This window comes from Vicugna pacos, unplaced genomic scaffold (genome assembly GCF_048564905.1).
Source record: "Vicugna pacos unplaced genomic scaffold, VicPac4 SAC-SAT, whole genome shotgun sequence".
Taxonomy (NCBI): domain Eukaryota; kingdom Metazoa; phylum Chordata; class Mammalia; order Artiodactyla; family Camelidae; genus Vicugna; species Vicugna pacos.
The window spans coordinates 34,113,761-34,185,187 of NW_027328721.1; positions in this window are offsets into that span (position 1 = coordinate 34,113,761).

Sequence of the window (71,427 nt, forward strand, 5' to 3'; positions counted from 1 at the left end):
CCTCAGGGGAGACTAGCTCAGGCATCCCAAAAGAACCCCCGCGCTGCCGACCGTTGGTGGAACCTCCCCAAGCTCAGGATTCCAGAACCATTGTCAGTGCGTTGGGGAGCTCGAGAGACAACTCCACGAAGCTCTCTTCAGTCACAGGTGTTCCCTGTTCGGGGGAGTCCGAGAAATACCTTCCCTGACCTTGGGGAGGCAGCCTCTGTCACTGGGATTTCCTGCAAACCACCCCTAGCATTCCCTGGCACAGAGACATTAGGAAAACTCTCAGGGGAGACGAGCTCAGGCTTCCCGTTATAACCCACGCGCTGCCGACCGTTGGTGGAACCTCCCCAAGCTCAGGATTCCGGAACGATTGTCACTGCGTGGGGGAGCTCGAGAGACAAGTCCACGCAACTCTCTTCAGTCACAGGGGTTCCCTGTTCGGGGAAGTCCGAGAAATACCTTCCCTGACATTGGGGAGGCAGCCTCTGTCACTGGGATTTCCTTGAAACACCCCCTAGCATTCCCTGGTACAGAGAGTTTATGGAAACACTCAGGGGAGTCGAGCTCAGGCATCCCGTTAGAACACACGCGCTTCCGACCGTTGGTGGAACCTCCCCACGCTCAGGATTCCGGAACCATTGTCAGTGCTTGGGGGAGCTCGAGAGACAACTCCACGCAGCTCTCTTCAGTCACAGGGGTTCCCTGTTCGGGGAAGTCCGAGAAATACATTCCCTGACCTTGGGGAGGCAGCCTCTGTTACTGGGATTTCCTGCAACCGCCCCCTAGCATTCCCTGGCACAGAGACATTAGGAAAACCCTCAGGGGAGACGAGCTCATTCTTCCTGTTAGAACCCACGCGCTGCCGACCGTTGGTGAAACCTCCCCACGCTCAGGATTCCGGAACATTTTTCAGTGCGTGGGGGAGCTCGAGAGACAACTCCACGCAGCTCTCTTCAGTCACAGGTGTTCCCTGTTCTGGGAAGTCCGAGAAATACCTTCCCTGACCTTGGGGAGGCAGCCTCTGTCACTGGGATTTCCTGCAAACCACCCTAGCATTCCCTGGCACAGAGGCATTAGGAAAACCCTCAGGGGAGACGAGCTAAGGCATCCCGTTAGAACCCACGCGCTGCCGACCGTTGGTGGAACCTCCCCACGCTCGGGATTCTGGAAACATTGTCAGTGAGTGGGGGAGCTCGAGAGACAACTCCACGCAGCTCTCTTCAGTCACAGGTGTTCCCTGTCCGGGGAAGTCCGAGAAATACCTTCCCTGACCTTGGGGAGGCAGCCTCTGTCACTGGGATTTCCTGCAAACCCCCCCTAGCATTCCCTGGCACAGAGACATTAGGAAAACCCTCAGCGGAGACGAGCTCAGGCATCCCGTTAGAACCCACGCGCTGCCGACCGTTGGTGGAACCTCCCCACGCTCAGGATTCCGGAACCATTGTCAGTGCGTGGGGGAGCTCGAGAGACAACTCCACGCAGCTCTCTTCAGTCACAGGTGTTCCCTGTACGGGGAAGTCCGAGAAATACCTTCCCTGACCATGGGGAGGCAGCCTCTGTCACTGGGATTTCCTGCAAACACCCCTAGCATTCCCTGGCACAGAGACATTAGGAAAACCCTCAGGGGAGACGAGATCAGGCATCCCGTTAGAACCCACGCGCTGCCGACCGTTGGTGGAACCTCCCCACGCTCAGGATTCCGGAACCATTGTCAGTGCGTGGGGGAGCTCGAGAGACAACTCCTCGCAGCTCTCTTCATTCACAGGTGTTCCCTGTTCGGGGAAGTCCGAGAAATAACTTCCCTGACTTTGGGGAGGCAGCCTCTGTCACTGGGATTTCCTGCAAACCCCCCCTAGCATTCCCTGGCACAGAGATATTAGGAAAACCCTCAGGTGAGACGAGCTCTGGCATCCCGTTAGAACCCACGCGCTGCCGACCGTTGGTGGAACCTCCCCACGCTCAGGAATCCAAAAATATTGTCAGGGCGTGGGGGAGCTCGAGAGACAACTCCACGCAGCTCTCTTCAGTCACAGGTGTTCCCTGTTCGGGGAAGTCCGGAAATACCTTCCCTGACCTTGGGGAGGCAGCCTCTGTCACTGGGATTTCCTGCAAACACCACATAGCATTCCCTGGCCCAGAGACATTAGGGAAACCCTCAGGGGAGACTAGCTCAGGCATCCCAAAAGAACCCCCGCGCTGCCGACCGTTGGTGGAACCTCCCCAAGCTCAGGATTCCAGAACCATTGTCAGTGCGTTGGGGAGCTCGAGAGACAACTCCACGAAGCTCTCTTCAGTCACAGGTGTTCCCTGTGCGGGGGAGACCGAGAAATATTTTCCCTGACTTTGGGGAGGCAGCCTCTGTCACTGGGATTTCCTGCAAACCACCCCTAGCATTCCCTGGCACAGAGACATTAGGAAAACCCTCAGGGGAGACGAGCTCAGGCTTCCCGTTATAACCCACGCGCTGCCGACCGTTGGTGGAACCTCCCCACGCTCAGGATTCCGGAACCATTGTCAGTGCTTGGGGGATCTCGACAGACAACTCCACGCAGCTCTCTTCAGTCACAGGTGTTCCCTGTTCTGGGAAGTCCGAGAAATACCTTCCCTGACCTTGGGGAGGCAGCCTCTGTCACTGGGATTTCCTGCAAACCACCCTAGCATTCCCTAGCACAGAGGCATTAGGAAAACCCTCAGGGGAGACGAGCTAAGGCATCCCGTTAGAACCCACGCGCTGCCGACCGTTGGTGGAACCTCCCCACGCTCGGGATTCTGGAAACATTGTCAGTGCGTGGGGGAGCTCGAGAGACAACTCCACGCAGCTCTCTTCAGTCACAGGTGTTCCCTGTACGGGGAAGTCCGAGAAATACCTTCCCTGACCTTGGGGAGGCAGTCTCTGTCACTGGGATTTCCTGCAAACCCCCCCTAGCATTCCCTGGCACAGAGATATTAGGAAAATCCTCAGGTGAGACGAGCTCTGGCATCCCGTTAGAACCCACGCGCTGCCGACCGTTGGTGGAACCTCCCCACGCTCAGGATTCCAGAAATATTGTCAGGGCGTGGGGGAGCTCGAGAGACAACTCCACGCAGCTCTCTTCAGTCACAGGTGTTCCCTGTCCGGGGAAGTCCGGAAATACCTTCCCTAACCTTGGGGAGGCAGCCTCTGTCACTGGGATTTCCTGCAAACACCACATAGCATTCCCTGGCACAGAGACATTAGGGAAACCCTCAGGGGAGACTAGCTCAGGCATCCCAAAGAACCCCCGCGCTGCCGACCGTTGGTGGAACCTCCCCAAGCTCAGGATTCCAGAACCATCGTCAGTGCGTTGGGGAGCTCGAGAGACAACTCCACGAAGCTCTCTTCAGTCACAGGTGTTCCCTGTTCGGGGGAGTCCGAGAAATACCTTCCCTGACCTTGGGGAGGCAGCCTCTGTCACTGGGATTTCCTGCAAACCACCCCTAGCATTCCCTGGCACAGAGACATTAGGAAAACTCTCAGGGGAGACGAGCTCAGGCTTCCCGTTATAACCCACGCGCTGCCGACCGTTTGTGGAACCTCCCCACGCTCAGGATTCCGGAACGATTGTCACTGCGTGGGGGAGCTCGAGAGACAAGTCCACGCAACTCTCTTCAGTCACAGGGGTTCCCTGTTCTGGGAAGTCCGAGAAATACCTTCCCTGACATTGGGGAGGAAGCCTCTGTCACTGGGATTTCCTGCAAACACCCCCTAGCATTCCCTGGTACAGAGAGTTTAGGGAAACACTCAGGGGAGACGAGCTCAGGCATCCCGTTAGAACCCACGCGCTGCCGACAGTTGGTGGAACCTCCCCACGCTCAGGATTCCGGAACCATTGTCAGTGCGTGGGGGAGCTCGAGAGACAACTCCTCGCAGCTCTCTTCAGTCACAGGTGTTCCCTGTTCGGGGAAGTCCGAGAAATAACTTCCCTGATTTGGGGAGGCAACTTCTGTCACTGGGATTTCCTGCAAACCCCCCCTAGCATTCCCTGGCAGAGAGACATTAGGAAAACCCTCAGGGGAGACGAGCTCTGGCATCCCGTTAGAACCCACGCGCTGCCGACCGTTGGTGGAACCTCCCCACGCTCAGGATTCCAGAAAAATTTTCAGGGCGTGGGGGAGCTCGAGAGACAACTCCACGCAGCTCTCTTCAGTCACAGGTGTTCCCTGTTCGGGGAAGTCCGGAAATAACTTCCCTGACCTTGGGGAGGCAGCCTCTGTCACTGGGATTTCCTGCAAACACCACATAGCATTCCCTGGCACAGAGACATTAGGGAAACCCTCAGGGGAGACTAGCTCAGGCATCCCAAAAGAACCCCCGCGCTGACGACCGTTGGTGGAACCTCCCCAAGCTCAGGATTCCAGAACCATTGTCAGTGCGTTGGGGAGCTCGAGAGACAACTCCACGATGCTCTCTTCAGTCACAGGTGTTCCCTGTTCGGGGGAGTCCGAGAAATACCTTCCCTGACCTTGGGGAGGCAGCCTCTGTCACTGGGATTTCCTGCAAACCACCCCTAGCATTCCCTGGCACAGAGACATTAGGAAAACTCTCAGGGGAGACGAGCTCAGGCTTCCCGTTATAACCCACGCGCTGCCGACCGTTGGTGTAACCTCCCCACGCTCAGGATTCCGGAACGATTGTCACTGCGTGGGGGAGCTCGAGAGACAAGTCCACGCAACTCTCTTCAGTCACAGGGGTTCCCTGTTCGGGGAAGTCCGAGAAATACCTTCCCTGACATTGGGGAGGCAGCCTCTGTCACTGGGATTTCCTGCAAACATCCCCTAGCATTCCCTGGAACGAGAGTTTAGGGAAACACTCAGGGGAGACGAGCACAGGCATCCCGTTAGAACCCACGCGCTGCCGACCGTTGGTGGAACCTCCCCACGCTCAGGATTCCGGAACCATTGTCAGTGCTTGGGGGAGCTCGAGAGACAACTCCACGCAGCTCTCTTCAGTCACAGGGGTTCCCTGTTCGGGGAAGTCCGAGAAATACCTTCCCTGACCTTGGGGAGGCAGCCTCTGTTACTGGGATTTCCTGCAACCCCCCCCTAGCATTCCCTGGCACAGAGACATTAGGAAAACCCTCAGGGGAGACGAGCTCAGTCTTCCTGTTAGAACCCACGCGCTGCCGACCGTTGGTGGAACCTCCCCACGCTCAGGATTCCGGAACCATTGTCAGTGCGTGGGGGAGCTCGAGAGACAACTCCACGCAGCTCTCTTCAGTCACAAGTGTTCCCTGTTCGGGGAAGTCCGAGAAACACTTTCCCTGACCTCGGGGAGGCAGCCTCTGTCACTGGGATTTCCTGCAAACTCCCCCTTGCATTCCCTGGCACAGAGACATTAGGAAAACACTCAGGGGAGACGAGCTCAGGCATCCAGTTAGAACCCATGCGCTGCCGACCGTTGGTGGAACCTCCCCACGCTCAGGATTCCGGAACCATTGTCAGTGCGTGGGGGAGCTCGAGAGACAACTCCACGCAGCTCTCTTCAGTCACAGGTGTTCCCTGTTCGTGGAAGTCCGAGAAAAACCTTCCCTAACCTTGGGGAGGCAGCCTCTGTCACTGGGATTTCCTGCAAATCCCCCCTAGCATTCCCTGGCACAGAGACATTAGGAAAACCCTCAGGGGAGACGAGCTCAGGCATCCCGTTAGAACCCACGCGCTGCCGACCGTTGGTGGAAGCTCCCCACGCTCAGGATTCCGGAAACATTGTCAGTGCGTGGGGGAGCTCGAGAGACAACTCCACGCAGCTCTCTTCAGTCACAGGTGTTCCCTGTTCGGGGAAGTCCGAGAAATACCTTCCCTGACATTGGGGAGGAAGCCTCTGTCAATGGGATTTCCTGCAAACCCCCCTAGCATTCCCTGGCACAGAGACATTAGGAAAAACCTCAGGGGAGACGAGCTAAGGCATCCCGTTAGAACCCACGCGCTGCCGACCGTTGGTGGAAACTCCCCACGCTCATGATTCCGGAACCACTGTCATTGCGTGGGGGAACTCGAGAGACAACTCCACGCATCTCTCTTCAGTCACAGGTGTTTCCTGATCGGGGAAGTCCGAGAAATAACTTCCCTGACCTTGGGGTTGCAGCCTCTGTCACTGGGATTTCCTGCAAACCCCCCGTAGCATTCCCTGGCACAGAGGCATTAGGAAAACCCTCAGGGGAGACGAACTAAGGCATCCCGTTAGAACCCACGCGCTGCCGACCGTTGGTGGAACCTCCCCACGCTCGGGATTCTGGAAACATTGTCAGTGCGTGGGGGAGCTCGAGAGACAACTCCACGCAGCTCTCTTCATTCACAGGAGTTCCCTGTCCGGGGAAGTCCGAGAAATACCTTCCCTGACCTTGGGGAGGCAGCCTCTGTCACTGGGATTTCCTGCAAACCCCCCCCTAGCATTCCCTGGCACAGCGACATTAGGAAAACCCTCAGCGGAGACGAGCTCAGGCATCCTGTTAGAACCCACGCGCTGCCGACCGTTGGTGGAACCTCCCCACGCTCAGGATTCCGGAAACATTGTCAGTGCGTGGGGGAGCTAGAAAGACAAGTCCACGAAGCTCTCTTCAGTCACAGGTGTTCCCTGTTCGGGGAAGTCCGAGAAATACCTTCCCTGATCTTGGGGAGGCAGCCTCTTTCACTGGGATTTCCTGCAAACCACCCCTAGCATTCCCTGGCACAGAGACATTAGGAAAACCCTCAGGAGAGACGAGCTCAGGCATCCCGTTAGAACCCACGCGCTGCCGACCGTTGGTGGAACCTCCCCACACTCACGATTCCGGAACCATTGTCAGTGCGTGGGGGAGCTCGAGAGACAACTCCACGCAGCTCTCTTCAGTAACAGGTGTTCCCTGTTCGGGGAAGTCCGAGAAATACCTTCCCTGACCTTGGGGAGGCAGCCTCTGTCACTGGGATTTCCTGCAAACCCCCCCTAGCATTCCCTGGCACAGAGACATTAGGAAAACCCTCAGGGGAGACGAGCTCAGGCATCCCGTTAGAACCCACGCGCTGCCGACCGTTGGTGGAACCTCCCCACGCTCAGGATTCCGGAACCATTGTCGGTGCGTGGGGGAGCTCAAGAGACAACTCCACGCAGCTCTCTTCAGTCACAGGTGTTCCCTTTTCGGGGACGTCCGAGATATACCTTCCCTGACCTTGGGGAGGCAGCCTCTGTCACTGGGATTTCCTGCAAACCCCCCCTAGCGTTCCCTGGCACAGAGACATTAGGAAAACCCTCAGGGGAGACGAGCTCAGGCATCCCGTTAGAACCCACGCGCTGCCGACCGTTGGTGGAACCTCCCCACTCTCAGGATTCCGGAAAAATTGTCAGTGCGTGGGGGAGCTCGAGATACAACTCGACGCAGCTCTCTTCAGTCACAGGTGTTCCCTGTTCGGGGAAGTCCGAGAAATACCTTCCCTGACCTTGGGGAGGCAGCCTCTGTCACTGGGATATCCTGCAAACTCCCCCTAGCATTCCCTGGCACAGAGACATTAGGAAAACCCTCAGGGGAGACGAGCTCAGGCATCCCGTTAGAACCCAAGCGCTGCCGACCTTTGGTGGAACCTCCCCACGGTCAGGATTCCGGAACCATTGTCAGTGCCAGGGGGAACTCGAGAGACAACTCCACGCAGCTCTCTTCAGTCACAGGTGTTCCCTGTTCGGGGAAGTCCGAGAAATACCTTCCCTGACCTTGGGGAGGCTGCCTCTGTCACTGGGATTTCCTGCAAACCCCCCCTAGCATTCCCTGGCACAGATATATTAGGAAAACACTCAGGGGAGACGAGCTCAGGCATCCCGTTAGAACCCACGTGCTGCCGACCGTTGGTGGAACCTCCCCACGCTCAGGATTCCGGAACCATTGTCAGTGCGTGGGGGAGCTCGAGAGAAAACTCCACGCAGCTCTCTTCAGTCACAGGTGTTCCCTGTTCGGGGAAGTCCGAGAAATACCTTCCCTGACCTTGGGGAGGCAGCCTCTGTCACTGGGATTTCCTGCAAACCCCCCCAGGCATTCCCTGGCACAGAGACATTAGGAAAACCCTCAGGGGAGACGAGCTAAGGCATCCCGTTAGAACCCACGCGCTGCCGACCGTTGGTGGAACCTCCCCACGCTCAGGATTCCGGAACCATTGTCGGTGCGTGGGGGAGCTCGAGAGACAACTCCACGCAGCTCTCTTCAGTCACAGGTGTTCCCTTTTCGGGGACGTCCGAGATATACCTTCCCTGACCTTGGGGAGGCAGCCTCTGTCACTGGGATTTCCTGCAAACCCCCCCTAGCGTTCCCTGGCACAGAGACATTAGGAAAACCCTCAGGGGAGACGAGCTCAGGCATCCCGTTAGAACCCACGCGCTGCCGACCGTTGGTGGAACCTCCCCACGCTCAGGATTCCGGAACCATTGTCAGTGCGTGGGGGAGCTCGAGAGACAACTCCACGCAGCTCTCTTCAGTCACAGGTGTTCCCTGTTCGGGGAAGTCCGAGAAATACCTTCCCTGACCTTGGGGAGGCAGCCTCTGTCACTGGGATTTCCTGCAAACCCCCCCTAGCATTCCCTGGCACAGAGACATTAGGAAAACCCTCAGGGGAGACGAGCTCAGGCATCCCGTTAGAACCCACGCGCTGCCGACCGTTGGTGGAACCTCCCCACGCTCAGGATTCCGGAACCATTGTCGGTGCGTGGGGGAGCTCGAGAGACAACTCCACGCAGCTCTCTTCAGTCACAGGTGTTCCCTTTTCAGGGACGTCCGAGATATACCTTCCCTGACCTTGGGGAGGCAGCCTCTGTCACTGGGATTTCCTGCAAACCCCCCCTAGCGTTCCCTGGCACAGAGACATTAGGAAAACCCTCAGGGGAGACGAGCTCAGGCATCCCGTTAGAACCCACGCGCTGCCGACCGTTGGTGGAACCTCCCCACTCTCAGGATTCCGGAAAAATTGTCAGTGCGTGGGGGAGCTCGAGAGACAACTCGACGCAGCTCTCTTCAGTCACAGGTGTTCCCTGTTCGGGGAAGTCCGAGAAATACCTTCCCTGACCTTGGGGAGGCAGCCTCTGTCACTGGGATATCCTGCAAACCCCCCCTAGCATTCCCTGGCACAGAGACATTAGGAAAACCCTCAGGGGAGACGAGCTCAGGCATCCCGTTAGAACCCAAGCGCTGCCGACCTTTGGTGGAACCTCCCCACGGTCAGGATTCCGGAACCATTGTCAGTGCCAGGGGGAACTCGAGAGACAACTCCACGCAGCTCTCTTCAGTCACAGGTGTTCCCTGTTCGGGGAAGTCCGAGAAATACCTTCCCTGACCTTGGGGAGGCTGCCTCTGTCACTGGGATTTCCTGCAAACCCCCCCTAGCATTCCCTGGCACAGAGATATTAGGAAAACACTCAGGGGAGACGAGCTCAGGCATCCCGTTAGAACCCACGTGCTGCCGACCGTTGGTGGAACCTCCCCACGCTCAGGATTCCGGAACCATTGTCAGTGCGTGGGGGAGCTCGAGAGACAACTCCACGCAGCTCTCTTCAGTAACAGGAGTTCCCTGTTCGGGGAAGCCCGAGAAATATCTTCCCTGACCTTGGGAGGCAGCCTCTGTCACTGGGATTTCCTGCAAACCCCCCCTAGCATTCCCTGGCACAGAGACATTAGGAAAACTTTCAGGGGTGACGAGCTCAGGCATCCCGTTAGAACACACGCGCCACCGACCGTTGGTGGAACCTCCCCACGCTCAGGATTCCGGAACCATTGTCAGTGCGTGGGGGAGCTCGAGAGACAACTCCACGCAGCTCTCTTCAGTCACAGGTGTTCCCTGTTCGGTTAAGTCCGAGAAATACCTTCCCTGACCTTGGGGAGGCAGCCTCTGTCACTGGGATTTCCTGCAAACCCCCCCTAGCATTCCCTGGCACAGAGACATTAGGAAAACCCTCAGGGGAGACGAGCTCAGGCATCCCGTTAGAACCCACGCGCTGCCGACCGTTGGTGGAACCTCCCCACGCTCAGGATTCCGGAACCATTGTCAGTGCGTGGGGGAGCTCGAGAGACAACTCCCCGCAGTTCTCTTCAGTCACAGGTGTTCCCTGTTCGGGGAAATCCGAGAAATACCTTCCCTGAACTTGGGGAGGCAGCCTCTGTCACTGGGATTTCCTGCAAACCCCCCCTAGCATTCCCAGGCACAGAGACATTAGGGAAACCCTCAGGGGAGACGAGCTCAGGCATCCCGTTAGAACCCACGCGCTGCCGACCGTTGGTGGAACCTCCCCACGCTCAGGATTCCGGAACCATTGTCAGTGCGTGGGGGAGCTCGAGAGACAACTCCACGCAGCTCTCTTCAGTCACAGGTGTTCACTGTTCGGGGAAGTCCGAGAAATACCTTCCCTGACCTTGGGGAGGCAGCCTCTGTCACTGGGATTTCCTGCAAACCCCCCCTAGCATTCCCTGGCACAGAGACATTAGGAAAACCCTCAGGGGAGAAGAGCACAAGCATCCCGTTAGAACCCACGCGCTGCCGACCGTTGGTGGAACCTCCCCACTCTCAGGATTCCGGAAATACTGCCAGTGAGTGGGGGAGCTCGAGAGAAAACTCCACGTAGCTCTCTTCAGTCACAGTTGTTCCCTGTTCGGGGAAGTCCGAGAAATACCTTCCCTGACCTTGGGGAGGCAGCCTCTGTCACTGGGATTTCCTGCAAACCCCCCCTAGCATTCCCTGGCACAGAGACATTAGGAAAACCCTCAGGGGAGGCGAGCTCAGGCATCCCGTTAGAACCCACGCGCTGCCGACCGTTGGTGGAACCTTCCCACGCTCAGGATTCCGGAACCATTGTCAGTGCGTGGGGGAGCTCGAGAGACAACTCCACGCAGCTCTCTTTAGTCACAGGTGTTCCCTGTTCGGGGAAGTCCGAGAAATACCTTCCCTGACATTGGGGAGGCAGCCTTTGTCACTGGGAATTCCTGCAAACCCCCCCTAGCAATCCCTGGCACAGAGACATTAGGAAAACCCTCAGGGGAGACGAGCTCAGGCATTCCGTTAGAACCCACGCGCTGCCGACCGTTGGTGGAACCTCCCCACGCTCAGGATTCCGGAACCATTGTCAGTGCGTGGGGGAGCTCGAGAGAAAACTTCACGCGGCTCTCTTCAGTCACAGGTGTTCCCTGTTCGGGGAAGTCCGAGAAATACCTTCCCTGACCTTGGGGAGGCAGCCTCTGTCACTGGGATTTCCTGCAAACCCCCCCTAGCATTCCCTGGCACAGAGACATTAGGAAAACACTCAGGGGAGACGAGCTCAAGCATCCCGTGAGAATCCATGCGCTGCCGACCGTTGGTGGAACCTCCCCACGCTCAGGATTCCGGAACCATTGTCAGTGCGTGGGGGAGCTCGAGAGACAACTCCACGCAGCTCTCTTCAGTCACAGGTGTTCCCTGTTCGGGGAAGTCCGAGAAATACCTTCCCTGACTTTCAGGAGGCAGTCTCTGTCACTGGGATTTCCTGCAACCCCCCCTAACATTCCCTGGCACAGAGACATTAGGAAAACCCTCAGGGGAGACGAGCTAAGGCATCCCGTTAGAACCCACGCGCTGCCGACCGTTGGTGGAACCTCCCCACGCTCAGGATTCCGGAACAATTTTCAGTGCGTGGGGGAGCTCGAGAGACAACTCCCCGCAGCTCTCTTCAGTCACAGGTGTTCCCTGGTCGGGGAAGTCCGAGAAATAATTTCCCTGACCTTGGGGAGGCAGCCTCTGTCACTGGGATTTCCTGCAAACCCCCCCTAGCATTCCCTGGCACAGAGAAATTAGGGAAACCCTCAGGGGAGACGAGCTCATACATCCCGTAAGAACCCACGCGCTGCCGACCGTTGGTGGAACCTCCCCACGCTCAGGATTCTGGAACCATTTTCAGTGCGTGGGGGAGCTTGAGAGACAACTCCACGCAGCTGTCTTCAGTCACAGGTGTTCCCTGTTCGGGGAAGTCCGAGAAATACCTTCCCTGACCTTGGGGAGGCAGCCTATGTCACTGGGATTTACTGCTAACCCCTCCTAGCATTCCCTGGCACAGATACATTAGGGAAACCCTCAGGGGAGACGAGCTCAGGCATCCCGTTAGAACCCACGCGCTGCCGACCGTTGGTGGAACCTCCCCACGCTCAAGATTCCGGAACTATTGTCAGTGCGTGGGGGAGCTCGAGAGACAACTCCACGCAGCTCTCTTCAGTCACAGGTGTTCCCTGTTCGGGGAAGTCCGAGAAATACCTTCCCTGACTTTGGGGAGGCAGGCTCTGTCACTGGGATTTCCTGCAAACCCCCCCTAGCATTCCCTGGCACAGAGACATTAGGAAAACCCTCAGGGGAGACGAGCTCAGGCATCCCGTGAGAACCCACGTGCTGCCGACCGTTGGTGGAACCTCCCCACGCTCAGGATTCCGGAACCATTGTCAGTGCGTGGGGGAGCTCGAGAGACAACTCCACGCAGCTCTCTTCAGTCACAGGTGTTCCCTGTTCGGGGAAGTCCGAGAAATACCTTCCCTGACCTTGGGGAGGCAGCCTCTGTCACTGGGATTTCCTGCAAACCCCCCCTAGCATTCCCTGGCACAGAGACATTAGGAAAACACTCAGGGGAGACGAGCTCAAGCATCCCGTGAGAATCCATGCGCTGCCGACCGTTGGTGGAACCTCCCCACGCTCAGGATTCCGGAACCATTGTCAGTGCGTGGGGGAGCTCGAGAGACAACTCCACGCAGCTCTCTTCAGTCACAGGTGTTCCCTGTTCGGGGAAGTCCGAGAAATACCTTCCCTGACTTTCAGGAGGCAGTCTCTGTCACTGGGATTTCCTGCAACCCCCCCTAACATTCCCTGGCACAGAGACATTAAGAAAACCCTCAGGGGAGACGAGCTAAGGCATCCCGTTAGAACCCACGCGCTGCCGACCGTTGGTGGAACCTCCCCACGCTCAGGATTCCGGAACAATTTTCAGTGCGTGGGGGAGCTCGAGAGACAACTCCCCGCAGCTCTCTTCAGTCACAGGTGTTCCCTGGTCGGGGAAGTCCGAGAAATAACTTCCCTGACCTTGGGGAGGCAGCCTCTGTCACTGGGATTTCCTGCAAACCCCCCCTAGCATTCCCTGGCACAGAGAAATTAGGGAAACCCTCAGGGGAGACGAGCTCATACATCCCGTAAGACCCCACGCGCTGCCGACCGTTGGTGGAACCTCCCCACGCTCAGGATTCTGGAACCATTTTCAGTGCGTGGGGGAGCTTGAGAGACAACTCCACGCAGCTGTCTTCAGTCACAGGTGTTCCCTGTTCGGGGAAGTCCGAGAAATACCTTCCCTGACCTTGGGGAGGCAGCCTATGTCACTGGGATTTACTGCTAACCCCTCCTAGCATTCCCTGGCACAGATACATTAGGGAAACCCTCAGGGGAGACGAGCTCAGGCATCCCGTTAGAACCCACGCGCTGCCGACCGTTGGTGGAACCTCCCCACGCTCAAGATTCCGGAACCATTGTCAGTGCGTGGGGGAGCTCGAGAGACAACTCCACGCAGCTCTCTTCAGTCACAGGTGTTCCCTGTTCGGGGAAGTCCGAGAAATACCTTCCCTGACCTTGGGGAGGCAGGCTCTGTCACTGGGATTTCCTGCAAACCCCCCCTAGCATTCCCTGGCACAGAGACATTAGGAAAACCCTCAGGGGAGACGAGCTCAGGCATCCCGTGAGAACCCACGCGCTGCCGACCGTTGGTGGAACCTCCCCACGCTCAGGATTCCGGAATCATTGTCAGTGCGTGGGGGAGCTCGAGAGACATCTCCACGCAGCTCTCTTCAGTCACAGGTGTTCCCTGTTCGGGGAAGTCCGAGAAATACCTTCCCTGACCTTGGGGAGGCAGCCTCTGTCACTGGGATATCCTGCAAACCCCCCCTAGCATTCCCTGGCACAGAGACATTAGGGAAACCCTCAGGGGAGACGAGCTCAGGCATCCCGTTAGAACCCACGCGCTGCCGACCGTTGGTGGAACCTCCCCACGCTCAGGATTCCGGAACAATTGTCAGTGCGTGAGGGAGCTCGAGAGACAACTCCACGCAGCTCTCTTCAGTCACAGGTGTTCCCTGTTCGGGGAAGTCCGAGAAATACCTTCCCTGACCTTGGGGAGGCAGCCTCTGTCACTGGGATTTCCTGCAAATCCCCCCTAGCATTCCCTGGCACAGAGACATTAGGAAAACCCTCAGGGGAGACGAGCTCAGGCATCCCGTTAGATCCCAAGCGCTGCCGACCGTTGGTGGAACCTCCCCACGCTCAGGATTCCGGAACCATTGTCAGTGCGTGGGGGAGCTCGAGAGACAACTCCACGCAGCTCTCTTCAGTCACAGGTGTTCCCTGTTCGGGGAAGTCCGAGAAATACCTTCCCTGACTTTGGGGAGGCAGCCTCTGTCACTGGGATTTCCTGCAAACCCCCCCTAGCATTCCCTGGCACAGAGACATTAGGAAAACCCTCAGGGGAGACGAGCTCAGGCATCCCGTTAGAACCCACGCGCTGCCGACCGTTGGTGGAACCTCCCCACGCTCAGGATTCTGGAACCATTGTCAGTGCGTGGGGGAGCTCGAGAGACAAGTCCACAGAGCTCTCTTCAGTCACAGGTGTTCCCTGTACGGGGAAGTCCGTGAAATACCTTCCCTGACTTTGGGGAGGCAGCCTCTGTCACTGGGAATTCCTGCAAACCCCCCCTAGCATTCCCTGGCACAGAGATATTAGGAAAACCCTCAGGGGAGGCGAGCTCAGGCATCCCGTTAGAACCCAAGCGCTGCCGACCGTTGGTGGAACCTCCCCACGCTCAGGATTCCGGAACCAATGTCAGTGCGTGGGGGAACTCGAGAGACAACTCCACGCAGCTCTCTTCAGTCACAGGTGTTCCCTGTTCGGGGAAGTCCGAGAAATACCTTCCCTGACCTTGGGGAGGCAGCCTCTGTCACTGGGATTTCCTGCAAACCCCCCCTAGCATTCCCTGGCACAGAGACATTAGGAAAACACTCAGGGGAGACGAGCTCAGGCATCCCGTTAGAACCCACGCGCTGCCGACCGTTGGTGGAACCTCCCCACGCTCAGGATTCTGGAACCATTGTCAGTGCGTGGGGGAGCTCGAGAGACAAGTCCACAGAGCTCTCTTCAGTCACAGGTGTTCCCTGTACGGGGATGTCCGTGAAATACCTTCCCTGACTTTGGGGAGGCAGCCTCTGTCACTGGGATTTCCTGCAACCCCCCCCTAGCATTCCTTGGCACAGAGACATTAGGAAAACCCTCAGGGGAGACGAGCTCAGGCATCCCGTGAGAACCCACGCGCTGCCGACCGTTGGTGGAACCTCCCCACGCTCAGGATTCCGGAACCATTGTCAGTGCGTGGGGGAGCTCGAGAGACAACTCCACGCAGATCTCTTCAGTCACAGGTGTTCCCTGTTCGGGGAAGTCCGAGAAATACCTTCCCTGACCTTGGGGAGGCAGCCTCTGTCACTGGGATTTCCTGCAAACACCCCCTAGCATTCCCTGGCACAGAGACATTAGGAAAACCCTCAGGGGAGACGAGCTCAGGCATCCCGTTAGAACCCACGCGCTGCCGACCGTTGGTGGAACCTCCCCACGCTCAGGATTCCGGAACCATTGTCAGTGCGTGGGGGAGCTCGAGAGACAACTCCACGCAACTCTCTTCAGTCACAGGTGTTCCCTGTTCTGGGAAGTCCGAGAAATACATTCCCTGACCTTGGGGAGGCAGCCTCTGTCACTGGGAATTCCTGCAAACCTCCCCTTGCATTCCCTGACACAGAGACATTAGGAAAACCCTCAGGGGAGGCGAGCTCAGTCATCCCGTTAGAACCCACGCGCTGCCGACCGTTGGTGGAACCTCCCCACGCTCAGGATTCCGGAAGCATTGTCAGTGCGTGGGGGAGCTCGAGAGACATCTCCACGCAGCTCTCTTCAGTCACCGGTGTTCCCTGTTCGGGGAAGTCCGAGAAATAACTTCCCTGACCTTGGGGAGGCAGCCTCTGTCACTGGGAATTCCTGCAAACCCCCCGTAGCATTCCCTGGCACAGAGACATTAGGAAAACCCTCAGTGGAGACGAGATCAGGCATCCCGGTAGATCCCACGCGCTGCCGACCTTTGGTGGAACCTCCCTAAGCTGAGGATTCCGGAAATATTGTCAGTGCGTGGGGGAGCTCGTGAGACAACTCCACGCAGCTTTCTTCAGTCACAGGTGTTCCCTGTTCGGGGAAGTCCGAGAAATACCTTCCCTGACCTTGGGGAGGCAGCCTCTGTCACTGGGATTTCCTGAAAACACCCCCTAGCATTCCCTGGCACAGAGACATTAGGAAAACCCTCAGGGGAGACGAGCTCATGCATCCCGTTAGAACCCACGCGCTGCCGACCGTTGGTGGAACCTCCCCACGCTCAGGATTCCGGAAGCATTGTCAGTGCGTGGGGGAGCTCGAGAGACAACTCCACGAAGCTCTCTTCAGTCACAGGTATTCCCTGTACGGGGAAGTCCGAGAAATACCTTCCCTGATCTTGGGGAGGCAGCCTCTGTCACTGGGATATCCTGCAAACCCCCCCTAGCATTCCCTGGCACAGAGATATTAGGGAAACCCTCAGGGGAGACGAGCTCAGGCATCCCGTGAGAACCCACGCGCTGCCGACCGTTGGTGGAACCTCCCCACGCTCAGTATTCCGGAACCATTGTCAGTGCGTGGGGGAGCTCGAGAGACAACTCCACGCAGATCTCTTCAGTCACAGGTGTTCCCTGTTCGGGAAAGTCCGAGAAATACGTTCCCTGACCTTTGGGAGGCAGCCTCTGTCACTGGGATTTCCTGCAAACCCCCCCTAGCATTCCCTGGCACAGAGACATTAGGAAAACCCTCAGGGGAGACGAGCTCAGGCATCCCGTTAGAACCCACGCGCTGCCGACCGTTGGTGGAACCTCCCCACGCTCAGGATTCCGGAAGCATTGTCAGTGCGTGGGGGAGCTCGAGAGACAACTCCACGCAGCTCTCTTCAGTCACCGGTGTTCCCTGTTCGGGGAAGTCCGAGAAATAACTTCCCTGACCTTGGGGAGGCAGCCTCTGTCACTGGGAATTCCTGCAAACCCCCCGTAGAATTCCCTGGCACAGAGACATTAGGGAAACCCTCAGGGGAGACGAGCTCAGGCATCCCGTTAGAACCCACGCGCTGCCGACCGTTGGTGGAACCTCCCCACGCACAGGATTCCGGAACAATTGTCAGTGCGTGGGGGAGCTCGAGAGACAACTCCACGCAGCTCTCTTCAGTCACAGGTGTTCCCTGTTCGGGGAAGTCCGAGAAATACCTTCCCTGACCTTGGGGAGGCAGCCTCTGTCACTGGGATATCCTGCAAACCCCCCCTAGCATTCCCTGGCACAGAGACATTAGGGAAACCCTCAGGGGAGACGAGCTCAGGCATCCCGTTAGAACCCACGCGCTGCCGACCGTTGGTGGAACCTCCCCACGCTCAGGATTCCGGAACAATTGTCAGTGCGTGAGGGAGCTCGAGAGACAACTCCACGCAGCTCTCTTCAGTCACAGGTGTTCCCTGTTCGGGGAAGTCCGAGAAATACCTTCCCTGACTTTGGGGAGGCAGCCTCTGTCACTGGGATTTCCTGCAAATCCCCCCTAGCATTCCCTGGCACAGAGACATTAGGAAAACCCTCAGGGGAGACGAGCTCAGGCATCCCGTTAGATCCCAAGCGCTGCCGACCGTTGGTGGAACCTCCCCACGCTCAGGATTCCGGAACCATTGTCAGTGCGTGGGGGAGCTCGAGAGACAACTCCACGCAACTCTCTTCAGTCACAGGTGTTCCCTGTTCGGGGAAGTCCGAGAAATACCTTCCCTGACCTTGGGGAGGCAGCCTCTGTCACTGGGATTTCCTGCAAACCTCCCCTAGCATTCCCTGGCACAGAGAAATTAGGGAAACACTCAGGGGAGACGAGCTCAGGCATCCCGTTAGAACCCACGCGCTGCCGACCGTTGGTGGAACCTCCCCACGCTCAATATTCTGGAACCATTGTCAGTGCGTGGGGGAGCTCGAGAGACAACTCCACGCAGCTCTCTTCAGTCACAGGTGTTCCCTGTTCGGGGAAGTCCGAGAAATACCTTCCCTGACCTTGGGGAGGCAGCCTCTGTCACTGGGATTTCCTGCAAACCCCCCCTAGCATTCCCTGGCACAGAGATATTAGGAAAACACTCAGGGGAGACGAGCTCAGGCATCCCGTTAGAACCCACGCGCTGCCGACCGTTGGTGGAACCTCCCCACGCTCAGAATTCCGGAACAATTGTCATTGCGTGGGGGAGCTCGAGAGACAACTCCACGCAGCTCTCTTCAGTCACAGGTGTTCCCTGTTCGGGGAAGTCCGAGAAATAGCTTCCCTGACCTTGGGGAGGCAGGCTCTGTCACTGGGATTTCCTGCAAACCCCCCCTAGCATTCCCTGGCACAGAGGCATTAGGAAAACCCTCAGGGGAGATGAGCTCAGGCATCCCGTGAGAACCCACGCGCTGCCGACCGTTGGTGGAACCTCCCCACGCTCAGTATTCCGGAACCATTGTCAGTGCGTGGGGGAGCTCGAGAGACAACTCCACGCAGCTCTCTTCAGTCACAGGTGTTCCCTGTTCGGGGAAGTCCGAGAAATACCTTCCCTGACTTTGGGGAGGCAGCCTCTGTCACTGGGATTTCCTGCAACCATCCCCTAGCATTCCCTGGCACAGAGACATTAGGAAAACCCTCAGGGGAGACGAGCTCAGGCATCCCGTGAGAACCCACGCGCTGCCGACCGTTGGTGGAACCTCCCCACGCTCAGGATTCCGGAACCATTGTCAGTGCGTGGGGGAGCTCGAGAGACAACTCCACGCAGATCTCTTCAGTCACAGGTGTTCCCTGTTCGGGGAAGTCCGAGAAATACCTTCCCTGACCTTGGGGAGGCAGCCTCTGTCACTGGGAATTCCTGCAAACCCCCCCTAGCATTCCCTGGCACAGAGACATTTGGAAAACCCTCAGGGGAGACGAGCTCAGGCATCCCGTTAGAACCCACGCGCTGCCGACCGTTGGTGGAACCTCCCCACGCTCAGGATTCCGGAACCATTGTCAGTGCGTGGGGGAGCTCGAGAGACAACTCCACGCAGCTCTCTTCAGTCACAGGTGTTCCCTGTTCTGGGAAGTCCGAGAAATACATTCCCTGACCTTGGGGAGGCAGCCTCTGTCACTGGGAATTCCTGCAAACCTCCCCTTGCATTCCCTGACACAGAGACATTAGGAAAACACTCAGGGGAGGCGAGCTCAGGCATCCCGTTAGAACCCACGCGCTGCCGACCGTTGGTGGAACCTCCCCACGCTCAGGATTCCGGAAGCATTGTCAGTGCGTGAGGGAGCTCGAGAGACAACTCCACGCAGCTCTCTTCAGTCACCGGTGTTCCCTGTTCGGGGAAGTCCGAGAAATAACTTCCCTGACCTTGGGGAGGCAGCCTCTGTCACTGGGAATTCCTGCAAACCCCCCGTAGCATTCCCTGGCACAGAGACATTAGGAAAACCCTCAGGGGAGACGAGCTCAGGCATCCCGTTAGAACCCACGCGCTGCCGACCTTTGGTGGAACCTCCCCAAGCTGAGGATTCCGGAAACATTGTCAGTGCGTGGGGGAGCTCGAGAGACAACTCCACGCAGCTCTCTTCAATCACAGGTGTTCCCTGTTCGGGGAAGTCCGAGAAATACCTTCCCTGACCTTGGGGAGGAGCCTCTGTCACTGGGATTTCCTGCAAACCCCCCCTAACATTCCCTGGCACAGAGACATTACGAAAACCCTCAGGGGAGACGAGCTCATGCATCCGGTTAGAACCCACGCGCTGCCGACAGTTGGTGGAACCTCCCCACGCTCAGGATTCCGGAAGCATTGTCAGTGCGTGGGGGAGCTCGAGAGACAACTCCACGCAGCTCTCTTCAGTCACAGGTGTTCCCTGTTCGGGGAAGTCCTAGAAATACCTTCCCTGATCTTGGGGAGGCAGCCTCTGTCACTGGGATATCCTGCAAACCCCCCCTAGCATTCCCTGGAACAGAGACATTAGGGAAACCCTCAGGGGAGACGAGCTCAGGCATCCCGTTAGAACCCAAGCGCTGCCGACCGTTGGTGGAACCTCCCCACGCTCAGGATTCCGGAACCATTGTCAGTGCGTGGGGGAGCTCGAGAGACAACTCCACGCAGCTCTCTTCAGTCACAGGTGTTCCTTGTTCGGGGAAGTCCGAGAAATACCTTCCCTGACCGTTGGGAGGCAGCCTCTGTCACTGGGATTTCCTGCAAACCCCCCCTAGCATTCCCTGGCACAGAGACATTTGGAAAACCATCAGGGGAGACGAGCTCAGGCATCCCGTTAGAACCCACGCGCTGCCGACCGTTGGTGGAACCTCCACACGCTCAGGATTCCGGAACCATTGTCAGCGCGTGGGGGACCTCGAGAGACAACTCCACGAAGCTCTCTTCAGTCACAGGTGTTCCCTGTTCGGGGAAGTCCGAGAAATACCTTCCCTGACTTTGGGGAAGCAGCCTCTGTCACTGGGATTTCCTGCAAACCCCCCCTAGCATTCCCTGGCACAGAGACATTAGGAAAACCCTCAGGGGAGACGAGCTCAGGCATCCCGTAAGAACCCACGCGCTGCCGAAGGTTGTTGGAACCTCCCCACGCTCAGGATTCCGGAACCATTGTCAGTGCGTGGTGGAGCTTGAGAGACAACTCCACGCAGCTCTCTTCAGTCACAGGTGTTCCCTGTTCGGGGAAGTCCGAGAAATACCTTCCCTGACCTTGTGGAGTCAGCTTCTATCACTGGGATTTCCTGCAAAACCCCCCTAGCATTCCCTGGCAAAGAGACATAAGGAAAACCCTCAGGGGAGACGAGCTCAGGCATCCCGTTAGAACCCAATCGCTGCCGACCGGTGGTGGAACCTCCCCACGCTCAGGATTCCCGAACATTTTCAGTGCGTGGGGGAGCTCGAGAGACAACTCCACGAAGCTCTCTTCAGTCACAGGTGTTCCCTGTTCGGGGAAGTCCGAGAAATACCTTCCCTGACCTTGGGGAGGCAGCATCTGTCACTGGGATTTCCTGCAAACCCCCCCTAGAATTCCCTGGCAAAGAGACATTAGGAAAACCCTCAGGGGAGACGAGCTCAGGCATCACGTTAGAACCCAAGCGCTGCCGACCTTTGGTGGAACCTCCCCACGCTCAGGATTCCGGAACAATTGTCAGTGTCTGGGGGAGCACAAGAGACAACTCCACGCAGCTCTCTTCAGTCACAGGTGTTCCCTGTTCGGGGAAGTCCGAGAAATACCTTCCCTGGCCTTGGGGAGGCAGCCTCTGTCACTGGGATTTCCTGCAAACTCCCCCTAGAATTCCCTGGCACAGAGACATTTGGGAAACTCTCAGGGGAGACGAGCTCAGGCATCCCGTTAGAACCCACGCGCTTCCGACCGTTGGTGGAACCTCCCCACGCTCAGGATTCCGGAACCATTGTCAGTGCGTGGGGGAGTTCGAGAGACAAGTCCACGCAGATCTCTTCAGTCACAGGTGTTCCTTGTTCGGGGATGTCCGAGAAATACCTTCCCTGACGTTGGGGAGGCAGCCTCTGTCACTGGGATTTTCTGCAAGCACCCCCTAGCATTCCCTGGCACAGAGACATTAGGGAAACCCTCAGGGGAGACGAGCACAAGCATCCCGTTAGAACCCACGCGCTGCCGACCGTTGGTGGAACCTCCCCACGCTCAGGATTCCGGAACAATTGTCAGTGCGTGGGGGAGATCGAGAGACAACCCCACGCAGCTCTCTACAGTCACAGGTGTTCCCTGTTCGGGGAAGTCCGAGAAATACCTTCCCTGACCATGGGGAGGCAGCCTCTGTCACTGGGATTTCCTGCAAACCCCCCCTAGCATTCCCTGGCACAGAGACATTATGAAAACCCTCAGGGGAGACGAGCTCAGGCATCACGTTAGAACCCACGCGCTGCCGACCGTTGGTGGAACCTCCCCACGCTCAGGATTCCGGAAAAATTGTCAGTGCGTGGGGTAGCTCGAGAGAAAACTCCACGCAGCTCTCTTAAGTCACAGGTGTTCCCTGTTCGGGGAAGTCCGAGAAATACCTTCCATGACCTTGGGGAGGCAGCCTCTGTCACTGGGATTTCCTGCAAAACCCCCCTAGCATTCCCTGGCACAGAGACATTAGGAAAACCCTCAGGGGAGACGAGCTCAGGCATCCCGTTAGAACCCACTCGTTGCCGACCGTTGGTGGAACCTCCCCACGCTCAGGATTCCGGAACAATTGTTAGTGCATGGGGGACCTCGAGAGACAACTCCACGCAGCTCTCTTCAGTCACAGGTGTTCCCTGTTCAGGGAAGTCCGAGAAATACCTTCCCTGACCTTGGGGAGGCAGCCTCTGTCACTGGGATTTCCTGCAAACCCCCCCTAGCATTCCCTGGCACAGAGATATTAGGGATACCCTCAGGGGAGACGAGCTCAGGCATCCCGTTAGAACCCACGCGCTGTCGACCGTTGGTGGAACCTCCCCACTCTCAGGATTCCGGAACCATTGTCTGTGCGTGGGGGAGCTCGAGAGACAACTCCACGCAGCTCTCTTCAGTCACAGGTGTTCCCTGTTCGAGGAAGTCCTAGAAATACCTTCCCTGACCTTGGGGATGCAGCCTCTGTCACTGGGATTTCCTGCAAACCCCCCCTAGCATTCCCTGGCACAGAGAAATTAGGAAAACTCTCAGGGGAGACGAGCTCAGGCATCCCGTTAGAACCTACGCGCTGCCGACCGTTGGTGGAACCTCCCCACGCTCATGATTCCGGAACCATTGTCAGTGCGTGGGGGAGCTCGAGAGACAAGTCCACGCAGCTCTCTTCAGTCACAGGTGTTCCCTGTTCGGGGAAGTCCGAGAAATACATCCCCTGACCTTGGGGAGGCAGCCTCTGTCACTGGAATTTCCTGCAAACCCCCAGTAGCATTCCCTGGCACAGAGATATTAGGGAAACCCTCAGGGGAGACGAGCTCAGGCATCCCTTTAGAACCCACGCGCTGCCGACCGTTGGTGGAACCTCCCCACTCTCAGGATTCCGGAAACATTGTCTGTTCGTGGGGGAGCTCGAGAGACAACTCCACGCAGCTCTCTTCAGTCACAGGTGTTCCCTGTTCGGGGAAGTCCGAGAAATACCTTCCGTGACCTTGGGGAGGCAGCCACTGTCACTGGGATTTCCTGCAAACCCCCCCTAGCATTCCCTGGCACAGAGACATTAGGAAAACCCTCAGGGGAGACGAGCTCAGGCATCCCGTTAGAACCCACGCGCTGCCGACCGTTGGTGGAATATCCCCACGCTCATGATTCCGGAACCATTGTCAGTGCGTGGGGGAGCACGAGAGACAACTCCACGCAGCTCTCTTCAGTCACAGGTGTTCCCTGTTCGGGGAAGTCCGAGAAAAACCTTCCCTGAACTTGAGGAGGCAGCCTCTGTAACTGGGATTTCCTGCAAACCCCCCCTAGCATTCCCTGGCACAGAGATATTAGGAAAACACTCAGGGGAGACGAGCTCAGGCATCCCGTTTGAACCCACGCACTACCGACCTTTGGTGGAACCTCCCCACGCTCAGGATTCCGGAACCATTGTCAGTGCGTGGGGGAGCTCGAGAGACAACTCCACGCAGCTCTCTTCAGTCACAGGTGTTCCCTGTTCGGGGAAGTCCGAGAAATACCTTCCCTGACCTTGGGGAGGCAGCCTCTGTCACTGGGATTTCCTGCAAACCCCCCCTAGCATTCCCTGGCACAGAGACATTAGGAAAACCCTCAGGGGAGACGAGCTCAGGCATCCCGTTAGAACCCACGCGCTGCCGACCTTTGGTGGAACCTCCCCACGCTCAGGTTTCCGGAAATATTGTCAGTGCGTGGGGTAGCTCGAGAGAAAACTCCACGCAGCTCTCTTAAGTCACAGGTTTTCCCTGTTCGGGGAAGTCTGAGAAATACCTTCCCTGACCTTGGGGAGGCAGCCTCTGTCACTGGGATTTCCTGCAAAACCCCCCTAGCATTCCCTGGCACAGAGACATTAGGAAAACCCTCAGGGGAGACGAGCTCAGGCATCCCGTTAGAACCCACGCGCTGCCGACCGTTGGTGGAACCTCCCCACGCTCAGGAATCCGGAAAAATTGTCAGTGCGTGGGGTAGCTCGAGAGAAAACTCCACGCAGCTCTCTTAAGTCACAGGTGTTCCCTGTTCGGGGAAGTCCGTGAAATACCTTCCCTGACCTTGGGGAGGCAGCCTCTGTCACTGGGATATCCTGCAAAACCCCCCTAGCATTCCCTGGCACAGAGACATTAGGAAAACCCTCAGGGGAGACGAGCTCAGGCATCCCGTTAGAACCCACTCGCTGCCGACCGTTGGTGGAACCTCCCCACGCTCATGATTCCGGAACAATTGTCAGTGCATGGGGGAGCTCGAGAGACAACACCACGCAGCTCTCTTCAGTCACAGGTGTTCCCTGTTCGGGGAAGTCCGAGAAATACCTTCCCTGACCTTGGGGAGGCAGCCACTGTCACTGGGATTTCCTGCAAACCCCCCCTAGCATTCCCTGGCACAGAGACATTAGGAAAACACTCAGGGGAGACGAGCTCAGGCATCCCGTTAGAACCCACGCGCTGCCGACCGTTGGTGGAACCTCCCCACGCTCAGGATTCCGGAAAAATTGTCAGTGCGTGGCGGAGCACGAGAGACAACTCCACGCAGCTCTCTTCAGTCACAGGTGTTCCCTGTTCGGGGAAGTCCGAGAAAAACCTTCCCTGACCTTGAGGAGGCAGCCTTTGTAACTGGGATTTCCTGCAAACCCCCCCTAGCATTCCCTGGCACAGAGATATTAGGAATACCCTCAGGGGAGACGAGCTCAGGCATCCCGTTAGAACCCACTCGCTGCCGACTGTTGGTGGAACCTCCCCACGGTCAGGATTCCGGAACAATTGTCAGTGCATGGGGGAGCTCGAGAGACAACTCCACGCAGCTCTCTTCAGTCACAGGTGTTCCCTGTTCGGGGAAGTCCGAGAAATACCTTCCCTGACCTTGGGGAGGCAGCCACTGTCACTGGGATTTCCTGCAAACCCCCCCTAGCATTCCCTGGCACAGAGACATTAGGAAAACCCTCAGGGGAGACGAGCTCAGGCATCCCGTTAGAACCCACGCGCTGCCGACCGTTGGTGGAACCTCCCCACGCTCAGGATTCCGGAAAAATTGTCAGTGCGTGGCGGAGCACGAGAGACAACTCCACGCAGCTCTCTTCAGTCACAGGTGTTCCCTGTTCGGGGAAGTCCGAGAAAAACCTTCCCTGACCTTGAGGAGGCAGCCTTTGTAACTGGGATTTCCTGCAAACCCCCCCTAGGATTCCCTGGCACAGAGATATTAGGAAAACCCTCAGGGGAGACGAGCTCAGGCATCCCGTTAGAACCCACGCGCTACCGACCGTTGGTGGAACCTCCCCACACTCAGGATTCCGGAACAATTGTCAGTACGTGGGGGAGCTCGAGAGACAACTCCACGCAGCTCTCTTCAGTCACAGGTGTTCCCTGTTCGGGGAAGTCCGAGAAATAACATCCCTTACCTTGGGGAGGCAGCCTCTGTCACTGGGATTTCCTGCAAATCCCCCCTAGCATTCCCTGGCACATAGACATTAGGAAAACCCTCAGGGGAGACGAGCTCAGGCATCCCGTTAGAACCCACGCGCTGCCGACCGTTGGTGGAACCTCCCCACGGTCAGGATTCCGGAAAAATTGTCAGTGCGTGGGGTGTCTCGAGAGAAAACTCCACGCAGCTCTCTTCAGTCACAGGTGTTCCCTGTTCGGGGAAGTCCGAGAAAAACCTTCCCTGACCTTGAGGAGGCAGCCTTTGTAACTGGGATTTCCTGCAAAACCCCCCTAGCATTCCCTGGCACAGAGACATTAGGAAAACCCTCAGGGGAGACGAGCTCAGGCATCCCGTTAGAACCCACTCGCTGCCGACCGTTGGTGGAACCTCCCCACGCTCAGGATTCCGGAACAATTGTCAGTGCATGGGGGAGCACGAGAGACAACTCCACGCAGCTCTCTTCAGTCACAGGTGTTCCCTGTTCGGGGAAGTCCGAGAAATAACTTCCCTGACCTTGGGGAAGCAGCCTCTGTCACTGGGATTTCCTGCAAACCCCCCCTAGCATTCCCTGGCACAGAGATATTAAGGAAACCCTCAGGGGAGACGAGCTCAGGCATCCCGTTAGAACCCACGCGCTGCCGACCGTTGGTGGAACCTCCCCACGCTCAGGATTCCGGAATCATTGTCAGTGCGTGGGGGAGCAAGAGAGAAAACTCCACGCAGCTCTCTTCAGTCACAGGTGTTCCCTGTTCGGGAAAGTCCGAGAAAAACCTTCCCTGACCTTGAGGAGGCAGCCTCTGTAACTGGGATTTCCTGCAAACCCCCCCTAGCATTCCCTGGCACAGAGATATTAGGAAAACCCTCAGGGGAGACGAGCTCAGGCATCCCGTTAGAACCCACTCGTTGCCGACCGTTGGTGGAACCTCCCCACGCTCAGGATTCCGGAACAATTGTCAGTGCGTGGGGGAGCTCGAGAGACAACTCCACGCAGCTCTCTTCAGTCACAGGTGTTCCCTGTTCGGGGAAGTCCGGGAAATACCTTCCCTGATCTTGGGGATGCAGCCTCTGTCACTGGGATTTCCTGCAAACCCCCCCTAGCATTCCCTGGCAGAGAGACATTAGGAAAACCCTCAGGGGAGACGAGCTCAGGCATCACGTTAGAACCCACGCGCTGCCGACCGTTGGTGGAACCTCCCCACGCTCAGGATTCCGGAACCATTGTCAGTGCGTGGGGGAGCACGAGAGACAACTCCACGCAGCTCTCTTCAGTCACAGGTGTTCCCTGTTCGGGGAAGTCCGAGAAAAACCTTCCCTGACCTTGAGGAGGCAGCCTTTGTAACTGGGATTTCCTGCAAACCCCCCCTAGCATTCCCTGGCACAGAGATATTAGGAAAACCCTCAGGGGAGACGAGCTCAGGCATCCCGTTAGAACCCACGCGCTACCGACCGTTGGTGGAACCTCCCCACACTCAGGATTCCGGAACAATTGTCAGTACGTGGGGGAGCTCGAGAGACAACTCCACGCAGCTCTCTTCAGTCACAGGTGTTCCCTGTTCGGGGAAGTCCGAGAAATACCTTCCCTTACCTTGGGGAGGCAGCCTCTGTCACTGGGATTTCCTGCAAACCCCCCCTAGCATTCCCTGGCACAGAGACATTAGGAAAACCCTCAGGGGAGACGAGCTCAGGCATCCCTTTAGAACCCACGCGCTGCCGACCGTTGGTGGAACCTCCCCACTCTCAGGATTCCGGAAACATTGTCTGTTCGTGGGGGAGCTCGAGAGACAACTCCACGCAGCTCTCTTCAGTCACAGGTGTTCCCTGTTCGGGGAAGTCCGAGAAATACCTTCCGTGACCTTGGGGAGGCAGCCTCTGTCACTGGGATTTCCTGCAAACCCCCCCTAGCATTCCCTGGCACAGAGACATTAGGAAAACCCTCAGGGGAGACGAGCTCAGGCATCCCGTTAGAACCCACGCGCTGCCGACCGTTGGTGGAATATCCCCACGCTCATGATTCCGGAACCATTGTCAGTTCGTGGGGGAGCACGAGAGACAACTCCACGCAGCTCTCTTCAGTCACAGGTGTTCCCTGTTCGGGGAAGTCCGAGAAAAACCTTCCCTGAACTTGAGGAGGCAGCCTCTGTAACTGGGATTTCCTGCAAACCCCCCCTAGCATTCCCTGGCACAGAGATATTAGGAAAACACTCAGGGGAGACGAGCTCAGGCATCCCGTTTGAACCCACGCACTACCGACCTTTGGTGGAACCTCTCCACGCTCAGGATTCCGGAACCATTGTCAGTGCGTGGGGGAGCTCGAGAGACAACTCCACGCAGCTCTCTTCAGTCACAGGTGTTCCCTGTTCGGGGAAGTCCGAGAAATACCTTCCCTGACCTTGGGGAGGCAGCCTCTGTCACTGGGATTTCCTGCAAACCCCCCCTAGCATTCCCTGGCACAGAGACATTAGGAAAACCCTCAGGGGAGACGAGCTCAGGCATCCCGTTAGAACCCACGCGCTGCCGACCTTTGGTGGAACCTCCCCACGCTCAGGATTCCGGAAAAATTGTCAGTGCGTGGGGTAGCTCGAGAGAAAACTCCACGCAGCTCTCTTAAGTCACAGGTTTTCCCTGTTCGGGGAAGTCTGAGAAATACCTTCCCTGACCTTGGGGAGGCAGCCTCTGTCACTGGGATTTCCTGCAAAACCCCCCTATCATTCCCTGGCACAGAGACATTAGGAAAACCCTCAGGGGAGACGAGCTCAGGCATCCCGTTAGAACCCACGCGCTGCCGACCGTTGGTGGAACCTCCCCACGCTCAGGAATCCGGAAAAATTGTCAGTGCGTGGGGTAGCTCGAGAGAAAACTCCACGCAGCTCTCTTAAGTCACAGGTGTTCCCTGTTCGGGGAAGTCCGTGAAATACCTTCCCTGACCTTGGGGAGGCAGCCTCTGTCACTGGGATATCCTGCAAAACCCCCCTAGCATTCCCTGGCACAGAGACATTAGGAAAACCCTCAGGGGAGACGAGCTCAGGCATCCCGTTAGAACCCACTCGCTGCCGACCGTTGGTGGAACCTCCCCACGCTCATGATTCCGGAACAATTGTCAGTGCATGGGGGAGCTCGAGAGACAACACCACGCAGCTCTCTTCAGTCACAGGTGTTCCCTGTTCGGGGAAGTCCGAGAAATACCTTCCCTGACCTTGGGGAGGCAGCCACTGTCACTGGGATTTCCTGCAAACCCCCCCTAGCATTCCCTGGCACAGAGACATTAGGAAAACACTCAGGGGAGACGAGCTCAGGCATCCCGTTAGAACCCACGCGCTGCCGACCGTTGGTGGAACCTCCCCACGCTCAGGATTCCGGAAAAATTGTCAGTGCGTGGCGGAGCACGAGAGACAACTCCACGCAGCTCTCTTCAGTCACAGGTGTTCCCTGTTCGGGGAAGTCCGAGAAAAACCTTCCCTGACCTTGAGGAGGCAGCCTTTGTAACTGGGATTTCCTGCAAACCCCCCCTAGCATTCCCTGGCACAGAGATATTAGGAATACCCTCAGGGGAGACGAGCTCAGGCATCCCGTTAGAACCCACTCGCTGCCGACTGTTGGTGGAACCTCCCCACGGTCAGGATTCCGGAACAATTGTCAGTGCATGGGGGAGCTCGAGAGACAACTCCACGCAGCTCTCTTCAGTCACAGGTGTTCCCTGTTCGGGGAAGTCCGAGAAATACCTTCCCTGACCTTGGGGAGGCAGCCACTGTCACTGGGATTTCCTGCAAACCCCCCCTAGCATTCCCTGGCACAGAGACATTAGGAAAACCCTCAGGGGAGACGAGCTCAGGCATCCCGTTAGAACCCACGCGCTGCCGACCGTTGGTGGAACCTCCCCACGCTCAGGATTCCGGAAAAATTGTCAGTGCGTGGCGGAGCACGAGAGACAACTCCACGCAGCTCTCTTCAGTCACAGGTGTTCCCTGTTCGGGGAAGTCCGAGAAAAACCTTCCCTGACCTTGAGGAGGCAGCCTTTGTAACTGGGATTTCCTGCAAACCCCCCCTAGGATTCCCTGGCACAGAGATATTAGGAAAACCCTCAGGGGAGACGAGCTCAGGCATCCCGTTAGAACCCACGCGCTACCGACCGTTGGTGGAACCTCCCCACACTCAGGATTCCGGAACAATTGTCAGTACGTGGGGGAGCTCGAGAGACAACTCCACGCAGCTCTCTTCAGTCACAGGTGTTCCCTGTTCGGGGAAGTCCGAGAAATAACATCCCTTACCTTGGGGAGGCAGCCTCTGTCACTGGGATTTCCTGCAAACCCACCCTAGCATTCCCTGGCACAGAGACATTAGCAAAACCCTCAGGGGAGACGAGCTCAGGCATCCCGTTAGAACCCACGCGCTGCCGACCGTTGGTGGAACCTCCCCACGCTCAGGATTCCGGAACCATTGTCAGTGCGTGGGGGAGCACGAGAGACAACTCCACGCAGCTCTCTTCAGTCACAGGTGTTCCCTGTTCGGGGAAGTCCGAGAAATAACTTCCCTGGACTTGGGGAGGCAGCCTCTGTCACTGGGATTTCCTGCAAACACCCCCTAGCAGTACCTGACACAGAGACATTAGGAAAACCCTCAGGGGAGACGAGCTCAGGCATTCCGTTTGAACCCACGCGCTACAGACCGTTGGTGGAACCTCCCCACGCTCAGTATTCCGGAAACATTGTCAGTGCGTGGGGGAGCTCGAGAGACAACTCCACGCAGCTCTCTTCAGTCACAGGTGTTCCCTGTTCGCGGAAGTCCGAGAAAAACCTTCCCTGACCTTGGGGAGGCAGCCTCTTTCACTGGGATTTCCTGCAAACCCCCCCTAGCTTTCCCTGGAACAGAGACATTAGGAAAACCCTCAGCGGAGACGAGCTCAGGCATCCCGTTAGAACCCACGCGCTGCCGATCGTTGGTGGAACCTCCCCACGCTCAGGATTCCGGAACCATTGTCAGTGCGTGGGGGAGCTCGAGAGACAATTCCAAGCAGCTCTCTTCAGTCACAGGTGTTCCCTGTTCGGGGAACTCCGAGAAATACCTTCCCTGACCTTGGGGAGGCAGCCTCTGTCACTGGGATATCCTGCAAAACCCCCCTAGCATTCCCTGGCACAGAGACATTAGGAAAACCCTCAGGGGAGACGAGCTCAGGCATCCCGTTAGAACCCACTCGCTGCCGACCGTTGGTGGAACCTCCCCACGCTCATGATTCCGGAACAATTGTCAGTGCATGGGGGAGCTCGAGAGACAACTCCACGCAGCTCTCTTCAGTCACAGGTGTTCCCTGTTCGGGGAAGTCCGAGAAATACATTCCCTGACCTTGGGGAGGCAGCCACTGTCACTGGGATTTCCTGCAAACCCCCCCTAGCATTCCCTGGCACAGAGACATTAGGAAAACCCTCAGGGGAGACGAGCTCAGGCATCCCGTTAGAACCCACGCGCTGCCGACCGTTGGTGGAACCTCCCCACGCTCAGGATTCCGGAAAAATTGTCAGTGCGTGGCGGAGCACGAGAGACAACTCCACGCAGCTCTCTTCAGTCACAGGTGTTCCCTGTTCGGGGAAGTCCGAGAAAAACCTTCCCTGACCTTGAGGAGGCAGCCTTTGTAACTGGGATTTCCTGCAAACCCCCCCTAGCATTCCCTGGCACAGAGATATTAGGAAAACCCTCAGGGGAGACGAGCTCAGGCATCCCGTTAGAACCCACTCGCTGCCGACCGTTGGTGGAACCTCCCCACGGTCAGGATTCCGGAACAATTGTCAGTGCATGGGGGAGCTCGAGAGACAACTCCACGCAGCTCTCTTCCGTCACAGGTGTTCCCTGTTCGGGGAAGTCCGAGAAATACCTTCCCTGACCTTGGGGAGGCAGCCACTGTCACTGGGATTTCCTGCAACCCCCCCCTAGCATTCCCTGGCACAGAGACATTAGGAAAACCCTCAGGGGAGACGAGCTCAGGCATCCCGTTAGAACCCACGCTCTGCCGACCGTTGGTGGAACCTCCCCACGCTCAGGATTCCGGAAAAATTGTCAGTGCGTGGCGGAGCACGAGAGAAAACTCCACGCAGCTCTCTTCAGTCACAGGTGTTCCCTGTTCGGGGAAGTCCGAGAAAAACCTTCCCTGACCTTGAGGAGGCAGCCTTTGTAACTGGGATTTCCTGCAAACCCCCCCTAGCATTCCCTGGCACAGAGATATTAGGAAAACCCTCAGGGGAGACGAGCTCAGGCATCCCGTTAGAACCCACGCGCTACCGACCGTTGGTGGAACCTCCCCACACTCAGGATTCCGGAACAATTGTCAGTACGTGGGGGAGCTCGAGAGACAACTCCACGCAGCTCTCTTCAGTCACAGGTGTTCCCTGTTCGGGGAAGTCCGAGAAATAACATCCCTTACCTTGGGGAGGCAGCCTCTGTCACTGGGATTTCCTGCAAATCCCCCCTAGCATTCCCTGGCACAGAGACATTAGGAAAACCCTCAGGGGAGACGAGCTCAGGCATCCCGTTTGAACCCACGCGCTGCCGACCGTTGGTGGAACCTCCCCACTGTCAGGATTCCGGAAAAATTGTCAGTGCGTGGGGTGTCTCGAGAGAAAACTCCACGCAGCTCTCTTCAGTCACAGGTGTTCCCTGTTCGGGGAAGTCCGAGAAAAACCTTCCCTGACCTTGAGGAGGCAGCCTTTGTAACTGGGATTTCCTGCAAAACCCCCCTAGCATTCCCTGGCACAGAGACATTAGGAAAACCCTCAGGGGAGACGAGCTCAGGCATCCCGTTAGAACCCACTCGCTGCCGACCGTTGGTGGAACCTCCCCACGCTCAGGATTCCGGAACAATTGTCAGTGCATGGGGGAGCACGAGAGACAACTCCACGCAGCTCTCTTCAGTCACAGGTGTTCCCTGTTCGGGGAAGTCCGAGAAATAACTTCCCTGACCTTGGGGAAGCAGCTTCTGTCACTGGGATTTCCTGCAAACCCCCCCTAGCATTCCCTGGCACAGAGATATTAGGGAAACACTCAGGGGAGACGAGCTCAGGCATCCCGTTAGAACCCACGCGCTGCCGACCGTTGGTGGAACCTCCCCACGCGCAGGATTCCGGAATCATTGTCAGTGCGTGGGGGAGCAAGAGAGACAACTCCACGCAGCTCTCTTCAGTCACAGGTGTTCCCTGTTCGGGGAAGTCCGAGAAAAACCTTCCCTGACCTTGAGGAGGCAGCCTCTGTAACTGGGATTTCCTGCAAACCGCCCCTAGCATTCCCTGGCACAGAGACATTAGGAAAACCCTCAGGGGAGACGAGCTCAGGCATCCCGTTAGAACCCACGCGCTGCCGACCGTTGGTGGAACCTCCCCACGCTCAGGATTCCGGAACCATTGTCAGTGCGTGGGGGAGCTCGAGAGACAACTCCACGCAGCTCTCTTCAGTCACAGGTGTTCCCTGTTCGGGGAAGTCCGGGAAAAACCTTCCCTGATCTTGGGGATGCAGACTCTGTCACTGGGATTTCCTGCAAACCCCCCCTAGCATTCCCTGGCACAGAGACATTAGGAAAACCCTCAGGGGAGACGAGCTCAGGCATCCCGTTAGAACCCACGCGCTGCCGACCGTTGGTGGAACCTCCCCACGCTCAGGATTCCGGAACCATTTTCAGTGCGTGGGGGAGCACGAGAGACAACTCCACGCAGCTCTCTTCAGTCACACGTGTTCCCTGTTCGGGGAAGTCTGAGAAAAACCTTCCCTGACCTTGAGTAGGCAGCCTTTGTAACTGGGATTTCCTGCAAACCCCCCCTAGCATTCCCTGGCACAGAGATATTAGGAAAACGCTCAGGGGAGACGAGCTCAGGCATCCCGTTAGAACCCACGCGCTACCGACCGTTGGTGGAACCTCCCCACACTCAGGATTCCGGAACAATTGTCAGTACGTGGGGGAGCTCGAGAGACAACTCCACGCAGCTCTCTTCAGTCACAGGTGTTCCCTGTTCGGGGAAGTCCGAGAAATACCTTCCCTTACCTTGGGGAGGCAGCCTCTGTCACTGGGATTTCCTGCAAACCCCCCCTAGCATTCCCTGGCACAGAGACATTAGGAAAACCCTCAGGGGAGACGAGCTCAGGCATCCCGTTAGAACCCACGCGCTGCTGACCGTTTGTGGAACCTCCCCACGGTCAGGATTCCGGAAAAATTGTCAGTGCGTGGGGTATCTCGAGAGAAAACTCCACGCAGCTCTCTTTAGTCACAGGTGTTCCCTGTTCGGGGAAGTCCGAGAAATACCTTCCCTGACCTTGGGGAGGCAGCCTCTGTCACTGGGATTTCCTGCAAAACCCCCCTAGCATTCCCTGGCACAGAGACATTAGGAAAACCCTCAGGGGAGACGAGCTCAGGCATCCCGTTAGAACCCACTCGCTGCCGACCGTTGGTGGAACCTCCCCACGCTCAGGATTCCGGAACAATTGTCAGTGCATGGGGGAGCACGAGAGAAAACTCCACGCAGCTCTCTTCAGTCACAGGTGTTCCCTGTTCGGGGAAGTCCGAGAAATAAGTTCCCTGACCTTGGGGAAGCAGCCTCTGTCACTGGGATTTCCTGCAAAACCCCCCTAGCATTCCCTGGCACAGAGATATTAGGGAAACCCTCAGGGGAGACGAGCTCAGGCATCCCTTTAGAACCCACGCGCTGCCGACCGTTGGTGGAACCTCCCCACTCTCAGGATTCAGGAACCATTGTCTGTGCGTGGGGGAGCTCGAGAGACAACTCCACGCAGCTCTCTTCAGTCACAGGTGTTCCCTGTTCGGGGAAGTCCGAGAAATACCTTCCCTGACCTTGGGGATGCAGCCTCTGTCACTGGGAATTCCTGCAAACCACCCCTAGCATTCCCTGGCACAGAGACATTAGGAAAACCCTCAGGGGAGACGAGCTCAGGCATCCCGTTAGAACCCACGCGCTGCCGACCGTTGGTGGAACCTCCCCACGCTCAGGATTCCGGAAACATTGTCAGTGCGTGGGGGAGCACGAGAGAAAACTCCACGCAGCTCTCTTCAGTCACAGGTGTTCCCTGTTCGGGGAAGTCCGAGAAAAACCTTCCCTGACCTTGAGGAGGCAGCCTCTGTAACTGGGATTTCCTGCAAACCCCCCCTAGCATTCCCTGGCACAGAGACATTAGGTAAAACCTCAGGGGAGACGAGCTCAGGCATCCCGTTAGATCCCACGCGCTGCCGACCGTTGGTGGAACCTCCCCACGCTCAGGATTCCGGAACCATTGTCAGTGCGTGGGGGAGCTCGAGAGACAACTCCACGCAGCTCTCTTCAGTCACAGGTGTTCCCTGTTCGGGGAAGTCCGAGAAATACCTTCCCTGACCTTGGGGAGGCAGCCTCTGTCACTGGGAATTCCTGCAAACCCACCCTAGCATTCCCTGGCACAGAGACATTAGCAAAACCCTCAGGGGAGACGAGCTCAGGCATCCCGTTAGAACCCACGCGCTGCCGACCGTTGGTGGAACCTCCCCACGCTCAGGATTCCGGAACCATTGTCAGTGCGTGGGGGAGCACGAGAGACAACTCCACGCAGCTCTCTTCAGTCACAGGTGTTCCCTGTTCGGGGAAGTCTGAGAAAAACCTTCCCTGACCTTGAGGAGGCAGCCTCTTTAACTGGGATTTCCTGAAAACCCCCCCCAGCATTCCCTGGCACAGAGATATTAGGAAAACTCTCAGGGGAGACGAGCTCAGGCATCCCGTTAGAACCCACGCGCTGCCGACCGTTGGTGGAACCTCCCCACGCTCAGGATTCCGGAACCATTGTCAGTGCGTGGGGGAGCTCGAGAGACAACTCCACGAAGCTCTCTTCAGTCACAGGTGTTCCCTGTTCGGGGAAGTCCGAGAAATACCTTCCCTGACCTTGGGGAGGCAGCCTCTGTCACTGGGATTTCCTGCAAACCACCCCTAGCATTCCCTGGCACAGAGACATTAGGAAAACCCTCAGGGGAGACGAGCTCAGGCATCCCGTTAGAACCCACTCGCTGCCGACCGTTGGTGGAACCTCCCCACGCTCAGGATTCCGGAACCATTGTCAGTGCGTGGGGGAGCTCGAGAGACAACTCCACGAAGCTCTCTTCAGTCACAGGTGTTCCCTGTTCGGGGAAGTCCGAGAAATACCTTCCCTGACCTTGGGGAGGCAGCCTCTGTCACTGGGATTTCCTGCAAACCCCCCCTAGCATTCCCTGGCACAGCGAAATTAGCAAAACCCTCAGGGGAGACGAGCTCAGGCATCCCGTTAGAACCCACGCGCTGCCGACCGTTGGTGGAACCTCCCCACGCTCAGGATTCCGGAAACATTGTCAGTGCGTGGGGGAGCTCGAGAGACAACTCCACGCAGCTCTCTTCAGTCACAGGTGTTCCCTGTTCGGGGAAGTCCGAGAAATAACTTCCCTGACCTTGGGGAGGCAGCCTCTGTCACTGGGATTTCCTGCAAACACCCCCTAGCAGTACCTGACACAGAGACATTAGGAAAACCCTCAGGGGAGACGAGCTCAGGCATCCCGTTAGAACCCACGCGCTGACGACCGTTGGTGAAACCTCCCCACGCTCAGGATTCCGGAACCATTGTCAGTGCGTTGGGGAGATCGAGAGACAAGTTCACGCAGCTCTCTTCAGTCACAGATGTTCCTTGTTCGGGGAAGTCCGAGAAATACCTTCCCTGACCTTGGGGAGGCAGCCTCTGAAACTGGGATTTCCTGCAAACCCCCCCTAGCATTCCCTGGCACAGAGACAGTAGGATAACCCTCAGGGGAGACGAGCTCAGGCATCCCGTTAGAACCCACGTGCTGCCGACCGTTGGTGGAACCTCCCCACGCTCAGGATTCCGGAACCATTGTCAGTGTGTGGGGGAGCTCGAGAGACAACTCCACGCAGCTCTCTTCATTCAGAGGTGTTCCCTGTTCGGGGAAGTCCGAGAAATACCTTCCCTGACCTTGGGGATGCAGGCTCTGTCACTGGGAATTCCTGCAAACCCCCCCTAGCATTCCCTGGCTCAGAGACATTAGGAAAACACTCAGGCGAGTCGAGCTCAGGCATCCCTTTAGAACCCACGCGCTGCCGACCGTTTGTGGAACCTCCCCACGCTCAGGATTCCGGAACCATTGTGAGTCCGTGGGGGAGCTCGAGGGACAACTCCACGCAGCTCTCTTCAGTCACAGGTGTTCCCTGTTCGGGGAAGTTCGAGAAATACATTCCCTGACCTTGGGGGTGCAGCCTCTGTCACTGGGATTTCCTGCAAACATCCCCTAGCATTCCCTGGCACAGAGACTTTAGGAAAACCCTCAGGGGAGACGAGCTCAGGCATCCCGTTAGAACCCACGCGCTGCCGACCGTTGGTGGAACCTCCCCACGCTCAGGATTCCGGAACCATTGTCAGTGCGTGGGGGAGCTCGAGAGAGAACTCCACGCAGCTCTCTTCAGTCACAGGTGTTCCCTGTTCGGGGAAGTCCGAGAAATACCTTCCCTGTCCTTGGGGAGGCAGCCTCTGTCACTGGGATTTCCTGCAAACCCCCCCTAGCATTCCCTGGCACAGAGACATTAGGGAAACCATCAGGGGAGACGAGCTCAGGCATCCCGTTAGAACCCACGCGCTGTCGACCGTTTGTGGAACCTCCCCACGCTCAGGATTCCGGAACCATTGTCAGTGCGTGGGGGAGCTCGAGAGACAACTCCACGCAGCTCTCTTCAGTCACAGGTGTTCCCTGTTCGGGGAAGTCCAAGAAATACCTTCCCTGACCTTGTGGTGGCAGCCTCTGTCACTGGGATTTCCTTCAAACCCCCCCTAGCATTCCCTGGCACAGAGACATTAGGAAAACACTCAGGGGAGACGAGCTCAGGCATCCCGTTAGAACCCATGCGCTGCCGACCGTTGGTGGAACCTCCCCACGCTCAGGATTCCGGAACCATTGTCAGTGCGTGGGGGAGCTCGAGAGACAACTCCACGCAGCTCTCTTCAGTCACAGGTGTTCCCTGTTTGGGGAAGTCCGAGAAATACCTTCCCTGACCTTGGGGAGGCAGCCTCTGTCACTGGGATTTCCTGCAAACACCCCCTAGCATTCCCTGGCACAGAGACATTAGGGAAACACTCAGGGGAGACGAGCTCAGGCATCCCGTTAGAACCCACGCGCTGCCGACCGTTGGTGGAACCTCCCCACGCTCAGGATTCCGGAACCATTGTCAGTGCGTGGGGGAGCTCGAGAGACAACTCCACGCAACTCTCTTCAGTCACAGGTGTTCCCTGTTCGGGGAAGTCGGAGAAATACCTTCCCTGACTTTGGGGAGGCAGCCTCTGTCACTGGGATTTCCTGCAAACCCCCCCTAGCATTCCCTGGCACAGAGACATTAGGGAAACCATCAGGGGAGACGAGCTCAGGCATCCCGTTAGAACCCACGCGCTGCCGATCGTTTGTGGAACCTCCCCACGCTCAGGATTCCGGAACCATTGTCAGTGCGTGGGGGAGCTCGAGAGACAACTCCACGCAGCTCTCTTCATTCACAGGTGTTCCCTATTCGGGGAAGTCCAAGAAATACCTTCCCTGACCTTGTGGTGGCAGCCTCTGTCACTGGGATTTCCTGCAAACCCCCCCTTGCATTCCCTGGCACAGAGTCATTAGGAAAACCCTCAGGGGAGACGAGCTCAGGCATCCCGTTAGAACCCATGCGCTGACGACCGTTGGTGGAACCTCCCCACGCTCAGGATTCCGGAACCATTGTCAGTGCGTGGGGGAGCTCGAGAGACAACTCCACGCAGCTCTCTTCAGTCACAGGTGTTCCCTGTTCGGGGAAGTCCGAGAAATACCTTCCCTGACCTTGGGGAGGCAGCCTCTGTCACTGGGATTTCCTGCAAACCCCCCCTAGCATTCCCTGGCACAGAGACATTAGGAAAACCCTCAGGGGAGGCGAGCTCAGGCATCCCATTAGAACCCACGCGCTGCCGACCGTTGGTGGAACCTCCCCAAGCTCAGGATTCCGGTACCATTGTCAGTGCGTGGGGGAGCTCGAGAGACAATTCCACGCAGCTCTCTTCAGTCACAGGTGTTCCCTGTTCGGGGAAGTCCGAGAAATACCTTCCCTGACCTTGGGGAGGCAGCCTCTGTCACTGGGATTTCCTGCAAACCCCCCCTACCATTCCCTGGCACAGAGATATTAGGGAAACCCTAAGGGGAGACGAGCTAAGGCATCCCGTTAGAACCCACGCGCTGCTGACCGTTGTTGGAACCTCCCCACGCTCAGGATTCCGGAACCATTGTCAGTGCGTAGGGGAGCTCGAGAGACAAGTCCACGCAGCTCTCTTAAGTCACAGGTGTTCCCTGTTCGGTGAAGTCCGAGAAATACATTCCGTGTACTTGGGGAGGCAGCCTCTTTCACTGGGATTTCCTGAAACCCCCCCCTTGCATTCCCTGGCACAGAGATATTAGGAAAACCCTCAGGGGAGACGAGCTCAGGCATCCCGTTAGAACCCACGCGCTGCCGACCGTTGGTGGAACCTCCCCACGCTCAGGATTCCGGAACCATTGTCAGTGCGTGGGGGAGCTCGAGAGACAACTCCACGCAGCTCTCTTCAGTCACAGGTGTTCCCTGTTCGGGGAAGTCCGAGAAATACCTTCCCTGACCTTGGGGAGGCAGCCTCTGTCACTGGGATTTCCTGCAATCCCCCCCTAGCATTCCCTGGCACAGAGACATTAGGAAAACCCTCAGGGGAGACGAGCTCAGGCATCCCGTTAGAACCCACGCGCTGCCGACCGTTGGTGGAACCTCCCCACGCTCAGGATTCCGGAACCATTGTCAGTGCGTGGGGGAGCTCGAGAGACAACTCCACGCAGCTCTCTTCAGTCACAGGTGTTCCCTGTACGGGGAAGTCCGAGAAAACCCTTCCCTGACCTTGGGGAGGCAGCCTCTGTCACTGGGATTTCCTGCAAACCCCCCCTAGCATTCCCTGGCACAGAGACATTAGGAAAACCCTCAGGGGAGACGAGCTCAGGCATCCCGTTAGAACGCACGCCCTTCCGACCGTTGGTGGAACCTCCCCACGCTCAGGATTCCGGAACCATTGTCAGGGCGTGGGGGAGCTCGAGAGACAACTCCAGGCAGCTCTCTTCAGTCACAGGTGTTCCCTGTTCGAGGAAGTCCGAGAAAAACCTTCCCTGACCTTGGGGATGCAGCCTCTGTCACTGGGATGTCCTGCAAATCCCCCCTAGCATTCCCTGGCACAGAGAAATTAGGAAAACCCTCAGGGGAGACGAGCTCAGGCATCCCGTTAGAACCCACGCGCTGCCGACAGTTGTTGGAACCTCCCCACGCTCAGGATTCCGGAACCATTGTCAGTGCGTAGGGGAAATCGCGAGACAACTCCACGCAGCTCTCTTCAATCACAGGTGTTTCCTATTCGGGGAAGTCCGAGAAATAACTTCCCTGACCATGGGGAGTCACCCTCTGTCACTGGGAATTTCTGCAAACACCCCCAGCATTCCCGGGCACAGAGACATTAGGAAAACCCTCAAGGGAGACGAGCTAAGGCATCCCGTTAGAACCCACGCGCTGCCGATCGTTGGTGGAACCTCCCCACGCTCAGGATTCCGGAACAATTGTCAGTGCGTGGGGGAGCTCGAGAGACAACTCCACGCAGCTCTCTTCAGTCACAGGTGTTCCCTGTTCGGGGAAGTCCGAGAAATACCTTCCCGGACCTTGGGGAGGGAGCCTCTGACACTGCGATTTCCTGCAAACCCCCCCTAGCATTCCCTGGCACAGAGACATTAGGAAAACCCTCAGGGGAGACGAGCTCAGGCATCCCGTTAGAACCCACGCGCTGCCGACCGTTGGTGGAACGTCCCCACGCTCAGGATTCCGGAACCATAGTCAGTGCGTGGGGGAGCTCGAGAGAAAAGTCCACGCAGCACTCTTCAGTCACAGGTGTTCCCTGTTCGGGGAAGTCCGAGAAATACATTCCCTCAACTTGGGGAGACAGCCGCTGCCACTGGGAATTCCGGCAAGTACCCCCAGCATTCCCTGGCACAGAGACATTAGGATAACCCTCAGGGGAGACGAGCTCAGGCACCCCGTTAGAACCCACGCGCTGCCGACCGTTGGTGGAACCTCCACAAGCTCAGGATTCCGGAACCGTTGTCAGTGCGTGGGGGAGCTCGAGAGACAACTCCACGCAGCTCTCTTCAGTCACAGGTGTTCCCTGTTAGGGGAAGTCCGAGAAATACTTTCCCTGACCTTGGGGATGCAGCCTTTGTCACTGGGATTTCCTGCAAACCCCCCCTAGCATTCCCTGGCTCAGAGACATTAGGAAAACCCTCAGGGGAGACGAGCTCAGGCATCCCGTTAGAACCAACGCGCTGCCGACCGTTGGTGGAACCTCCCCACACTCAGGATTCCGGAAACAGTTTCAGTGAGTTGGGGAGCTCGAGAGACAAGTCCACGCAGCTCTCTTCAGTCACAGGTGTTCCCTGTTCGGGGAAGTCTGATAAATACTTTCCCTGACCTTGGGGAGTCAGCCTCTGTCACTGGGATTTCCTTTAAACCCCCCCTAGCATTCTCTGGCACAGAGACATTAGGAAAACCCTCAGCGGAGACGAGCTCAGGCATCCCGTTAGAACCCAAGCGCTGCCGACCGTTGGTGGAACCTCCCCACGCTCAGGATTCCGGAAACATTGTCACTGCGTTGGGGAGCACGAGAGACAACTCCACGCAGCTCTCTTCAGTCACAGGTGTTCCCTGTTCGGGGAAGTCCGAGAAATACCTTCCCTGACCTTGGGGATGCAGCCTCTGTCACTGGGATTTCCTGCAAACCCCCCCTAGCATTCCCTGGCACAGAGACATTAGGAAAACCCTCAGGGGAGACGAGCTCAGGCATCCCGTTAGAACCCACGCGCTGCCGACCGTTGGTGGATCCTCCCCACGCTCAGGATTCCGGAACCATTGTCAGTGCGTGGGGGAGCTCGAGAGACAACTCCACGCAGCTCCCTTCAGTCACAAGTGTTCCCTGTACGGGGAAGTCCGTGAAATAACTTCCCGGACTTTGGGGAGGCAACCTCTGTCACTGGGATTTCCTGCAAACCCCCCTAGAATTCCCTGGCACAGAGACATTAGGAAAACCCTCAGGGGAGACGAGCCCAGGCATCCCGTTAGAACCCACGTGCTGCCGACCGTTGGTGGATCCTCCCCACGCTCAGGATTCCCGACCCATTGTCAGTGCGTGGGGGAGCTCGAGAGACAACTCCACGCAGCTCTTTTCAGTCACAGGTGTTCCCTGTTCCGGGAAGTCCGAGAAATACCTTCGCTGACCTTGGGAAGGCAGCCTCTGTCACTGGGATTTCCTGCAAACCCCCCCTAGCATTCCCTGGCACAGAGATATTAGGAAAACTCTCAGCGGAGACGAGCTCAGGCATCCCGTTAGAACCCACGCGCTGTCGACCGTTGGTGGAACCTCCCCACGTTCATGATTCCGGAACCATTGTCAGTGCTTGGGGGAGCTCGAGAGACAACTCCACGCAGCTCTCTTCAGTCACAGGTGTTCCCTGTTCGGGGAAGTCCGAGAAATACCTTCCCTGACCTTGGGGAGGCGGCCTCTGTCACTGGGATTTCCTGCAACCCCCCCCTAGCATTCCCTGGCACAGAGACATTAGGAAAACCCTCAGGGGAGACGAGCTCAGGCATCCCGTTAGAACCCACGCGCTGCCGACCGTTGGTGGAACCTCCCCACGCTCAGGATTCCGGAACCATTGTCAGTGCGTGGGGGAGATCGAGAGATATCTCCACGTAGCTCTCTTCAGTCACAGGTGTTCCCTGTTCGGGGAAGTCCGAGAAAGACATTCCCTGACCTTGGGGAGGCAGCCTCTGTCACTGGGATTTCCTGCAAAACCCCCTAGCATTCCCTGCACAGAGATATTAAGAAAACCCTCATTGGAGACGAGCTCAGGCATCCCGTTAGAACCCACGCGCTGCCGACCGTTGGTGGAAGCTCCCCACGCTCAGGATTCCGGAACCATTGTCAGAGCGTGGGGAAGCTCGAGAGACAAGTCCACGCAGCTCTCTTCACTCACAGGTGTTCCCTATTCGGGGAAGTCTGAGAAATAACTTCCCTGATATTGGGGAGGCAGCCTCTGTCACTGGGAATTCCTGCAAACCCCCCCTAGCATTCCCTGGCACAGAGACATTAGGAAAACCCTCAGGGGAGGCGAGCTCAGGCATCCCGTTAGAACCCACGCGCTGCCGACCGTTGGTGGAACCTCCCCACGCTCAGGATTCCGGAACCATTGTCAGTGCGTAGGGGAACTCGAGAGACAACTCCACGCAGCTCTCTTCAATCACAGGTGTTCCCTGTTCGGGGAAGTCCGAGAAATAATTTCCCTGACCATGGGGAGCCAGCCTCTGTCACTTGGATTTCCTGCAAACCCCCCCTAGCATTCCCTGTCACAGAGACATTAGGAAAACCCTCAGGGGAGACGAGCTCAGGCATCCCGTTAGAACCCACGCGCTGCCGACCGTTGGTGGAACCTCCCCACGCTCAGGATTCCCGACCCATTGTCAGTGCGTGGGGGAGCTCGAGAGACAACTCCACGCAGCTCTTTTCAGTCACAGGTGTTCCCTGTTCCGGGAAGTCCGAGAAATACCTTCCCTGACCTTGGGAAGGCAGCCTCTGTCACTGGGATTTCCTGCAAACCCCCCCTAGCATTCCCTGGCACAGAGATATTAGGAAAACTCTCAGCGGAGACGAGCTCAGGCATCCCGTTAGAACCCACGCGCTGTCGACCGTTGGTGGAACCTCCCCACGTTCATGATTCCGGAACCATTGTCAGTGCTTGGGGGAGCTCGAGAGACAACTCCACGCAGCTCTCTTCAGTCACAGGTGTTCCCTGTTCGGGGAAGTCCGAGAAATACCTTCCCTGACCTTGGGGAGGCGGCCTCTGTCACTGGGATTTCCTGCAACCCCCCCCTAGCATTCCCTGGCACAGAGACATTAGGAAAACCCTCAGGGGAGACGAGCTCAGGCATCCCGTTAGAACCCACGCGCTGCCGACCGTTGGTGGAACCTCCCCACGCTCAGGATTCCGGAACCATTGTCAGTGCGTGGGGGAGATCGAGAGATATCTCCACGTAGCTCTCTTCAGTCACAGGTGTTCCCTGTTCGGGGAAGTCCGAGAAAGACATTCCCTGACCTTGGGGAGGCAGCCTCTGTCACTGGGATTTCCTGCAAAACCCCCTAGCATTCCCTGCACAGAGATATTAAGAAAACCCTCATTGGAGACGAGCTCAGGCATCCCGTTAGAACCCACGCGCTGCCGACCGTTGGTGGAAGCTCCCCACGCTCAGGATTCCGGAACCATTGTCAGAGCGTGGGGAAGCTCGAGAGACAAGTCCACGCAGCTCTCTTCACTCACAGGTGTTCCCTATTCGGGGAAGTCTGAGAAATAACTTCCCTGATATTGGGGAGGCAGCCTCTGTCACTGGGAATTCCTGCAAACCCCCCCTAGCATTCCCTGGCACAGAGACATTAGGAAAACCCTCAGGGGAGGCGAGCTCAGGCATCCCGTTAGAACCCACGCGCTGCCGACCGTTGGTGGAACCTCCCCACGCTCAGGATTCCGGAACCATTGTCAGTGCGTAGGGGAACTCGAGAGACAACTCCACGCAGCTCTCTTCAATCACAGGTGTTCCCTGTTCGGGGAAGTCCGAGAAATAATTTCCCTGACCATGGGGAGTCAGCCTCTGTCACTTGGATTTCCTGCAAACCCCCCCTAGCATTCCCTGTCACAGAGACATTAGGAAAACCCTCAGGGGAGACGAGCTCAGGCATCCCGTTAGAACCCACGCGCTGCCGACCGTTGGTGGAACCTCCCCACGCTCAGGATTCCGGAACAATTGTCAGTGCGTGGGGGATCTCGAGAGACAACTCCACGCAGCTCTATTCAGTCACAGGTGTTCCCTGTACGGGGAAGTCCGAGAAAACCCTTCCCTGACCTTGGGGAGGCAGCCTCTGTCACTGGGATTTCCTGCAAACCACCCCTAGCATTCCCTGGCACAGAGACATTAGGAAAACCCTCAGGGGAGACGAGCTCAGGCATCCCGTTAGAACCCACGCCCTTCCGACCGTTGGTGGAACCTCCCCACGCTCAGGATTCCGGAACCATTGTCAGTGCGTGGGGGAGCTCGAGAGACAACTCCAGGCAGCTCTCTTCAGTCACAGGTGTTCCCTGTTCGGGGAAGTCCGAGAAAAACCTTCCCTGACCTTGGGGATGCAGCCTCTGTCACTGGGATGTCCTGCAAATCCCCCCTAGCATTCACTGGCACAGAGAAATTAGGAAAACCCTCAGGGGAGACGAGCTCAGGCATCCCGTTAGAACCCACGCGCTGCCGACAGTTGTTGGAACCTCCCCACGTTCAGGATTCCGGAACCATTGTCAGTGCGTAGGGGAAATCGCGAGACAACTCCACGCAGCTCTCTTCAATCACAGGTGTTTCCTGTTCGGGGAAGTCCGAGAAATAACTTCCCTGACCATGGGGATTCACCCTCTGTCACTGGGAATTTCTGCAAACACCCCCAGCATTCCCGGGCACAGAGACATTAGGAAAACCCTCAAGGGAGACGAGCTAAGGCATCCCGTTAGAACCCACGCGCTGCCGACCGTTGGTGGAACCTCCCCACGCTCAGGATTCCGGAACCATTGTCAGTGCGTGGCGGAGCTCGAGAGACAACTCCACGCAGCTCTCTTCAGTCACAGGTGTTCCCTGTTCGGGGAAGTCCGAGAAATACCTTCCCGGACCTTGGGGAGGGAGCCTCTGCCACTGCGATTTCCTGCAAACCCTCCCTAGCATTCCCTGGCACAGAGACATTAGGAAAACCCTCAGGGGAGACGAGCTCAGGCATCCCGTTAGAACCCACGCGCTGCCGACCGTTGGTGGAACGTCCCCACGCTCAGGATTCCGGAACCTTTGTCAGTGCGTGGGGGAGCTCGAGAGAAAAGTCCACGCAGCACTCTTCAGTCACAGGTATTCCCTGTTCGGGGAAGTCCGAGAAATACATTCCCTGAACTTCGGGAGACAGTCGCTGCCACTGGGAATTCCGGCAACTACCCCCAGCATTCCTCTGGCACAGAAACTTTAGGATAACCCTCAGGGGAGACGAGCTCAGGCACCCCGTTAGAACCCACGCGCTGCCGACCGTTGGTGGAACCTCCACAAGCTCAGGATTCCGGAACCGTTGTCAGTGCGTGGGGGAGCTCGAGAGACAACTCCACGCAGCTCTCTTCAGTCACAGGTGTTCCCTGTTAGGGGAAGTCCGAGAAATACCTTCCCTGACCTTGGGGAGGCAGCCTCTGTCACTGGGATTTCCTGCAAACCCCCCCTAGCATTCCCTGGCTCAGAGACATTAGGAAAACCCTCAGGGGAGACGAGCTCAGGCATCCCGTTAGAACCCACGCTCTGCCGACCGTTGGTGGAACCTCCCCACGCTCAGGATTCCGGAAACATTTTCAGTGCGTGGGGGAGCCCGAGAGACAACTCCACGCAGCTCTCTTCATTCACAGGTGTACCCTGTTCGGGGAAGTCCGAGAAAAACCTTCCGTGACCTTGGGGTGGCAGCCTCTGTCCCTGGGATTTCCTGCAAACACCCCCCAGCATTCCCTGGCACAGAGACATTAGGAAAACCCTCAGGGGAGACGAGCTCAGGCATCCCGTTAGAACCCACGCGCTGCCGACCGTTGGTGGATCCTCCCCACTCTCATGATTCCGGAACCATTGTCAGTGCTTGGGGGAGCTCGAGAGACAACTCCACGCAGCTCTCTTCAGTCACAGGTGTTCCCTGTTCGGGGAAGTCCGAGAAATACCTTCCCTGAACTTGGGGAGGCGGCCTCTTTCACTGGGATTTCCTGCAACCCCCCCCTAGCATTCCCTGGCACAGAGACATTAGGAAAACCCTCAGGGGAGACGAGCTCAGGCATCCTGTTAGAACCCACGCGCTGCCGACCGTTGGTGGAACCTCCCCACTCTCAGGATTCCGGAACCATTGTCAGTGCGTGGGGGAGCTCGAGAGATATCTCCACGTAGCTCTCTTCAGTCACAGGTGTTCCCTGTTCGGGGAAGTCCGAGAAAGACATTCCCTGACCTTGGGGAGGCAGCCTCTGTCACTGGGATTTCCTGCAAAACCCCCTAGCATTCCCTGCACAGAGATATTAAGAAAACCCTCATTGTAGACGAGCTCAGGCATCCCGTTAGAACCCACGCGCTACCGAACGTTGGTGGAACCTCCCCACGCTCAGGATTCCGGAACCATTGTCAGTGCGTGGGGGAGCTCGAGAGACAACTCCACGCAGCTCTCTTCAGTCACAGGTGTTCCCTGTTCGGGGAAGTCCGAGAAATACCTTCCCGGACCTTGGGGAGGGAGCCTCTGTCACTGCGATTTCCTGCAAACCCCCCCTAGCATTCCCTGGCACAGAGATATTAGGAAAACCCTCAGCGGAGACGAGCTCAGGCATCCCGTTAGAACCCACGCGCTGCCGACCGTTGGTGGAACGTCCCCACGCTCAGGATTCCGGAACCATTCTCAGTGCGTGGGTGAGCTCGAGAGACAAGTCCACGCAGCACTCTTCAGTCACAGGTGTTCCCTGTTCGGGGAAGTCCGAGAAATACATTCCCTGAAATTCGGGAGACAGCCGCTGCTACTGGGATTTCCGGCAACTACCCCCAGCATTCCCTGGCACAGAGACATTAGAATAATCCTCAGGGGAGACGAGCTCAGGCACCCCGTTAGAACCCACGCGCTGCCGACCGTTGGTGGAACCTCCCCACGCTCAGGATTCCGGAACCATTGTCAGCGCGTGGGGGATCTCGAGAGACAAGTCCACGCAGCTCTCTTCAGTCACAGGTGTTCCCTGTTCGAGGAAGTCCGAGAAATACCTTCCCTGACCTTGGGGAGGCAGCCTCTGTCACTGGGATTTCCTGCAAACCCCCCCTAGCATTCCCTGGCACAGAGACATTAGGAAAACCCTCAGGGGAGACGAGCTCAGGCATCCCGTTAGAACCCACGTGCTGCCGACCGTTGGTGGAAGCTCCCCACGCTCAGGATTCCGGAACCATTGTCAGAGCGTGGGGAAGCTCGAGAGACAAGTCCACGCAGCTCTCTTCACTCACAGGTGTTCCCTGTTTGGGGAAGTCTGAGAAATAACTTCCCTGATATTGGGGAGGCAGCCTCTGTCACTGGGAATTCCTGCAAACCCCCCCTAGCATTCCCTGGCACAGAGACATTAGGAAAACCCTCAGGGGAGACGAGCTCAGGCATCCCGTTAGAACCCACGCGCTGCCGACCGTTGGTGGAACCTCCCCACGCTCAGGATTCCGGAACCATTGTCAGTGCGTAGGGGAACTCGAGAGACAACTCCACGCAGCTCTCTTCAATCACAGGTGTTCCCTGTTCGGGGAAGTCCGAGAAATACTTTCCCTGACCATGGGGAGTCAGCCTCTGTCACTTGGATTTCCTGCAAACCCCCCCTAGCATTCCCTGGCACAGAGACATTAGGAAAACCCTCAAGGGATACGAGCTCAGGCATACCGTTAGAACCCACGCGCTGCCGACCGTTGGTGGAACCTCCCCACGCTCAGGATTCCGGAAACATTGTCAGTGCGTGGGGAAGCTCGAGAGACAAATCCACGAAGCTCTCTTCAGTCACAGGTGTTCCCTGTTCGGGGAAGTCCGAGAAATACTTTCCCTGACCTTGGGGAGGCAGCCTCTGTCACTGGGATTTCCTGCAAACCCCCCCTAGCATTCCATGGCACAGAGACATTAGGAAAACCCTCAGGGGAGACAAGCTCAGGCATCCCGTTAGACCCCACGCGCTGCCGACCGTTGGTGGAACGTCGCCACGCTCAGGATTCCGGAACCATTGTCAGTGCGTGGGGGAGCTCGAGAGACAAGTCCACGCAGCTCTCTTCAGTCACAGGTGTTCCCTGTTCGGGGAAGTCCGAGAAATAACTTCCCTGTCCTTGGGGAGGAAGCCTCTGTCACTGGGATTATCTGCAATCCCACCCTAGCATTCCCTGGCACAGAGACATTAGGAAAACCCTCAGGGGAGACGAACTCAGGCATCCCGTTAGATCCCATGCGCTGCTGACCGTTGTTGGAACCTCCCCACGCTCAGGATTCCGGAACCATTGTCAGTGCGTGGGGGAGCTCGAGAGACAAGTCCATGCAGCTCTCTTAAGTCACAGGTGTTCCCTGTTCGGGGAAGTCCGTGAAATACCTTCCCTGACGTTGGGAAGGCAGCCTCTGTCACTGGGATTTCCTGAAACCCCCCCCTAGCATTCCCTGTCACAGAGACATTAAGAAAACCCTCAGGGGAGACGAGCTCAGGCATCCCGTTAGAACCCACGCGCTGCCGACCGTTGGTGGAACCTCCCCACGCTCAGGATTCCGGAACCATTGTCAGTGCGTGGGGGAGCTCGAGAGACAACTCCACGCAGCTCTCTTCAGTCACAGGTGTTCCCTGTTCGGGGAAGTCCGAGAAATACTTTCCCTGACCTTCGGGAGACAGCCGCTGCCACTGGGATTTCCTGCAACCCCCCCCAGCATTCCCTGGCACAGAGACATTAGGATAACACTCAGGGGAGACGAGCTCAGGCATCCCGTTAGAACCCACGCGCTGCCGAACGTTGGTGGAACCTCCCCACGCTCAGGATTCCGGAACAATTGTCAGTGCGTGGGGGAGCTCGAGAGACAAGTCCATGCAGCTCTCTTCAGTCACAGGAGTTCCCTGTTCGGGGAACTCCGAGAAATACCTTCCCTGACCTTGGGGAGGCAGCCTCTGTCCCTGGGATTAACTGGAAACCGCCCCTAGCATTCCCTGGCACAGAGACATTAGGAAAACCCTCAGGGGAGACGAGCTCAGGCATCCCGTTAGAACCCACGCGCTGCCGACCGTTGGTGGATCCTCCCCACGCTCAGGTTTCCGGAAATATTGTCAGTGCGTGGGGGAGCTCAAGAGAAAACTCCACGCAGCTCTCTTTAGTCACAGGTGTTCCCTATTCAGGGAAGTCCGAGAAATACCTTCCCTGACCTTGGGGAGGCAGCCTCTGTCCCTGGGATTAACTGGAAACCGCCCCTAGCATTCCCTGGCACAGAGGCATTAGGAAAACCCTCAGGGGAGACGAGCTCAGGCATCCCGTTAGAACCCACGCGCTGCCGACCGTTGGTGGAACCTCCCCACGCTCAGGATTCCGGAACCATTGTCAGTGCGTGGGGGAGCTCGAGAGACAACTCCACGCAGCTCTCTTCAGTGACAGGTGTTCCCTGTTCGGGGATGTCCGTGAAATACCTTCCCTGATCTTGGGGAGGCAGCCTCTGCCACTGGGATTTCCTGCAAACCACCCCAAGCATTCCCTGGCACAGAGACAGTAGGGAAACGCTCTGGGGATACGAGCTCAGGCATCCCGTTAGAACCCACGCGCTGCCGACCGTTGGTGAAACCTCCCCACGCTCAGTATTCCGGTACAATTTTCATTGCGTGGAGGAGCTCGAGAGACAAGTCCACGAAGCTCTCTTCAGTCACAGGTGTTCCCTGTTCGGGGAAGTCCGAGAAATACCTTCCCTGACCTTGGGGAGGCAGCCTCTGTCACTGGGATTTCCTGCAAACCCCCCCTAGCATTCCCTGGCACAGAGACATTAGGAAAACCCTCAGGTGAGACGAGCTCAGGCATCCCGATAGATCCCACGCGCTGCCGACAGTTGGTGGAACCTCCCCACTTCCAGGATTCCGGAACCATATCAGTGAGTGGGGGAGCTCGAGAGACAACTCCACGCAGCTCTCTTCAGTCACAGGTGTTCCCTGTTCGGGGAACTCCGAGAAATACCTTCCCTGACCTTGGGGAGGCAGCCTCTGTCACTGGGATTTCCTGCAAACCCCCCCTAGCATTCCCTGGCACAGAGATATTAGGAAAAACCTCAGCGGAGACGAGCTCAGGCATCCAGTTAGAACCCACGCGCTGCCGACGGTTGGTGGAACCTCCCCACGCTCAGGATTCCGGAACCATTGTCAGAGCGTGGGGGATCTCGAGAGACAAGTCCACGCAGCTCTCTTCAGTCACAGGTGTTCCCTGTTCGGGGAAGTCTGAGAAATAACTTCCCTGATATTGGGGAGGCAGCCTCTGTCACTGGGATTTCCTTCAAACCCCCCCTAGCATTCCCTGGCACAGAGAAATTAGGAAAACCCTCAGGGGAGACGAGCTCAGGCATCCCGTTCGAACCCACAAGCTGCCGACCGTTGTTGGAACCTCCCCACGCTCAGGATTCCGGAAACATTGTCAGTGCGTAGGGGAACTCGAGAGACAACTCCACGCAGCTCTCTTCAATCACAGGTGTTCCCTGTCCGGGAAGTCCGAGAAATACATTCCCTGACCATGGGGAGTCAGCCTCTGTCACTGGGATTTCCTGCAAACACCCCCTAGCATGTCCTGGCACATAGATATTAGGAAAATCCTCAAGGGAGACGAGCTCAGGCATCCCGTTAGAAACCACGCGCTGCCGACCGTTGGTGGAACCTCCCCACGCTCAGGATTCCGGAACCATTGTCAGTGCGTGGGGGAGCTCGAGAGACAACTCCACGCAGCTCTCTTCAGTCACAGGTGTTCCCTGTTCGGGGAAGTCCGAGAAATACTTTCCCTGACCTTGGGGAGGCAGCCTCTGTCACTGGGATTTCCTGCAAACCCCCCCTAGCATTCCCTGGCTCAGAGACATTATAAAAACCCTCAGGGGAGACGAGCTCAGGCATCCCGTTAAAACCCACGCGCTGCCGACTGTTGGTGGAACGTCCCCACGCTCAATATTCCGGAACCATTGTCAGTGCGTGGGGGATCTCGAGAGACAAGTCCAGGCAGCTCTCTTCAGTCACAGGTGTTCCCTGTTCGGGGAAGTCCGAGAAATACTTTCCCTGACCTTCGGGAGACAGCCTCTGTAACTGGGATTTACTGGAAACCCCCCCTAGAATTCCCTGGCAAAGAGGCATTAGGAAAACCCTCAGGGGAAACGAGCTCAGGCATCCCGTTAGAACCCACGCGCTGCCGACCGTTGGTGGAACCTCCCCACGCTCAGGATTCCGGAATCATTGTCAGTGCGTGGCGGAGCTCGAGAGACAACTCCACGCAGCTCTCTTCAGTCACAGGTGTTCCCTGTTCGGGGATGTCCGAGAAATACATTCCCTGATCTTGGGGAGGCAGCCTCTGCCACTGGGATATCCTGCAAACCACCCCTAACATTCCCTGGCACAGAGATATTAGGAAAACCCTCAGGGGAGACGAGGTCAGGCATCCCGTTAGAACCCACGCGCTGCCGACCGTTGGTGGAACCTCCACACGCTCAGGATTCCGGAATCATTGTCAGTGCGTGGGGGAGCTCGAGAGACAAGTCCACGCAGCTCTCTTCAGTCACAGGTGTTCCCTGTTCGGGGAAGTCCGAGAAATACCTTCCCTGACCTTGGGGAGGTAGCCTCTGTCACTGGGATTTCCTGCAAACCCCCCCTAGCATTCCCAGGCACAGAGACATTAGGAAAACCCTCAGAGGAGACGAGCTCAGGCATCCCGTTAGAATCAACGCGCTGCCGACCGTTGGTGGAACCTCCCCAAGCTCAGAATTCCGGGACAATTGTCAGTGCGTGTGGGAGCTCGAGAGACAATTCCACGCAGCTCACTTCAGTCACAGGTGTTCCCTGTTCGGGGAAGTCCGAGAAATAACTTACTTGACCTTGGGGAGGTAGCATCTGTCTCTGTGAATTCCTCCAAACCCCCCATGCATTCCCTGGCACAGATACATTAGGAAAACCCTCAGGGGAGACGAGATCAGGCATCCCGTTAGAACCCACGCGCTGCCGACCGTTGGTGGAACCTCCCCACGCTCAGGATTCCGGAACAATTGTCAGTGCTTGGGGGAGCTCGAGAGACAACTCCACGCAGCTCTCTTCAGTCACAGGACTTCCCTGTTCGGGGAAGTACGAGAAATACCTTCCCTGACCTTGGGGAGGCAGCCTCTGTCACTGGGATTTCCTGCAAACCCCCACTAGCATTCCCTGGCACAGAGACATTAGGAAAACCCTCAGGGGAGACGAGCTCAGGCATCCCGTAAGAACCCACGCGCTGCCGACCGTTGGTGGAACCTCCCCACGCTCAGGATTCCGGAACCATTGTCAGTGCGTGGTGGAGCTTGAGAGACAACCCTACGCAGCTCTCTTCAGTCACAGGTGTTCCCTGTTCGGGGAAGTCCGAGAAATACCTTCCCTGACATTGTGGAGGCAACCTCTATCACTGGGATTTCCTGCAAAACCCCCTAGCATTCCCTGACAAAGGGACATTAGGAAAACCCTCAGGGGAGACGAGCTCAGGCATCCCGTTAGAACCCAATCGCTGCCGACCGGTGGTGGAACCTCCCCACGCTCAGGATTCCCGAACAATTGTCAGTGCGTGGGGGAGCTCGAGAGACAACTCCACGAAGCTCTCTTCAGTCACAGGTGTTCCCTTTTCGGGGAAGTCCGAGAAATACTTTCCCTGAACTTGGGGAGGCAGCCTCTGTCACTGGGATTTCCTGCAAACCCCCCCTAGCATTCCCTGGCACAGAGACAGTAGGAAAACACTCAGGGGAAACGAGCTCAGGCATCCCGTTAGAACCCACGCGCTGCCGACCGTTGGTGGAACCTCCCCAAGCTCAGGATTCCGGAACCATTGTCAGTGCGTGGGGGAGGTTGAGAGACAAGTCCACGCAGCTCTCTTCAGTCACAGGTGTTCCCTGTTCGGGGAAGTCCGAGAAATACCTTCCCTGACCTTGGGGAGGCAGCCTCTGTCACTGGGATTTCCTGCAAACCCCCCCTAGCATTCCCTGGCACAGAGACATTAGGAAAACCCTTAGGGGAGACGAGCTCAGGCATACCGTTAGAACCCACGCGCTGTCGAACGTTGGTGGAACCTCCCCACGCTCAGGATTCCGGAAACATTGTCAGTGCGTGGGGGAGCTCGAGAGACAACTCCACGCAGCTCTCTTCAGTCACAGGTGTTCCCTGTTCGGGGAAGTCCGAGAAATACCTTCCCTGACCTTGGGGAGGCAGCCACTGTCACTGGGATTTCCTGCAAACACTCCCTAGCATTCCCTGGCACAGAGAAATTAGGAAAACCCTCAGGGGAAACGAGCTCAGACATCCCGTTAGAACCCACGCGCTGCCGACCGTTGGTGGAACCTCCCCACGCTCAGGATTCCGGAACAATTGTCAGTGCGTGGGGGAGCTCGAAAGACAACTCCACGCAGCTCTATTCAGTCACAGGTGTTCTCTGTCCGGGGAAGTCCGAGAAAAACCTTCCCTGAACTTGGGGAAGCAGCCTCTTAAACTGGGATTTCCTGCAAACCCCCCCTAGCATTCCCTGGCACAGAGACATTAGGAAAACACTCAGGGGAGACGAGCTCAGGCATCCCGTAAGAACCCACGCGCTGCCGACCGTTGGTGGAACCTCCCCACGCTCAGGATTCCGGAACCATTGTCAGTGCGTGGGGGAGCTCGAGAGACAACTCCACGCAGCTCTCTTCAGTCACAGGTGTTCCCTGTTCGGGGAAGTCCGAGAAATACCTTCCCTGACCTTGGGGAGGCAGCCTCTGTCACTGGGATTTCCTGCAAAACCCCCCTAGCATTCCCTGGCACAGAGACATTAGGAAAACCCTCAGGGGAGACGAGCTCAGGCATCCCGTTAGAACCCAAGCGCTGCCGACCGGTGGTGGAACCTCCCCACGCTCAGGATTCCCGAACAATTGTCAGTGCGTGGGGGAGCTCGAGAGACAACTCCACGCATCTCTCTTCAGTCACAGGTGTTCCCTGTTCGGGGAAGTCCGAGAAATACCTTCCCTGAACTTGGGGAGGCAGCCTCTGTCACTGGGATTTCCTGCAAACCCCCCCTAGCATTCCCTGGCACAGAGACATTAGGAAAACCCTCAGGGGAGACGAGCTCAGGCATCCCGTTAGAACCCACGCCCTGCCGACCGTTGGTGGAACCTCCCCACGCTCAGGATTCCGGAACCATTGTCAGTGCGTGGGGGAGCTCGAGAGACAAGTCCACGCAGCTCTTTTAAGTCACAGGTGTTCCCTGATCAGGGAAGTCCGAGAAAAACCTTCCCTGACCTTGGGGAGGCAGCCTCTGTCACTGGGATTTCCTGCAAACCCCCCCTAGCATTCCCTGGCACAGAGACATTAGGAAAACCCTCAGAGGAGACGAGTTCAGGCATCCCGTTAGAACCCACGCGCTGCCGACCGTTGGTGGAACCTCCACACGCTCAGGATTCCGGAATCATTGTCAGTGCGTGGGGGAGCTCGAGAGACAAGTCCACGCAGCTCTCTTCAGTCACAGGTGTTCCCTGTTCGGGGAAGTCCGAGAAATACCTTCCCTGACCTTGGGGAGGCAGTCTCTGTCACTGGGATTTCCTGCAAACCCCCCCTAGCATTCCCTGGCACAGAGATATTAGGAAAACCCTCAGGGGAGACGAGCTCAGGCATCCCGTTAGAATCCACGCGCTGCCGACCGTTGGTGGAACCTCCCCAAGCTCAGGATTCCGGGACCATTGTCAGTGCGTGTGGGAGCTCGAGAGACAATTCCACGCAGCTCTCTTCAGTCACAGGTGTTCCCTGTTCGGGGAAGTCCGAGAAATAACTTACTTGACCTTGGGGATTTAGCATCTGTCTCTGTGAATTCCTCCAAAACCCCATGCATTCCCTGGCACAGAGACATTAGGAAAACCCTCAGGGGAGACGAGATCATGCATCCCGTTAGAACCCACGCGCTGCCGACCGTTGGTGGAACCTCCCCACGCTCAGGATTCCGGAACCATTGTCAGTGCGTGGGGGAGCTCGAGAGACACCTCCACGCAGCTCTCTTAAGTCACAGGTGTTCCCTGTTCGGGGAAGTCCGAGAAATACCTTCCCTGACCTTGGGGAGGCAGCCTCTGTAACTGGGATTTCCTGCAACCCCCCCCTAGCATTCCCTGGCACAGAGACATTAGGAAAACACTCAGGGGAGACGAGCTCAGGCATCCCGTTAGAACCCACGCGCTGCCGACCGTTGGTGGAACCTCCCCACGCTCAGGATTCCGGGACCATTGTCAGTGCGTGGGGGAGCTCGAGAGACAAGTCCACGCAGCTCTCTTCAGTCACAGGTGTTCCCTGTTCGGGGAAGTCCGAGAAATACCTTCCCTGACCTTGGGGAGGCAGCCTCTGTAACTGGGATATCCTGCAAACTCCCCCTAGCATTCCCTGGCACAGAGACATTAGGAAAACCCTCAGGGGAGACGAGCTCAGGCATACCGTTAGAAACCACGCGCTGTCGAACGTTGGTGGAACCTCCCCACGCTCAGGATTCCGGAACCATTGTCAGTGCGTGGGGGAGCTCGAGAGACAACTCCACGCAGCTCTCTTCAGTCACAGGTGTTCCCTGTTCGGGGAAGTCCGAGAAATACCTTCCCAGACTTTGGGGAGGCAGCCTCTGTCACTGGGATTTCCTGCAAACCTCTCCTAGCATTCCCTGGCACATAGACATTAGGAAAACCCTCAGGGGAAACGAGCTCAGACATCCCGTTAGAACCCACGCGCTGCCGACCGTTGGTGGAACCTCCCCAAGCTCAGGATTCCGGAACCATTCTCAGTGCGTGGGGGAGCTCGAGAGACAACTCCACGCAGCTCTCTTCAGTCACAGGTGTTCCCTGTTAGGGGATGTCCGAGAAATACCTTCCCTGACCTTGGGGAGGCAGCCTATGTCACTGGGATTTCCTGCAAACCCCCCCTAGCATTCCCTGGCACAGAGACTTTAGTGAAACCCTCAGGGGAGACGAGCTGAGGCATCCCGTTAGAACCCACGCGCTGCCGACCGTTGGTGGAACATCCCCTCGCTCAGGATTCCGGAACCATTGTCAGTGCGTGGGGGAGCTCAAGAGACAATTCCACGCAGCTCTCTACAGTCACAGGTGTTCCCTGTTCGGGGAAGTCCGAGAAATACCTTCCCTGTCCTTGGGGAGGCAGCCTCTGTCACTGGGATTTCCTGCAAACCCCCCCTAGCATTCCCTGTCACAGAGATATTAGGGAAACCCTCAGGGGAGACGAGCTCATGCATCCCGTTAGAACCCACGCGATGCCGACCGTTGGTGGATCCTCCCCACGCTCAGGATTCCGGAACCATTGTCAGTGCGTGGGGGAGTCCGAGAGACAAGTCCACGCAGCTCTCTTCAGTCACAGGTGTTCCCTGTTCGGGGAAGTCCGAGAAATACCTTCCCTGAAATTGGTTAGGCAGCCTCTGTCACTGGGATTTCCTGCAAAACCCCCCTAGAATTCCCTGGCACAGAGACATTAGGAAAACCCTCAGGGGAGACGAGCTCAGGCATCCCGTTAGAACCCACGCGCTGCCGACCGTTGGTGGAACCTCCCCACGCTCAGGAATCCGGAAAAATTGTCAGTGCGTGGGGTAGCTCGAGAGAAAACTCCACGCAGCTCTCTTAAGTCACAGGTGTTCCCTGTTCGAGGAAGTCCGAGAAATAACTTCCCTGACCTTGGGGACGCAGCCGCTGTCACTGGGATTTCCTGCAAAACCCCCCTAGCATTCCCTGGCACAGAGACATTAGGAAAACCCTCAGGGGAGACGAGCTCAGGCATCCCGTTAGAACCCAAACGCTGCCGACCGTTGGTGTAACCTCCCCACGCTCAGGATTCCGGAACAATTGTCAGTGCATGGGGGAGCTCGAGAGAAAACTCCACGCACCTCTCTTCAGTCACAGGTGTTCCCTGTTCGGGGAAGTCCGAGAAATACCTTCCCTGACCTTGGGGAGGCAGCCTCTGTCACTGGGATTTCCTGCAAACCCCCCCTAGGATTCCCTGGCACAGAGATATTAGGGAAACCCTCAGGGGAGACGAGCTCAGGCATCCCTTTAGAACCCACGCGCTGCCGACCGTTGGTGGAACCTCCCCAATCTCAGGATTCCGGAACCATTTTCTGTGCGTGGGGGAGCTCGAGAGACAACTCCACGCAGCTCTCTTCAGTCACAGGTGTTCCCTGTTCGGGGAAGTCCGAGAAATACCTTCCCTGACCTTGGGGATGCAGCCTCTGTAACTGGGATATCCTGCAAGCCCCCCCTAGCATTCCCTGGCACAGAGACATTAGGAAAACCCTCAGGGGAGACGAGCTCAGGCATCCCGTTAGAACCCACGCGCTGCCGACCGTTGGTGGAACCTCCCCACGCTCAGGATTCCGGAACCATTGTCAGTGCGTGGGGGAGCACGAGAGACAACTCCACGCAGCTCTCTTCAGTCACAGGTGTTCCCTGTTCGGGGAAGTCCGAGAAAAACCTTCCCTGACCTTGAGGAGGCAGCCTCTGTAACTGGGATTTCCTGCAAACCCCCCCTAGCATTCCCTGGCACAGAGACATTAGGAAAACCCTCAGGGGAGACGAGCTCAGGCATCCCGTTAGAACCCACGCGCTGCCGACCGTTGGTGGAACCTCCACACGCTCAGGATTCCGGAACCATTGTCAGTGCGTGGGGGAGCTCGAGAGACAACTCCACGAAACTCTCTTCAGTCACAGGTGTTCCCTGTTCGGGGAAGTCCGAGAAATACCTTCCCTGACCTTGGGGAGGCAGCCACTGTCACTGGGATTTCCTGCAAAACCCCCCTAGCATTCCCTGGCACAGAGACATTAGGAAAACCCTCAGGGATGACAAGCTCAGGCATCCCGTTAGAACCCACTCGTTGCCGACCGTTGGTGGAACCTCCCCACGCTCAGGATTCCGGAACCATTGTCAGTGCATGGGGGAGCTCGAGAGACAACTCCACGCAGCTCTCTTCAGTCACAGGTGTTCCCTGTTCGGGGAAGTCCGAGAAATACCTTCCCTGACCTTGGGGAGGCAGCCTCTGTCACTGGGATTTCCTGCAAACCCCCCATATCATTCCCTGGCACAGAGATATTAGGGAAACACTCAGGGGAGACGAGCTCAGGCATCCCTTTAGAACCCACGCGCTGCCGACCGTTGGTGGAACCTCCCCACTCTCAGGATTCCGGAACCATTGTCTGTGCGTGGGGGAGCTCGAGAGACAACTCCACGCAGCTCTCTTCAGTCACAGGTGTTCCCTGTTCGGGGAAGTCCGGGAAATACCTTCCCTGATCTTGGGGATGCAGCCTCTGTCACTGGGATTTCCTGCAAACCCCCCCTAGCATTCCCTGGCACAGAGACATTAGGAAAACCCTCAGGGGAGACGAGCTCAGGCATCCCGTAAAACCCACGCGCTGCCGACCGTTGGTGGAACCTCCCCACGCTCAGGATTCCGGAAGCATTGTCAGTGCGTGGGGGAGCACGAGAGACAACTCCACGCAGCTCTCTTCAGTCACAGGTGTTCCCTGTTCGGGGAAGTCCGAGAAAAACCTTCCCTGACCTTGAGGAGGCAGCCTTTGTAACTGGGATTTCCTGCAAACCCCCCCTAGCATTCCCTGGCACAAAGATATTAGGAAAACCCTCAGGGGAGACGAGCTCAGGCATCCCGTTAGAACCCACGCGCTACCGACCGTTGGTGGAACCTCCCCACACTCAGGATTCCGGAACAATTGTCAGTACGTGGGGGAGCTCGAGAGACAACTCCACGCAGCTCTCTTCAGTCACAGGTGTTCCCTATTCGGGGAAGTCTGAGAAATACCTTCCCTTACCTTGGGGAGGCAGCCTCTGTCACTGGGATTTTCTGCAAACCCCCCCTAGCATTCCCTGGCACAGAGACATTAGGAAAACCCTCAGGGGAGACGAGCCCAGGCATCCCGTTAGAACCCACGCGCTGCCGACCGTTGGTGGAACCTCCCCACGGTCAGGATTCCGGAAAAATTGTCAGTGCGTGGGGTATCTCGAGAGAAAACTCCACGAAGCTCTCTTCAGTCACAGGTGTTCCCTGTTCGGGGAAGTCCGAGAAATACCTTCCCTGACCTTGGGGAGGCAGCCTCTGTCACTGGGATTTCCTGCAAAACACCCCTAGCATTCCCTGGCACAGAGACATTAGGAAAACCCTCAGGGGAGACGAGCTCAGGCATCCCGTTAGAACCCACTCGCTGCCGAACGTTGGTGGAACCTCCCCACGCTCAGGATTCCGGAACAATTGTCAGTGCATGGGGGAGCACGAGAGACAACTCCACGCAGCTCTCTTCAGTCACAGGTGTTCCCTGTTCGGGGAAGTCCGAGAAATAACTTCCCTGACCTTGGGGAAGCAGCCTCTGTCACTGGGATTTCCTGCAAACCCCCCCTAGCATTCCCTGGCACAGAGACATTAGGAAAACCCTCAGGGGAGACGAGCTCAGGCATCCCGTTAGAACCCACGCGCTGCCGACCGTTGGTGGAACCTCCCCACGCTCAGGATTCCGGAACAATTGTCACTGCATGGGGGAGCTTGAGAGACAAATCCACGCAGGTCTCTTCAGTAACAGGTGTTCCCTGTTCGGGGAAGTCCGAGAAATACCTTCCCTGACCTTGGGGAGGCAGCCTCTATCACTGGGATTTCCTGCAAACCCCCCCTAGCATTCCCTGGCACAGAGATATTAGGGAAACAATCAGGGGACACGAGCTCAGGCATCCCTTTAGAACCAACGCCCTGCCGACCGTTGGTGGAACCTCCCCACTCTCAGGATTCCGGAACCATTGTCTGTGCGTGGGGGATCTCGAGAGACAACTCCACGCAGCTCTCTTCAGTCACAGGTGTTCCCTGTTCGGGGAAGTCCGGGAAATACCTTCCCTGATCTTGGGGATGCAGCCTCTGTCACTGGGATTTCCTGCAAACCCCACCTAGCATTCCCTGGCACAGAGACATTAGGAAAACCCTCAGGGGAGACGAGCTCAGGCATCCCGTTAGAACCCACGCGCTGCCGACCGTTGGTGGAAACTCCCCACGCTCAGGATTCCGGAAAAATTGTCAGTGCGTGGGGTAGCTCGAGAGACAACTCCACGCAGCTCTCTTCAGTCACAGGTGTTCCCTGTTCGGGGAAGTCCGAGAAATACCTTCCCTGACCTTGGGGAGGCAGCCTCTGTCACTGGGATTTCCTGCAAAACCCCCCTAGCATTCCCTGGCACAGAGACATTAGGAAAACCCTCAGGGGAGACGAGCTCAGGCATCCCGTTAGAACCCACTCGCTGTCGACCGTTGGTGGAACCTCCCCACGCTCAGGATTCCGGAACGATTGTCAGTGCATGGGGGAGCTCGAGAGACAACTTCACGCAGCTCTCTTCAGGCACAGGTGTTCCCTGTTCGGGGAAGTCCGAGAAATATCTTCCCTGACCTTGGGGAGTCAGCCTCTGTCACTGGGATTTCCTGCAAACCCCCCCTAGCATTCCCTGGCACAGAGATATTAGGGAAACCCTCAGGGGAGACGAGCTCAGGCATCCCTTTAGAACCCACGCGCTGCCGACCGTTGGTGGAACCTCCCCACGCTCAGGATTCCGGAACCATTGTCTGTGCGTGGGGGAGCTCGAGAGACAAGTCCACGCAGCTCTCTTCAGTCACAGGTGTTCCCTGTTCGGGGAAGTCCGAGAAATACCTTCCATGACCTTGGGGATGCAGCCTCTGTCACTGGGATTTCCTGTAAACCCCCCCTAGCATTCCCTGGCACAGAGAAATTAGGAAAACCCTCAGGGGAGACGAGCTCAGGCATCCCGGTAGAACCCATGCGCTGCCGACCGTTGGTGGAACCTCCCCACGCTCATGATTCCGGAACCATTGTCAGTGCGTGGGGGAGTACGAGAGACAACTCCACGCAGCTCTCTTCAGTCACAGGTGTTCCCTGTTCGGGGAAGTCCGAGAAAAACCTTCCCTGACCTTGAGGAGGCAGCCTCTGAAACTGGGATTTCCTGCAAACCCCCCCTAGCATTCCCTGGCACAGAGACATTAGGAAAACCATCAGGGGAGACGAGCTCAGGCATCCCGTTAGAACCCACGCGCTGCCGACCGTTGGTGGAACCTCCCAACGCTCAGGATTCCGGAACCATTGTCAGTGCGTGGGGGAGCTCGAGAGACAACTCCACGCAGCTCTCTTCAGTCACAGGTGTTCCCTATTCGGGGAAGTCTGAGAAATACCTTCCCTTACCTTGGGGAGGCAGCCTCTGTCACTGGGATTTTCTGCAAACCCCCCCTAGCATTCCCTGGCACAGAGACATTAGGAAAACCCTCAGGGGAGACGAGCCCAGGCATCCCGTTAGAACCCACGCGCTGCCGACCGTTGGTGGAACCTCCCCACGGTCAGGATTCCGGAAAAATTGTCAGTGCGTGGGGTATCTCGAGAGAAAACTCCACGAAGCTCTCTTCAGTCACAGGTGTTCCCTGTTCGGGGAAGTCCGAGAAATACCTTCCCTGACCTTGGGGAGGCAGCCTCTGTCACTGGGATTTCCTGCAAAACACCCCTAGCATTCCCTGGCACAGAGACATTAGGAAAACCCTCAGGGGAGACGAGCTCAGGCATCCCGTTAGAACCCACTCGCTGCCGAACGTTGGTGGAACCTCCCCACGCTCAGGATTCCGGAACAATTGTCAGTGCATGGGGGAGCACGAGAGACAACTCCACGCAGCTCTCTTCAGTCACAGGTGTTCCCTGTTCGGGGAAGTCCGAGAAATAACTTCCCTGACCTTGGGGAAGCAGCCTCTGTCACTGGGATTTCCTGCAAACCCCCCCTAGCATTCCCTGGCACAGAGACATTAGGAAAACCCTCAGGGGAGACGAGCTCAGGCATCCCGTTAGAACCCACGCGCTGCCGACCGTTGGTGGAACCTCCCCACGCTCAGGATTCCGGAACAATTGTCACTGCATGGGGGAGCTTTAGAGACAAATCCACGCAGGTCTCTTCAGTAACAGGTGTTCCCTGTTCGGGGAAGTCCGAGAAATACCTTCCCTGACCTTGGGGAGGCAGCCTCTATCACTGGGATTTCCTGCAAACCCCCCCTAGCATTCCCTGGCACAGAGATATTAGGGAAACAATCAGGGGACACGAGCTCAGGCATCCCTTTAGAACCAACGCCCTGCCGACCGTTGGTGGAACCTCCCCACTCTCAGGATTCCGGAACCATTGTCTGTGCGTGGGGGATCTCGAGAGACAACTCCACGCAGCTCTCTTCAGTCACAGGTGTTCCCTGTTCGGGGAAGTCCGGGAAATACCTTCCCTGATCTTGGGGATGCAGCCTCTGTCACTGGGATTTCCTGCAAACCCCACCTAGCATTCCCTGGCACAGAGACATTAGGAAAACCCTCAGGGGAGACGAGCTCAGGCATCCCGTTAGAACCCACGCGCTGCCGACCGTTGGTGGAAACTCCCCACGCTCAGGATTCCGGAAAAATTGTCAGTGCGTGGGGTAGCTCGAGAGACAACTCCACGCAGCTCTCTTCAGTCACAGGTGTTCCCTGTTCGGGGAAGTCCGAGAAATACCTTCCCTGACCTTGGGGAGGCAGCCTCTGTCACTGGGATTTCCTGCAAAACCCCCCTAGCATTCCCTGGCACAGAGACATTAGGAAAACCCTCAGGGGAGACGAGCTCAGGCATCCCGTTAGAACCCACTCGCTGTCGACCGTTGGTGGAACCTCCCCACGCTCAGGATTCCGGAACGATTGTCAGTGCATGGGGGAGCTCGAGAGACAACTTCACGCAGCTCTCTTCAGGCACAGGTGTTCCCTGTTCGGGGAAGTCCGAGAAATATCTTCCCTGACCTTGGGGAGTCAGCCTCTGTCACTGGGATTTCCTGCAAACCCCCCCTAGCATTCCCTGGCACAGAGATATTAGGGAAACCCTCAGGGGAGACGAGCTCAGGCATCCCTTTAGAACCCACGCGCTGCCGACCGTTGGTGGAACCTCCCCACGCTCAGGATTCCGGAACCATTGTCTGTGCGTGGGGGAGCTCGAGAGACAAGTCCACGCAGCTCTCTTCAGTCACAGGTGTTCCCTGTTCGGGGAAGTCCGAGAAATACCTTCCATGACCTTGGGGATGCAGCCTCTGTCACTGGGATTTCCTGTAAACCCCCCCTAGCATTCCCTGGCACAGAGAAATTAGGAAAACCCTCAGGGGAGACGAGCTCAGGCATCCCGGTAGAACCCATGCGCTGCCGACCGTTGGTGGAACCTCCCCACGCTCAGGATTCCGGAACCATTGTCAGTGCGTGGGGGAGTACGAGAGACAACTCCACGCAGCTCTCTTCAGTCACAGGTGTTCCCTGTTCGGGGAAGTCCGAGAAAAACCTTCCCTGACCTTGAGGAGGCAGCCTCTGAAACTGGGATTTCCTGCAAACCCCCCCTAGCATTCCCTGGCACAGAGACATTAGGAAAACCATCAGGGGAGACGAGCTCAGGCATCCCGTTAGAACCCACGCGCTGCCGACCGTTGGTGGAACCTCCCAACGCTCAGGATTCCGGAACCATTGTCAGTGCGTGGGGGAGCTCGAGAGACAACTCCACGAAGCTCTCTTCAGTCACAGGTGTTCCCTGTTCGGGGAAGTCCGAGAAATACCTTCCCTGACCTTGGGGAGGCAGCCTCTGTCACTGGGATTTCCTGCAAACCCCCCCCCCAGCATTCCCTGGCACAGAACATTAGGAAAACACTCAGGGGAGACGAGCTCAGGTATCCCGTTAGAACCCCCGCGCTGCCGACCGTTGGTGGAACCTCCGCACGCTCAGGATTCCGGAACCATTGTCAGTGCGTGGGGGAGCTCGAGAGACAACTCCACGCAGCTCTCTTCAGTCACAGGTGTTCCCTGTTCGGGGAAGTCCGAGAAATACCTTCCCTGACCTTGGGGAGGCAGCCTCTGTCACTGGGATTTCCTGCAAACCCCCCCTAGCATTCCCTGGCACAGAGACATTAGGAAAACCCTCAGGGGAGACGAGCTCAGGCATCCCGTTAGAACCCACGCGCTGCCGACCTTTGGTGGAACCTCCCCACGCTCAGGATTCCGGAACCATTGTCAGTGCGTGGGGGAGCACGAGAGACAACTCCACGCAGCTCTCTTCAGTCACAGGTGTTCCCTGTTCGGGGAAGTCCGAGAAAAACCTTCCCTGACCTTGAGGAGGCAGCCTCTGTAACTGGGATTTCCTGCAAACCCCCCCTAGCATTCCCTGGCACAGAGATATTAGGAAAACCCTCAGGGGAGACGAGCTCAGGCATCCCGTTAGAACCCACGCGCTGCCGACCGTTGGTGGAACCTCCCCACGCTTAGGATTCCGGAACCATTGTCAGTGCGTGGGGGAGCTCGAGAGACAACTCCACGAAGCTCTCTTCAGTCACAGGTGTTCCCTGTTCGGGGAAGTCCGAGAAATACCTTCCCTGACCTTGGGGAGGCAGCCTCTGTCACTGGGATTTCCTGCAAAACCCCCCTAGCATTCCCTGGCACAGAGACATTAGGAAAACCCTCAGGGGAGACGAGCTCAGGCATCCCGTTAGAACCCACTCGCTGCCGACCGTTGGTGGAACCTCCCCACGCTCAGGATTCCGGAACAATTGTCAGTGCGTGGGGGAGCTCGAGAGACAACTCCACGCAGCTCTCTTCAGTCACAGTTGTTCCCTGTTCGGGGAAGTCCGAGAAATACCTTCCTTGACTTTGGGGAGGCAGCCTCTGTCACTGGGATTTCCTGCAAACCCCCCCTAGCATTCCCTGGCACAGAGACATTAGGAAAACACTCAGGGGAGACGAGCTCAGGCATCCCGTTAGAACCCAAGCGCTGCCGACCGTTGGTGGAACCTGTCCACGCTCATGATTCCGGAAACATTGTCAGTGCGTGGGGGAGCACGAGAGAAAACTCCACGCAGCTCTCTTCATTCACAGGTGTTCCCTGTTCTGGAAAGTCCGAGAAATACCTTCCCTGACTTTGGGGAGGCAGCCTCTGTCACTGGGATTTCCTGCAAACCCCCCCTAGCATTCCCTGGCACAGAGACATTAGCAAAACCCTCAGGGGAGACGAGCTCAGGCATCCCGTTAGAACCCACGCGCAGCCGACCGTTGGTGGAACCTCCCCACGCTCAGGATTCCGGAAACATTGTCAGTGCGTGGGGGAGCTCGAGAGACAATTCCACGCAGCTCTCTTCAGTCACAGGTGTTCCCTGTTCGGGGAAGTCCGAGAAATACCTTCCCTGACCTTGGGGAGGCAGCCTCTGTCACTGGGATTTCCTGCAAACCCCCCCTAGCATTCCCTGGCACAGAGACATTAGGAAAACCCTCAGGGGAGACGAGCTCTGGCATCCCGTTTGAACCCACGCGCTGCCGACCGTTGGTGGAACCTCCCCACGCTCAGGATTCCGGAACGATTGACAGTGCGTGGGGGAGCTCGAGAAACACCTCCACGCAGCTCTCTTCTGTCACAGGTGTTCCCTGTCCGGGGGAGTCCGTGAAATACCTTCCCTGACATTGGGGAGGCAGCCTCTGTCACTGGGATTTCCTGTAAACCCCCCCTAGCATTCCCTGGCACAGAGACATTAGCAAAACCATCAGGGGAGACGAGCTCAGGCATCCCGTTAGAACCCACGCGCTGCCGACCGTTGGTGGAACCTCCCCACGCTCAGGATTCCGGAAACATTGTCAGTGCGTGGGGGAGCTCGAGAGACAACTCCACGCAGCTCTCTTCATTCAGAGGTGTTCCCTGTTCGGTGAAGTCCGAGAAATACCTTCCCTGACCTTGGGGATGCAGGCTCTGTCACTGGGAATTCCTGCAAACCCCCCTTAGCATTCCCTGGCACAGAGACATTAGGAAAACCCTCAGGCGAGTCGAACTCAGGCATCCCGATAGAACCCACGCGCTGCCGACCGTTGGTGGAACCTCCCCACGCTCAGGATTCCGGAAACATTGTCAGTGCGTGGGGGAGCTCGAGAGACAAGTCCACGCAGCACTCTTCAGTCACAGGTGTTCCCTGTTCGGGGAAGTCCGAGAAATACATTCCCTGAACTTCGGGAGACAGCCGCTGACTCTGGGAATTCCGGCAACTACCCCCAGCATTCCCTGGCACAGAGACATTAGGAAAACCCTCAGGTGAGACGAGCTCAGGCATCCCGATAGATCCCACGCGCTGCCGACAGTTGGTGGAACCTCCCCACTTCCAGGATTCCGGAACCATATCAGTGAGTGGGGGAGCTCGAGAGACAACTCCACGAAGCTCTCTTCAGTCACAGGTGTTCCCTGTTCGGGGAACTCCGAGAAATACCTTCCCTAATCTTGGGGAGGCAGCCTCTGTCACTGGGATTTCCTGCAAACCCCCCCTAGCATTCCCTGGCACAGAGATATTAGGAAAAACCTCAGCGGAGACGAGCTCAGGCATCCAGTTAGAATCCACGCGCTGCCGACCGTTGGTGGAACCTCCCCACGCTCAGGATTCTGGAACCATTGTCAGAGCGTGGGGGAGCTCGAGAGACAAGTCCACGCAGCTCTCTTCAGTCACAGGTGTTCCCTGTTCGGGGAAGTCTGAGAAATAACTTCCCTGATATTGGGGAGGCAGCCTCTGTCACTGGGATTTCCTTCAAAACCCCCCTAGCATTCCCTGGCACAGAGAAATTAGGAAAACCCTCAGGGGAGACGAGCTCAGGCATCCCGTTCGAACCCACAAGCTGCCGACCGTTGTTGGAACCTTCCCACGCTCAGGATTTCGGAACCATTGTCAGTGCGTAGGGGAACTCGAGAGACAACTCCACGCAGCTCTCTTCAATCACAGGTGTTCCCTGTCCGGGAAGTCCGAGAAATATATTCCCTGACCATGGGGAGTCAGCCTCTGTCACTGGGATTTCCTGCAAACCCCCCCTAGCATGTCCTGGCACATAGACATTAGGAAAACCCTCAAGGGAGACGAGCTCAGGCATCCCGTTAGAAACCACGCGCTGCCGACCGTTGGTGGAACCTCCCCACGCTCAGGATTCCGGAACCATTGTCAGTGCGTGGGGGAGCTCGAGAGACAACTCCACGCAGCTCTCTTCAGTCACAGGTGTTCCCTGTTCGGGGAAGTCCGAGAAATACTTTCCCTGACCTTGGGGAGGCAGCCTCTGTCACTGGGATTTCCTGCAAACCCCCCCTAGCATTCCCTGGCACAGAGACATTAGGAAAACCCTCAGGGGAGACGAGCTCAGGCATCCCGTTAAAACCCACGCGCTGCCGACTGTTGGTGGATCGTCCCCAAGCTCAGGATTCCGGAACCATTGTCAGTGCGTGGGGGATCTCGAGAGACAAGTCCAGGCAGATCTCTTCACTCACAGGTGTTCCCTGTTCGGGGAAGTCCGAGAAATACATTCCCTGACCTTCGGGAGACAGCCTCTGTAACTGGGATTTTCTGGAAACCCCCCCTAGCATTCCCTGGCACAGAGATATTAGGAAAACTCTCAGCGGAGACGAGCTCAGGCATCCCGTTAGAACCCACGCGCTGCCGACCGTTGGTGGAACCTCCCCACGCTCAGGTTTCCGGAAACATTGTCAGTGCGTGGGGGAGCTCGAGAGACAATTCCACGCAGCTCTCTTCAGTCACAGGTGTTCCCTGTTCGGGGAAGTCCGAGAAATAACTTCCCTGACCTTGGGGAGGCAGACTCTGTCACTGGGATTTCCTGCAAACCCGCCCTAGCATTCCCTGGCACAGAGACATTAGGAAAACGCTCAGGGGAGACGAGCTCAGGCATCCAGTTAGAACCCACGCGCTGCCGACCGTTGGTGGAACCTCCCCACGCTCAGGATTCCGGAACCATTGTCAGTGCGTGGGGGAGCTCGAGAGACAAGCCCACGCAGCTCTCTTCAGTCACAGGTGTTCCCTGTTCGGGAAAGTACGAGAAATACCTTCCCTGACCTTGGGGAGGCAGTCTCTGTCACTGGGATTTCCTGCAAACCCCCCCTAGCATTCCCTGGCACAGAGACATTAGGAAAACCCACAGGGGAGACGAGCTCAGGCATCCCGTTAGAACCCACGCGCTGCCGACCGTTGGTGGAACCTCCCCACGCTCAGGATTCCGGAACCATTGTCAGTGCGTGGGGGAGCTCGAGAGACAAGTCCACGCAGCTCTCTTCAGTCACAGGTGTTCCCTGTTCGGGGAAGTCTGAGAAATATCTTCCCTGATCTTGGGGAGGAAGCCTCTGTCACTGTGATTTCCTGCAAACCCCCCCTAGCATTCCCTGGCACAGAGACATTAGGAAAACCCTCAGGGGAGACGAGCTCAGGCATCCCGTTAGAACCCACGCGCTGCCGACCGTTGTTGGAACCTCCCCACGCTCAGGATTCCGGAACCATTGTCAGTGCGTGGGGGAGCTCGAGAGACAAGTCCACGAAGCTCTCTTCAGTCACAGGTGTTCCCTGTTCGGGGAAGTCCGAGAAATAACTTCCCTGACTTTGGGGAGGCAGCCTCTGTCACTGGGATTTCCTGCAAACCCCCCCTAGCATTCCCTGGCACAGAGACATTAGGAAAACCCTCAGGGGAGACGAGCTCAGGCTTCCCGTTCGAACCCAAGCGCTGCCGACTGTTGGTGGAACCTCCCCACTTCCAGGATTCCGGAACCATTTTCAGTGATTGGGGGAGCTCGAGAGACAACTCCACGAAGCTCTCTTCAGTCAAAGGTGTTCCCTGTTCGGGGAAGTCCGAGAAATACCTTCCCTGACCTTGCGGAGGCAGCCTCTGACACTGGGATATCCTGCAAACCCCCCCTAACATTCCCTCGCACAGAGACTTTAGGAAAACCCTCAGGGGAGACGAGATCAGGCATCCCGTTAGAACCCACGCGCTGCCGACTGTTGGTGGAACCTCCCAACGCTCAGGATTCCGGAACAATTCTCAGTGCGTGGGGGAGCTCGAGAGACAACTCCACGCAGCTCTCTTCAGTCACAGGTGTTCCCTATTTGGGGAAGTCCGAGAAATACCTTCCCTGACCTTGGCTAGGCAGCCTCTGTCACTGGGATTTCCTGCAAACACCCCCAAGCATTCCCTGGCACAGAGACATTAGGAAAACACTCAGGGGAGACGAGCTCAGGCATCCCGTTAGAACCCACGCGCTGCCGACCGTTGGTGGAACCTCCCCACGCTCAGGATTCCGGTATCATTGTCAGTGCGTGGGAGAGCTCGAGAGACAACTCCACGCAGCTCTCTATAGTCACAGGAGTTCCCTGTTCGGGGAACTCCGAGAAATACCTTCCCTGACCTTGGGGAGGCAGCCTCTGTCACTGGGATTTCCTGCAAACCCCCCCTAGCATTCCCTGGCACAGAGACATTAGGAAAACCCTCAGGGGAGACGAGCTCAGGCTTCCCGTTCGAACCCAAGCGCTGCCGACCGTTGGTGGAACCTCCCCTCGCTCAGGTTTCCGAAAACATTGTCAGTGCGTGGGGGACCTCGAGAGACAACTCCACGCAGCTCTCTTCAGTCACAGGTTTTCCCTGTTCGGGGAAGTCCTAGAAATACATTCCCTGACCTTGGGGAGGCAGCCTCTGTCACTGGGATTTCCTGCAAACCCCCCCCTATCCATCCCTGGCACATAGACATTAGGAAAACCCTCAGGGGAGACGAGCTCAGGCATCCCGTTAGAACCCACGCGCTGCCGACCGTTGGTGGAACCTCCCCACGCTCAGGATTCCAGAACCATTGTCAGTGCGTGGGGGACCTTGAGAGACAACTCCACGCAGCTCTCTTCAGTCACAGGTGTTCCCTGTTCGGGGAAGTCCGAGAAATACCTTCCCTGAACTTGTGGAGGCAGCCTCTGACACTGGGATTTCCTGCAAACCACTCCTAGCATTCCCTGGCACAGAGACATTAGGAAAACGCTCAGGGGAGACGAGCTCAGGCATCCCGTTAGAACCCACGCGCTGCCGACCGTTGGTGGAACCTCCCCACGCTCAGGATTCCGGAACCATTTTCAGTGCGTGTGGGAGCTCGAGAGACAAGTCCACTCAGCTCTCTTCAGTCACAGGTGTTCCCTGTTCGGGGAAGTCCGAGAAATACCTTCCCTGACCTTGGGGAGGCAGCCTCTGTCACTGGGATTTCCTGCAAACCCCCCCCAGCATTCCCTGGCACAGAGATATTAGGAAAACCCTCAGGGGAGACGAGCTCAGGCATCCCGATAGAACCCACGCGCTGCCGACCATTGGTGGAAACTCCCCACTTCCAGGATTCCGGGACCATGTCAGTGAGTGGGGGAGCTCGAGAGACATCTCCACGAAGCTCTCTTCAGTCACAGGTGTTCCCTGTTTGGGGACGTCCGAGAAATACCTTCCCTGATCTTGCGGAGGCAGCCTCTGACACTGGGATTTCCTGCAAACCCCCCCTAGCATTCCCTGGCACAGAGACATTAGGAAAACCCTCAGGGGAGACGAGCTCAGGCATCCCGTTCGAACCCACGCGCTGCCGACCTTTGGTGGAACCTCCCCACGCTCAGGATTCCGGTACCATTGTCAGCGCGTGGGGGAGCTCGAGAGACAAGTCCACGCAGCTCTCTTCAGTCACAGGTGTTCCCTGTTCGGGGAAGTCCGAGAAATACCTTCCCTGACCTTGGGGAGGCAGCCTCTGTCACTGGGATTTCCTGCAAACCCACCCTAGCATTCCCTGGCACAGAGACATTAGGAAAACCCTCAGGGGAGACGAGCTCAGGCATCCCGATAGAACCCACGCGCTGCCGACCGTTGGTGGAACCTCCCCACTTCCAGGATTCCGGAACCATTGTCAGTGATTGGGGGAGCTCGAGAGACAACTCCACGAAGCTCTCTTCAGTCAAAGGTGTTCCCTGTTCGGGGAAGTCCGAGA